At 38.3% G+C, this 63,812-nt stretch overlaps 2 protein-coding genes and 1 long non-coding RNA gene across 6 annotated transcripts; 1 reads left to right on the forward strand and 2 right to left on the reverse strand.

Moving 5' to 3' along the window:
• Positions 1-249: 249 nt before the first annotated feature.
• On the reverse strand, positions 250-15,898 carry fcgbp (Fc gamma binding protein). The gene is made up of 23 exons (XM_028470105.1): positions 15,840-15,898; positions 15,663-15,731; positions 13,489-14,730; positions 13,065-13,417; positions 12,348-12,924; positions 11,672-12,264; positions 11,025-11,592; positions 10,657-10,922; positions 9,683-10,024; positions 8,979-9,552; positions 8,688-8,887; positions 8,277-8,418; positions 7,870-8,198; positions 7,199-7,775; positions 6,512-7,110; positions 4,884-5,451; positions 4,183-4,781; positions 3,520-4,087; positions 3,226-3,425; positions 2,456-2,836; positions 2,055-2,341; positions 671-713; positions 250-581 (listed from the first exon to the last, which is right to left on the reverse strand). The coding sequence occupies exons 2-22, from the start codon at positions 15,727-15,729 to the stop codon at positions 704-706; spliced, it is 9,042 nt and encodes a 3,013-aa protein (XP_028325906.1). The 5' UTR covers positions 15,730-15,731; positions 15,840-15,898; the 3' UTR covers positions 250-581; positions 671-703.
• A 12,998-nt stretch (positions 15,899-28,896) lies between these two features.
• On the forward strand, positions 28,897-47,076 carry LOC114477969 (uncharacterized). 4 transcript variants are annotated; one of them, XR_003675799.1, is made up of 8 exons: positions 28,897-28,914; positions 41,869-41,929; positions 42,295-42,333; positions 43,959-43,985; positions 44,609-44,670; positions 44,785-44,853; positions 45,014-45,056; positions 46,199-47,076. It is a non-coding gene; the product is annotated as an uncharacterized LOC114477969 (long non-coding RNA). The 4 variants fall into 4 exon arrangements; XR_003675797.1 differs by lacking the exon at positions 28,897-28,914 and adding an exon at positions 36,568-36,612; XR_003675798.1 differs by lacking the exon at positions 28,897-28,914 and adding an exon at positions 37,070-37,088.
• Positions 47,077-49,019: 1,943 nt separating this feature from the next.
• fxyd5 (FXYD domain containing ion transport regulator 5) lies at positions 49,020-58,573 on the reverse strand. The gene is made up of 10 exons (XM_028470706.1): positions 58,364-58,573; positions 56,864-56,909; positions 53,534-53,617; positions 53,233-53,358; positions 53,095-53,145; positions 51,808-51,867; positions 51,489-51,518; positions 51,335-51,409; positions 51,196-51,241; positions 49,020-49,556 (listed from the first exon to the last, which is right to left on the reverse strand). The coding sequence occupies exons 1-10, from the start codon at positions 58,409-58,411 to the stop codon at positions 49,535-49,537; spliced, it is 588 nt and encodes a 195-aa protein (XP_028326507.1). The 5' UTR covers positions 58,412-58,573; the 3' UTR covers positions 49,020-49,534.
• Positions 58,574-63,812: the final 5,239 nt, after the last annotated feature.

Below are 63,812 nucleotides of genomic sequence, written 5' to 3' on the forward strand. Positions count from 1 at the left end.
TCAAATTGGACTAAGCACTAGGTTGTATTTCAGTCAAAAGACAATGACTAAAACTATATCCAAATTTTCAGTCAAAGCTAACACTGCCTTCAGTCAGTGTACATATTATTCAGGTAGGATAAACAGTGAGCCATTGTGTCTCCTTATCAAAGCTTGTTCAGGTTTTCCCAAGGACATTTAACATTGCAGACTGCTTTTCTATCAACAGGTCAGACAGCATTAGAAAAGAAATCTCACAGAACCACAAACTAGGATTCCCAGTATCATCATTTTATTGTCAGAACAGCAAGAAAAACTGATATTGTATTGTGATTTTTTTTTTAATATGTAATCTAAAAGCAGATTATAGGGTGACAAAACTATCTTCAGTCCAGACTATTGCTCATCGACAGCTGTAGCTCATCGAAGTGTATTATTCTTCTCCACAAGATGGAGATGTTGGTCAACAATGAGCTTCTGCAACATTGAGGTAACTGATTGGAGGACTGGATCGCAAGAAAGCAGCACAACTTTTCCATAAATCAACAGAAGGATTGAAAGTGTGATGAAGAGTGTAGAGTAACCATGCAAAATTATTCATCCTGTTAAAGGAAAGAGGAAAACATAGTCGTGAGCTGACTCAAAACACATTTTTTTCCTGCTAGGATCATTCTTCTCTTTATTTATTTACCTGGTTTTTTCCCCTGCCCCACAGCCATTTTCCCTACAGGAAACTGCAATGCAAAATAAAATAAAGAGTGTCAAAGCACAGCATTCCACAGTGATGCTCCATCAGGTAGAGATTAAAGGTTATGCTTGCAAAATAAATACACGAACAAATAAATTGCCTTAACCTAAATAGACTGCAAACAAGATGGACAAAAAGTTCTTCCAACTCCAAAATCTGCTATAAACGGGGCCTTGGGTGAAAAAGTTTTTGAACTGCTGCTCTAAAGACCTGACATAAGGTTAGGAAACAAAGATAAAGATGTGGACTCAAATTAAAACTGCACCCAGATGAGTCCTAAGTGTCCTTGGATGACAAGCAGTGATTGGATTGCAAGCCTGGTAGCATTCAATGGCCATGCCTGTCAGCCTCACCTGCTTTTTAATCAGTAATTACCATAGGGGATTGCCTGGCATTTCTTAATTAAATTGGACCAAATTCAATTAAAAACCACACACTCATTTCGTTAAAGGGACTCCATGGAGTCCTTGTTTAGTTGTTACTGTTTAGAGAATAAGCGGCTCAGTGATCTTAGCAACTTCCTGTTTCCCGCAGATCTGTACTGGGTTATTTCAGTGGATTAAGTTTGAAGTTTGCATAGAGAGAGAAAAAGATTAAGTTGAAAAATGCTATTTTCACTCTAGCAAACATTTATGGGTAAAAGGTGTAAATAAGTGAAGTCAATGTAGTGATAAAACGATTAAAAAAGAGCACTCGGAGTGCACGAACTTTCGTCAAATATCCTCTTTGCCAGATATAAGCAGTTATCTGGATCAGTGACCCTGATCATGGTACCATGATCATTCAAACTTTAAAGGCGTGGAAGAAATGTGTGTAACAATAAAGTGGGTCCAAATACATGGGCAGCAAAATACGCAATCTGGATCCAATCTGCACAAAATTTGCTGGCGTAATTGAGAGACCAACCCAACATAACTGAGTCAAATTTCATAAAGATTGCTCAAATACAAATTAAGATGTACATTTTTACAGTTTCACCAATGATGAAATGTAGGGATTTTGAGATTTTTGAAACTGATCCCAAATCAGTAAATTGATCCAGATCCCCTCCAAAATTTAATGGAATCTTCCATGGCATAAGTTAAAATATTGATAAAATCTGTTAAGTACTTTTGACGTAAACCTGCTTAAAGTCAAACAAACAAATAAATAAACGCTGATGACACTATTACAATATTAAAATCTATGTATATATTACCGCATTGGCAGAGGTATGAAGGAAAATGTGGAATTAAATGAGTGCAAGTCATCAAGCAATCAAGTTAACTAGTTTAGTGTGGAATCTTTGTCCATAGTGGTTAAAAAGTCTCCTTTTTGAAATACTTACCATCTTGAAAAATCCCCAGCAGCCCAGGAGCCAACAACAACAGCCACATTACTGGCAGTTTTCCCATCAGCTGTCCTCATATCATCTTCAGAGTTGTTATTGTAGTTGCCGCAGGCCCCACACACTTTACCAGACAGTTCTCTGTCAACAATGACATTGACCTGCTGTGAAATACAGTAGGTCACTCGCACAGATGATCCCCTCTGAATGATCACGGTCTTTTTGGAGACATGCACCGTAATCTCATTCGTCACTTTGCTGGAAAGAGACACTTTCCTGCCATTTACCTGTTTGACATAACAAAAGGAAGAAAAGGAGAAAGAACAAAAAAATAATTAGCACAAAATATAACCCAAATGATGAATCTGTTTCGGAATCAAAATGCTTCAAATCATTCTCACCCAGACCACATGCTGGCTGTTCACTGCCACTGTAGCTTCTTTGAAGAATACATACAGAGTACTAACAGCAAGAGGTCCGTTTTTATAGCAGACTCTGGCATCCACAACCACACGAAACCACTGCTCAGAGGCCTCATCACAGAGAGACGCTACTTCAAATGCCCCTCGGGATCCTATTGCTCCAGACATGTCGTCAAAGGAGGTCAAAAGGCCATCTTTGTGGATGGTGCAGTGGCCTTGTTCCCCGTGGCAACCCCTGACCCCCTCTCTCACCTCGCAAACCTCATCACCCTTACAGGAGAGCTTCTGACATTTCACATTCCCAGAGGTCTGACATACACATGTGAACTTACACTCCTTGTCCACAACAGTTTGGCCCACCTGAAAAATAAAAGTTTACAATACCAGATCATTTAATAATTGCCCTTCGTAATGAAGTGCAACATTTGTTATCTCTTTGAATATTCACAGGTTGAACAACGTTTATTCTTAATTTTAGTACTGGTAATGTCCTGTATTAAAATTAACCATTAGAACAGCCATTTGCCTTGATTCTGGAGTGGCTACTGTAGATATAAATATAGGCACTGCTTCATAGCAGTATGGGAATGGGGTTTATTCTAATTAATTCTTTGATAATGGTTTCGTTTAATGAAGAAAAAAACTGATTTAACAATGTTATTGCGGTAAACATGAGTTGAAGTTCGATCAGAGAAGAAGAAGAAGAAGAAGAAGAAGAAGAAGAAGAAGAAGAAGAAGTCTTGTCTTACCATTAAATACATGTTGTTGTGCATACATCCACATTTTTCCAGAGGCACACATTTGATGCCATCAAAACTAAAGTCCTCATCACATTCACAACCCTCAAAGCAGCTTCCCGAACAAGCGCCTGGGGAAATGAAGCTGGCACATGTCCCAGTACAGGTGTCAGCACACATTTCATAGTGACTGTTTGGTGGGCAAGAAAGAGCTACAAAAAAAAAGTGAGATTTTTAAGTGCACCTGAAATATAAGATCATACAAAACATGAACCACTTTCCAGAATGCAGCTCTGTGTTACTTACGACAAAAAGAGCTGCTCCTCCAGGGCTGGATTTTGATTCCTTCACTTTGGCAGGCCAACGCGTAGGCTTGCACACTATTACACAGAGTGTCCTTGTCGCCACCAACAGCACAAACATCAAACACACAATCCGACACGTATGTTTCTGGGTCAATTTTACTGTGACAAGCTTTAAAAGGACCATTGGGTGCATTCATGATGCCACAGGAGTTAGGTTTTCTATACAGAGCGACTTTGGCCTGCTCGCATGCTGGGCATTGGTCACCACAGCCACCACACATGTTCTCAGGCAGGTTTACCACCCACGACTTCCCGAAGCTGTCGACGTTGTTTGTTTGTTTGCGATTAGGGAGCTGGAAATCATCTCTGTTATTCTTGTTGTAGTTGCCACAAAGACCACACATTCTCCCCTGGTATGAAGAGGGAACGATCACCTCAACATAGTAGACGGTGTCATAGAGAACAGTCAATCCGAAATCTGTTCGGACTACAATGTTGCGACCTTCCTGTGTGATTTTAAGACGCTCATCATGCAGGATCAAAGGAAGGTTTAAAAGCTCATCATTGACCTAAAAAAAAAAAAAAGAGGGAGAACATGAATAAGGTGCAGAGTTTCTCTGAATAAAACGCAGAACGGTGCTGTAGACGAATATGTGCAACTCACAGCGACTTTCCATGGCATTTTCTGCTCAATGCGAATGGTGAAACCAAAGACTGAGACTGTAATTGACTTGGTTACAGCCACTTTGCCATTTCCATACTTCTCATTCCCCTGAATTATACTGAATTGTGTCAACCTTCCTTTGTCATCATTACAAACTTTTGCCAAGACATAGACACAGGTACCCTGGAAATCAAACTTGTGTCCATCAAAGGAGATGTAATGTGGGTCACCAGAAGCCACACATTTTCCTTGTCCTTCTGGGTGGCAGCCTTTCACTCCGTCTACAAGCTTGCACACTTCTCCTGCATGGCATTTAACCTTCTGGCAAGACACTGCACCATTCTCACCACAAACGCATTGGTCCATGCACTCGTCTTCTGGGTAGAACTTTTCACCTGTTCTGTAGTATTTGCCATCGTACGTGCATCCACAGTCTTTTATTGGAACACAGACTCCCCCACTGAGCAGGAAACCTTCATCACACTCGCAGGCTTCTGCACAACGTCTGTGGCATGTGATGCGGGAAGCTTCGCTGGCACACGTGGCTGGACAACCAGTGGCGCACAGAGTGTAATGACTGTTGTCTGGACATATCAATGCTGTGTATAGGATGAGAGCAGGCATAATGGTATTATATTGTTACAGTAGATAACAGCTAGTGCAAGAACATAGTGTGCTTTTATAAGATATTGCAAACTCACGGCAAAAATCCTCTTTTCTCCAGGAGTAGATGTTAATCCCTTCACCCTGACAGGCTGAGACATACACCTCTATTGCATCACAGACTGATATGTGGTGTCCATGGTACTGACAAGCATCATAAACACAGTCCTCCATATAAGGAGCAGGATCCACACGCTTATGACATTCTCTGAAGGGTCCTGCTTTGTCAGCAATAATACCGCAGTACAGATTGTTTTTGTACGCCTCTTTTTGGGAGTCTGTACAGGTCTGGCACCCTTTACCCTGGCAAACTGATGAACAGCCTGGTGTGAGGCCGACCTGCCAGCTCACACCCAGTTTGGTTCCATCAGGGGCAGCTTGGCCATTTGGCATGATCAGGTCATCCTTAGCGTTCCCATTGTAGTTCCCACACAGACCACAAACTGCACCTTGGTAGGTGCTGGGAAGAGTAACTCTCACCGTGCTCCGCCAATCAAAGGTCACAGTGATACCAGAGACTGTTTCCACAACTGCTGTTTGGCCACTGAAATACACAACCAGCTTGCTTTTGTAGTCCAAAGGTAGGGAAACAAGTTGCCCACCAAACTGCAGAATGGGAAATGAGAGAGGAAGAGAGAATTGTTAAGGGGATTATAGCCTTATAAATTTTGCGGACCTCCTTAATCCGGTCTAATGTGCAGTTAAATATGTGCTCAGTTAATTCTGCATGGATAAAAATGCCTCAAATTCAAATAGGCCATGTTAAAATTAGCACACTAACAATGGCTTTTGAAAAAGATAAAAAAAGGGTCTATTTTTTGTGTGCCATTTTTCATTTTAAATGAAGTACCTAATCCTGTGTTGCATTTTGCATTTCTTCTAAATACATTCCCAAATTCTGTGCTTAATTTAAGCTGTTCTACAATACATAAACCATATCTACCTATATTCTGAGATTGCCACTTGTAAATAACAAAAATAGAATTAATTTACAGTCCTTTCAGGATTTTGTGGCCTAAAACGCCTGATTTTCCAACAGCTTTTTCCAAAACATTGTGGCAAAAGTCGGGGTATTTTAAGGCTTTATTGTTTTTCGCAACTTTGCATGAACAGGTCAATCTGCAAAATAACTGATTGCCTTTGAACTATTTTATAAATATGATAATACAAGAAAACCTCATTATTAGCTGCCCAAAACGGATCACTTTACACATTTAAGATTATCAGGTATACTTCCACTAAAACATTTCTAGTATAGTGTAACTTCTTTCTTTCAGCACCGGTAATAGATATGAATGCCACTGCTTCAGTCATGGTCACTTGTCGTGACTGTGATTGTTGCGTCTCTACTACAATATTGCACGCAGTGCTGAACAATTTACCTCCACTCTTGATGGATATTTAGTCGTAATATTTATTGATGAATGAGTGTTTTGACAACTAAGAAGTTTAGTCCAATTGGTCAAAATAGCGGAAATGTTGCAGTGAATGGACATGATTACAAATTTTGCTACGATTGGCTGAATTTGCATTTATAGTTGTGATCACAACATCACAGATTTCTGGAGGGAGTTCAGAAATTCTGTTGTTTTCATTGATTGGCGACTTGCTAACTGCTACTATCACAAAGGCATTAACGTTGTGTCCCATATTTTAACTGACTCACCAACACTTTATTGGGGTGGTTCCTGCTGATGATGAGAATGACACCATAGGCTGTCACTGTGACAGTCTTTGTGTAGGACACCCGTTTGCTTCCTCTGTTGTCATTTTGCACAGTCACCTCAAATGGCTCTAGCCCAGCCTGCTGAGAGCACAGCTTCACCAGCTGATATACACACGTGCCTTGGAAGTCAAACCTGTGTCCATCAAACGTGTGATAGTGCGGGTCACCCGAGGCTGTGCATGTGGCGTAACTGATGGGTTGGCAGGCACGCACTCCGTCAACCATGGTGCACTTTTCATTGGCAGAGCAAGAAGCCTTGTGGCATATCACCATGCCCTGGGTGGTTTCACACTCACATAGACGACCACAGGTCTCATCAGCCCAAAAGTGCTGGCCTGGCTCGTAATAGCGGCCCTGATAAGAGCAGCCACATGTTTTTGTGGGCACGCATACACCAGCACTGAGGACATAACCCTTATCACACACACAGGCCTCCACACAGGCACCAAGGCAAGCCGGCTTTTTCTCAGGAAACGGGCAGGATGGCTGGCAGGGGCTGGCACAATCTTCATAGTGGCTGTGACGCTGACAGTTCATTGCTAAAAGTAAATTCATTTTAGATAGACCTTAACCCAAAAAGAATGAAATTGAATAAATCATAGCCAAAAACGTTTTTCAGATACTTACGACATCCATACTTTTTCCTCCAGTTCCTGATTACTATTCCTTCCTCCCGACACTCCTTACTGTATGAGGCCAAAGCCTGGCACAGAATCTTTTTGTCCCCCTTACTGAAACACATATCATACACGCAGTTGTTCATGAAATTCTGTGGGTCCAATTTTCTATGGCAGCTCTTGAACAAGTTGTTTCTTGTGGCAGTGAGGGCCCCACAGAAAGCCTCGCCCTTGTAAAGCTCAAAGTCTTTCGGGTCACAAACGTCACACTTTTCCCCACAGGAGTCTTTGCAATGGTCATCGTTCTGATCAGATGATCGCCAGCTTTTGCCCCATTCTGCCACTGAGGGAACTGCTTTGCCAGCTGGATTTTGAAGTTCATCACCTCTGTTTTCATTGAAGTTGCCACACAAACCACAGACAAGACCGTGGTAGCTGCTAGGAAGGAATATATCAAGCTGCCAGTTCCAGTCGTAGGCAACTTTCAGGCCAAAATTTGTCTCCACCCATGCAGTGCACCCTTTTTGGAGCACTGACACCTCGCCATCACCCAGTGTTAAAGGGAGATTCAGCCAGTACCCATTTACCTGAATTACACAAATTGGAAAAAAAAAACATCTAAGTTACACTTTCTGAATTGTAACCCTACAAAGAAGACAAAAGGACAATGAAAAATCTTACCATGACACGACCAGCTTTGTTTTTTTGTATGGTGATAGTGTATCCATACACAGACACATCTAGCTCCCTCACGTAGGACACTGCTGTGTTTCCACGGTTTTCATTTCTCTCAGTGACTGAAAATGGGATAAGACCATTCAGATTGCCACAGGTCTTGGAGACAATGTACTTGCAGGTTCCCTGGAAGTCATAATTGTAACCATCGAAGGTGTGGTAGTGAGGATCACCCCACGCCCAGCATCTGCCTGTATACATGGGGATGCACACAGCTTCGCCTTTTTGGATCTGACATTTTTCTTTCACTCGACAATTGGCGTCTTTGCAGGGATCTGTGACAAAGAACAAAAAAGGGAATCTTTTAAATACTTTACTTTGATCGATAATAATGCACACCAAATGTCTCATACCTGTACTGTAGCATGCTCTGATGCCTTTCTTAACAGCGCACTTTGTGTTTTGAGGACAGGAGTGTTTTTCACACTTGAGACCCTTCTCTGGGTTACAAGTGCACTTTGTGTTACAGTCATCTTCATACACAACTTCACCAGGCTGGTAAAATACAGAAAGGATGTTACATGAAAGCATTTAGACTTCCACAGTAAAGACTCAAAAATGCTTGAGAAGAAAATTTCAGTGTGCATTCATTAAATTCCTATGCTCCTTCATGCTCTGTGTCACAATATAGCAAGAGTGTAAAACATTTTATTAGATTCTTTTTATTTTTTTTTATTTGTTAACTTTTTGGATTTTCACTGGACCCTTCTGACTGACTGTAAAAATATGTCACTATTGTTTTGTTTTTATGTAAAGAATTGTACCTTATAGCTTTTTCCGTTGTCATAGCAACCACAATCTTTCTCTTTGATACACTCCTGTCCATTGAATATGAAGCCGTCATTGCATTCACAGCCCTCTGTGCAGCTGGCTGGACACTCAACGATGTCGATGAGGTCAGGGCAGGAGTCAGAACAGGGGTCTGCACACATCTCATAGTGGCTGTTGGCTGGGCATTTCATTGCTAAAATAGAATAAAACAGTGTATGTAAGGAGGAATTTTGTTCTTCAACTTGTAAAGATGTATCATGAATATTTTCATCTGTAAAACATACGACAGAAAGACGGGGTTCTCCAGGTGTTAATGTCAACTCCTGCCATGTGACAGTTAAAGGCATACGCTGCCACACTGTCACACAGTATGTTGTCGTCACCATCAGCTTCACACAAATCAAATACACAGTCATCAAAGTATGACTGTGGGTTCAATTTGCTGTGGCACTTAGCAAATGGACCTTTTGGTGCAGTTAGAATACCACAGTAATCCTCCTTGCTATACACAGCCTTGCGTGATGGGTCACACACAGGACAGTTTTTGCCTTCACAGCCATTTTCACACACAACATTGGGTATAGTGACTTGCCATGATTTTCCGAATATATCTACATTTTGTGTAAGTTTATGATTGGACATCTGGAAGTCATCCTTCTGGTCGTCGTTGAAGTTGCCACAGAGACCACAGACTTTTCCACGATAGTTTCCAGGTACTGTGACCGTCACATGATAAACAAGGTCATAAGTGACAAGCAGTCCAAATCTTGTCATGATAACACTCTGTCTGCCGTCCTGATACACTTGAACGTCTCCATCATTAAGATTCACAGGAAGGGCATTAAAAACTCCGTTCACCTAAAAGCAATGTACAAAAAGTACAAAACAGGGGAAAACAACTGTGTATATTATAAGTATAATGATTAAATTTGGAAGCTGGTATGCTGCTGAATAATATGTATTCCATAGTGAATCTAGTTCTGCTCACCAGGACACCATTCATTCCATTCCTTAAAGTGAAAGTGGTGCCATAGACCTCCACAGCAACCAGCTTGGTGACAGCCACAACAGCTCTGCCTCTCATTTTTTCCCACTGCGCATTCTGCACCTGAATTGAAAAAGCCTCCAGGTGGGTGCCTTCCAGCCCACAACTCTTAGAGAGTGTGTAAGTGCATGTTCCCTGGAAATCAAATTTTTTGCCATCGAACGAGCGGTAATGGGGGTCTCCAGCGGCTTCGCACACACCCTTTCCAACAGGATGACATTTTTGGATGCCATTAGATATTTTACACTCTTCATTGGGACCACATTTCATCTCCTTGCAACTGATCTGTCAAACAAACAAACAAACAAACAAATAAATAATATAATTATAACAGAAACAAGAGCACAGAGAGAGTGCAAACCTCCACCAAACACCAAATATCCTCTGTGCCAGATATTAGCAGTTATCTGGACCAGTGATCCTGATCATGTGACATGATCATTCACACTTTAAAGTCTTTTAAAAATGTCTATCCGCATTAATAACAATAAAGTGGGTCCAAATGGATGGACATCCCCCCTTTTTTTCTGAAAGATTGCGATGAAATGCGCAATCAGCATCTGATTCTGATTAAATTCTGTGAGGTATTTGAGTAAACAATCTGACATAACTGAGTCAAATTTCATAAAGATCAGTGAATTACAAACAATGATATGAATTTTTAAAATATCTTCAATGAGTTAGGGATTTTTTGATTTTTCAAATTGATCCAGAATCAGTATATTGATTAGGATCCCTTTCAAAATCAGAAGGAATCTTCCACAGCCTAACCCTGCTAACAGACAAACAAATAAAAAACATTAATAAACGCCAGTGAAACTATTTTCTCCTTGGTGGAGGTAAAAATGGTGGATTATACATATCAAATTATAAATCTTTTTCTAAATAACAAATAAACTTCCCCCTGTGAATTGTACCTCTCCATCCTCTGTGCACTTGCACTCCTCCTCACACAAACCACTTGGATAAAACACTTCGCCAAGAGAGTAGTAGCGGTTTTCGTAGGAACAGCCACACTGAGAGAAGGGAACGCAGGTTTTGCCGCTCAGGACGTAGTCCTCATCGCAGACACATCCTTCCTCACAAGCATCTTGGCAACCCTGGGGTGAGGTTAGACTCTGACAAGTTGTGAGACAGGCACTTCCACAAACTTCATAATGGCTGTGGATGGGGCATTTTATTGCTGCAGAATAGACACAAAGCTTTTTGTGATTTCTTTTATTGACAGTGGAGCTTTCAGTGTATAACACAAACAAAATCATGTTGAAATGAATCAATTTCTCACCACAGAATTGACTGGTCCTCCAGCTGTACACCTTGGCCCCTGCACTCTGACAGGCTGTTGTGTATGATGTAATAGCCGCACACAAAACATCCTGTCTTCCCTTGTACAAGCATACATCATAAACACAGTCCTCAAAGAAGTCAATTGGATTTACTTTTGCGTGACAATCGCGGAATGGTCCTTTGGGGTCTCGTATCTTGCCACAAAAATTCTCATTCTCATATTTGTTCTTCTCTGTAATGTCACAATCTGGACATTTTCCTTTGCAGCTTTCGCCGCATCCAGGGACTTCAGCCACTTTCCAGCTATCTCCAAACATTGTCGGTGAGACAGGTTTGTTACCGCTCTTTGGAATGAGATCATTCTTAGGGCTGCCATCATAGTTGCCACAGAGGCCACAAACGGCTCCCATGTAGTTGCTGGGCAGTGTTACAAATACAGAGTGCTCCCAGTTGAAAGTGACTTTAAGCCCAAAATCTGTGGTGACAACAGCATTCCAGCCAATCTTGCGCACACTGACCTCTCCTTCATCCTTGGTGAATGGCAGGTGAGTCAGCTGGTTATTCACCTGAGGGAGAACATAAACGTTATTTTTTGTGCCTTGCTCAAATTATCTTTATAGTATGATGATACAGAACTAAACTTACCAATATTCGTCCTTTGTGTGTCCTAGTTATGACAATGCTCATGGAGTACACCTTAATCTCCACCAGCTTTGTGAAAGAAACTGCTTTACTGCCCCGATGATTGTTTTGCACCAGAACTTCAAAGGGCTCTAACTCAGGGTCTTTGGAGCAAAGGGCAGCAAGTTGGTAAATGCATGTGCCCTGAAAGTCAAACTTTTTCTTGTCAAAGGTCTTGTAATGGGGATCACCCGTAGCTTGGCAGGTGCTGGAGGACGTTGCTTGGCACTTCCTTATGCCATCAACCACCTGGCACTTCCTTCCTGCCCCACAGCCTTTATTTTGGCATTTAACTTGTGTACCTTTACATTTACATTGTTTCTGACAATTGTCATCAGCCCAGAATTTTTTCCCAGGAGGGATGTATCGTCCCTCGTAAGTACAGCCACATTTACGCGCAGGCACACATTTTTTTCCACTTAAAAGAAAACCGGAATTACAGGTGCAGCTCTCCACACATGGATGTGTGCATTTGGACTGTGCATCAGGGTTGGCGCATGTGCCTGGACAGGCATTTCCACAGAGCTCATAGTGACTGTTTGGTGGACATTTCATAGCTTTAGGTAAAGACAAAGAAGATAATTCAATGAGCATTATTGTATTTACTGTATATATTGAATTTTCTTCTTCTCTAACTTACAGCATTTGGTTAATTTCCTCCATTCTTGTATCTGGACCCCAGCGGCCTGACAGGCATCGATGTAAGCCTCCAATGTCTTGCACAGAAGTGGTCTCTGGCCACCTCCCATGCATAAATCAAATTTGCAATTCTCTGCATACGCTTCTGGGTTGATGACATCATGGCATTTGCTGAATGGCCCATTTTTAAGAATGATGATCCCACAAAATTTGTCACTCTCCCACTTCTGCATCTTTTTTTTATCACAACTATTACAACCAGCCACACAATCATCTCTGCACTTATCCTGCTGAACTACCCCTGGTACCTTCCAGCTACTGCCAAAGGCAAGAACCCCATCTACTTTAGTGCCAGAGGGTGTGGTGAAATCATCATTTGGATTATTATTGAAGTTTCCACAAAGACCACAAGTTTTCCCAGCGTATCTTCCGCAGAGAGTGATGACCAGGTTGTAATCCCAGTCATAACTTACTCTGAGACCAAAATTTGTCTCAATGATGGCTGAGCGTCCGCTCTGAAACATTCTCAGTTTGTTGTTGTGCAAAGTGGCTGGAAGGGTCCACACATCATTGTTAATCTGCGAAAATGAAAATAGAAAACTTTACATCAAAACTGTAATATTGAAATGCATCAAATGAAATATGTGAGTGAGGAAAAGCATGCAGGAGGATCACTATTCAGGAAAAATGCTCTGTTAACTTCATTAGGATGCCTTACCCGGACTTGGCCTTTCTCAGATCGAGCTATTATGATGGTGATGCCATACACCTCCACAACAACCAGGCCAACATAGGATACCCTTTTATTTCCTCGGTTTTCGTTTTGGGCGAGGACCTCAAAGGCAGGCATATCGTCATCCTTAGAACATTTTTTAGCAAGGACATATGTGCAGGTGCCCATGAAGTCATAGCGCTGTCCATCAAAAGTGCGGTAATGAGGATCTCCCATTGCCCAGCAGGTTCCAGGCTTGGATTCCTCTGGCTTTGGCACACATGAAGGATTCCCATCCCTCATCTCACAAATCTCATTGGCACTGCAGGTGATACTGCTGCAGGACAAAGATCCGCTCCCTGAAAAAGTATTTGAGATGGATGTTTAAGATGTTGAGGTCTTTTAACCAGTTGAAATGTGTGATTCTTACCTGGCTGTACACACTGTCCAGCAGTTCCATAAGCATTCATCTGACTGACTCCAAAAGTGTACAGAGCAAAACGAGAATTGGCGCTAACCACAGTGTGTTTGTTGTCCTTTGAGCATTTTTTGTAAGATATCTCTGTCCAAGAGTAATCAGATCCTTTTACCTTCTTCCACTGGACACTACGGGGCATGTTTGCACCATCCATCTTTAGCGCACCCAGTGCACGAGTTTCTGCGACAATCAAGGCTTTGTTTTCGAAACCCCCCAGAGCGTCAAAAGAGTAAGAGGAGCAAAAGCGGTCTGTTGGCAAAATGGTCATCAAGAAAGGGTCATAGAAGTTTGTCCGTCTTCGTGTGAGACCATTGAAGAGTAGCAGAACCTGAATTCCCTGATCAGCCTGAATATATAGTGTTTCATCTTTAGAGTACTGTATTTCTAAGGTTTGCCCCATGTTTACTGTCAGATGATCAGTTTGTTTGCCGTTATTGACAGTGATCTGGGCTGTCTTTGAAGCTTGAACATAGACACTGTCGTATTTGTTTTGGAAGCTGAGGGGAGGTATGATGAAGCTGGTCCCCCAGTTACTCACAGGCAGTAACTGCTCATAAACATGGTTGCATTTTGAGAAAGTCCAGGTACACGTATGTCCTGTGAAGACAGCAACTGGATGCTTAGAGGAAACTTTAGTACCAGAAAGCCTATATTCACTTTGAAACTGGACACTTTCATATGGCTTCAGATCTAGAACTATCTTTTTGCCATTTGAATAGATTTGATTCTGAAACGTGATCAATCCATTTGGCAGGATTTCAATTTTGTTGCTCTTTTCTCCGTTTGTCACAGAAAACTCTTTAAATGTTCCACGAGGTGATCCTTCTGGTGTAAAGATGATGTATTCTGTACCCCACTCAGTGGTCGGATATATTAGAGAGGTGTCGGTGGTGTACGTCTTAGAGCTAAAGGATGTCACAGCTACATCTGCTGAGGCTTCAACGATCACTGTGTAGGGAGACTTTTTGCTGCCATACATCTCAATTTTAGTCGGGATGTTGATGGCAGTCCCCTTTCCAGCTTTTAATTTTATTTCTTGCTTGAACTTTAAGGATGGCGCTTGAACCGACACTTTGGCATCAGCCTGAGCTGCTGTGATGTACAGGCGAAACTTGGGGCTATCATAATTCGGAGCATAGTTCTGCATAAATGACACGGCAAACTTCCTTCCCGTTGATCCAGCATTAGATGGACCTGACAGTGAGAGATAGAGAGCAGGTAAGAAGAGCAACACATGTCAAAAAAACTGACATTTCCTGAGTTAAAGAAAGCAACCGATTCTGTGGGAATAAATTGCACTAAACACAAAAGTGTAATAAAGAACATAAAGTATACACTAGACTAATAAAATAAGAGCATGTGTGCCAAGCTATCAAACAATTCACTTGAGGGAAATTAAATAAACTTGGCTTGAAAATTCTAGTAGAGCACAGGCAGAACAAAGAAACACTGTGACGCTACAGAGAAACGAGAGGAAAATGCCTCTATTTCAAAGTTAAAAGGCTGGGATGAATGTGAGCCTGTAATAAAAGGATTGCCTTTTCCCCTTAATAACCACTGTGAGTGATTTAGACAGAGGAGCAGTCACTTGACTGCTTCTCAGCAGCTCTCAATAAGTCACTTGTGCAGACAATATAATTGCATAATGGAAATATTATCAATATCGCTGCTTTCACAATGAAAAAACCACTTTCTGGGCTCAGACAGGGCCTGGGGGATTTAGATTGTATTTGTTTTTTTTACCCATTCAATTTTTAATAGTTCCAACTCAATTGCAGCTAACGGTAAATGCTATTCACATCAAAGGAGACTTTCGATTAAGATTGCTATCCTTTTGTGGGCTGCACTCTCAAATTCATCCCCTGGTTAACATTCCACCACATCCACTCGAGCTTGGGTTGACAACCACAAATATTTCTCCAAATTCCTGCGTTATAAAAAGACATTATGGTTGGTAATATTCTGTTTGAGTTCTGCTTTCATTTATAGAATATAAATATATTTCTATTCACCCAAACAAAAAATAAATAAATTCAATTAGATTATTTAAATAATTATTTTGAAATTAATACTATGATTTACTAAGATAGATGAAAAAAGATCAAATTTGATTTCAATATACTTACAACTTAAAAAGGCTCCCAGCACAAAAAACAGCAAAAGTCCCCATGGCTTGAAAGCAGGAGTCCCCATGGCTGAATGAGGAGAAAATATAATGATTATTTCATATTAAATGAAGCAATATACAATATTGTTATAAAATTGCTCAATATTTCTCAATGCACAGTCATATCCTCGCTCACCTGCTACGTGCAATACACGATATCCTACTGACTGCTGTGCTTTTATATAGATGCTTACACAAAAGATGGTGTTAAAAAAAAAACAAATATCAAATGAAGGCAGAACCTGGTAAAGACGTGTACAGTATGTCCTGCTGTGTGTTGACATAGCCATAAAGTCCTACACAAACTTAATCTATGGGATGGGCCATGTTTTTTAATATAATGCAATCCCACACCCAGATTTATTCAGGTGATCTTGTGTTTGTTTTAACTATGTGGTATGTTTTTGAAGTATTTAATTTATTTCTGTATTTCAAACTAAAGTTGTGAAATGCAGAATTACAAAGTATTTTTCCATAAAAAAATGTCCCCAAATGCTGCATCCATGCATCATTTATACCATTATAACCATTGGTAAAATAGCAAAATAGCAAAAAATCTGTTCTGGTACTTGGAATATATATTTCTTTTATTGTAAAGATTATAAAGGAAGACGATAAAACCAGAAAACTCAACAAAGATTTGAATTTGTTAAAAGGTTCATAGGTTGAATCTAAACTTGACATCATTATTGTGCCAATTCAACAGGATCCAATGCATTGAATGAAAGGAACGATCAAAACCAAAAGCATAAAATAATTACACCTAGTATTATACTGTAAATGGTAATTTAGTAAGAAAATATGTTCATAAATACTGCTGGTAATCCTCACATCTTCCTAACTGCCAAGAATCGGATTGTTTCAAATACAACTTCAGAATCAGCAACACCTTAGGTGTGGTTTTAAAGCTGACATAATGTAACATTACTCTTCCCCCCTAAAAGCTTACTTTAATTCACAAATACTTATTCGGGTGTTAGGTGCCCTGCCTTGCTATTCAGCTGAGATAAAAGTTCGTAATCTAGCCAGCTATGAGGGATTATGGTTTTAAAACCTTCCTCGGGCATGGATCAGAGTTACTACATTTGTTCACACATTTTCAATGGGACCACTTTACACTCTGCAATATAAAGCTTGTTGGAACAATATATGATGTGATTAATGTGAGCCATCAAATATTAAACCAACATTCCATCCAAGCTGTTGGCTAAAATGGTTTTTTGTGTGCCAACCAAAGAATAACAGCTTGCACAGATCAGTGCATCAACATTTCCATTAAGAAAAGAATCAACAGAGATAGACTCTTAAGTTTACATTATAAAAGGTCAAATGTTTATTTAAGGTTTTGGAAGTACAAGGCGGAACAAGGCTACGCCTTTCATTTACTGTAGTTGATGTTTACTGATGGATAGGATTTTCAATGTGTGTCCTTGTCACTCTTTTTTTGAAATGGAAAGGATAAAGCACGGATCAATTACCGGGAGTCTTTTACTATGAGGTGCAAGGTGTTTTTTTTGTGTTGCTTGTTCAATAATCTGCTGTCAATGTAGCCATACAACACCCAGCAACCTAAGTTGGCTACTAAGCCCTTCAGTAGGTTAAGGGTTTGGTTTGCTTGAATATTATCATCAGAAAAACTTGGTTAAACCCGAACCATGTTGTCTACAGAGTGGAGAATGATTCTATGTGGTTTTATTGCAGAATGACCACAGACAAGGACCATATACCCACATGCTGTGATAAAAAAAAAATATTCTTTTGGTTTTGTGAACTAGAATACGTATTGGATTTGTCAATAGTGATGCTTGTGGTGGCCAAGTGTTCACATTGACGTCACTTTTTGATGCCTCTATGATTGCTGTTCATGCTGTAATTTGTAACGTGAGCTGGCTTTAGATCACCGTAGGACAGGTTAGTTTTACCCCACTGAGGATGTGATACTGTAATTGTAATTGACAACACGTCAGTTTAAGGTAAACCAAGAAAAAACAGAAAATAACATTATTTAAATGTGGTGTTTAAATGTCTGCTAATTTTATCTATAGATTATATTGTCATACTTAAAAAAAATAAAAAAAATACAATGATAGTGCATATTTAGAAACTCATGTAACAGAAGCCTCATTTATTATTTTAGTTTCTGTGATTGTTTTGTTCGGAAAAATGAGATTTTGCAGCCATTTGAATTTTCCTAAAATCAAGTGATGTTTGCTTATTGCTTATGAGAAATTACACAATTTAACATAAATTCTACATTGCAACAAACAATTTGCAAGCACTGTAACTTCCATTCTCCTCTGTCTGTTCAAACATTCAACATGTACTGTATACAAATATAAAATACAAATTGATAAAATGACAGATCAGTTGGTGCCACTAATGGGACATGAACACATGATCACAATGAGTTATTGTAACTGTTTCCAGAACTCTTTGACTTATTGACTCACATGAGAGATTTTGTTTATTCAAAGGGGAAATTATTTTAAACTCCTCCATGTTGGTGGGTGGCAGCACGTGGCCTAAAAATTGTGCTACAGTCCTGTTCGAAAAGCTTTTGGTTTGCGAGAAAAAAATAGAATTGACTTCCGTGTGACAGCAATTAGTTTCAGTGTATCACAGGCTTTGTCGTCACTTAGAAACTAATTACACTTGGCATTTTCCACCCCCAACAAACATAAACCAGCGATCTGCTATAGCTGTGGGTATACCGTTACATACTGATATATTCTACTTAAGTAGAAGTACTCTTACTTGACTGAAATTGTACCCAATTACAAATACAAGTAAGTCATACATAAAATACTCAAGTACAAGTGAAAAGTAGCTCAATTAAATAGTACTGAAAGTAAAAGTTACTCATACTTTCATCCCTCACGTTTATTTTTGGTAATAAATCTTGCCACGGTTCCCTTGCATACAGTAAACATCTCATGTATAAACTTAAAAAGGAAGAGACCAAATCTTGCACAACTGGAACTTAATTTTTTTTCCATAAAGGCATCTGTATAAAATAAAAGGTAAAATGTCCAATTTTTATTCATGGCAAGGCAAGGCAAATGTAATGGTATAGTGCATTTCATACACAAGGCAACTCAATGTGCTGCAAAAGACATTTAAAATCATCAGTTAAACATTTAAAATTATCAACAATTTAAATATAATAACACCAATAAATTCAATTCTAAATAATAATAATGAAAAGAAAACCTCAGATTCTAAGTATAGCTATTAACTCTGTGCTGTTTTGGTGCGTTGCATTACGTTTAATCTGATTGGTCGGCTATGATGTGATGCATTTGATTGTTGTCTGGTGTATTGTACTTGTAATCCGTAACTTTCACCTCAGTATTTCACAACCTTTTTTTTTTTTGCAGCCAAGAGTTAAAGCAGTTTTCAAGAAACTTACCTCTTCTGTATGACATTAAGTTAGGTGCCATGCATGATGCATACACGCAGGGGCGTTTCGAGACCCCCTGGGGGCCCTAGGCAAGAAGGACTAGAAGGACAAGAATGATGATGAATGGTGTCCAGGACAATGAATCAGTAAAGAATTACTTTATTAGATAATTAACATATAAAATAAATAATAAATAACATAACTATCTGAATTAAATGAAAACTTTACACACAATGTATACAGGAAATGCCAGAAAAACAAACACAACTGAAATGTGCAAAATTATAAAAATGCAAGCAAGCAAAAAAAACAACATAAAACAAGGAAATGAAGTGGAAAGTACGAGCACACTAACCATGAACTTTGGATTTTCTAACCATTTCTCATTGTCATTTTGTAATTTTCTTGGTAAGTTTTCCATGACTGTTATTTGAAGTGGTTCTTTTGTCACAATTTGACACCGAGCATTGTCATGGATAGCTTTTGGCCACAGCGCAGGATCATCTGATATTATTTGATTTGCTGTTATTTGAGTACATTCTGTTCCGGTGATATGGTGTCATGGGAGTTGCGAGGAGGTGATGATGGAATGCTGTGCTGCCATGCTGCTGCTGCATGAAGGTGCCATCATGGCCTACTCTTCTTCTTCAAGACCCCACTCATGATCTGAGGTTGATACTGCTAGAAAGAAAATAGTATAAGAAGCAATTGTTTAAGACAAATATTTGTGTTGTCATATTAAATCAGATAGCTCCCGTGATATAGTTTAAACTAACATTTATTTTAAAAAGTTAAACTAAATAAGTTCCTACTTTCATGGAGAGGTCTGTTGTTGCTGCCGCTGTTGTTGTTGTTGTTGTTTAAAAAACTTCAACAAAGCACCTCGAGGAAGAAAAAAGAAAAGAGCACAATGTATTTGGTTGGCTTGCATAAAGTAAAGTAAAAAAAATGTGCATGCTACACAAACACTAAACATTTGTAATTTGATAGGGATGTAACGATTAATCGTAAGGCAGTTAAAAATCGATTCATAGGTATCACGGTTGATATTGATTTTCTGAAAATTGAATCGCAGTACTTTTTTTTAACTATCCACAAGTGTATGCGGCGGGCGGAGTCTGCTAATACTTAACTACTTAATAAATGATTCATTACCCCTTTAGCACCGAAAGAATATCTGTAATATTACTTGATTATCTGTAAAAGTCACGTTTTTCTATTAGCTCTGTCTGCTAGCATAGCTTCTCTTCTTCACTGCAAGATATCTGCATGTCAACCGACCACTGGGTTACCAGCGCCCTCTGCTGGTCCAAACAAATATGACGTAAATCAGTGTAATCAGTTTTTTTTTTTTTTTTTTAAAGTCCAATTGTTAAGGCACAAAATACATTTTCAGTTGCACTTTTAAAAGAAAAAGAACTATTATGCAGTTTTACATTGTTTATTATAGAATCCGAATTTAAATTAATAGGCTTCATTTTCATTTGTATTATTCCTTTATTTATTTCATTCAAGATTTATTTTGAGTTAAATTGCATTGTTTTGAATAGTTTATCAAGGAATTCTTTTGACAATGAAAATTAAAATGAAAATAGTACAGTATTTTCTAGTTTTTTTCCCAAAAAAAAAATTTGTCTACAGTCCCATTTTGTAAAATAAATCGTGAGAGAATCGTATCGTGAACCCAGTATCATGAATCGAATTGTATCGGGAGTTGAGTGAATCGTTACATCCCTATAATTTGCAGTAACAACTTTAATGCTTCATGTTAACATTTTATTTAATGTAACATTTAGGCTATAGCAGAACATTTATGGATGTATTATATTACTGTATTATCTATCAATATTAAATACAAATTAGCCACACAGTCTAACTAACTGACAGCAGAATTGATCCTGGTATCAGTTTTACCATTTGACAACAAATACAAATATCATTGGCAGCAAAGGACTAACTTATTGTGTGGCTATGAATGTATGTATACACAGCCATTGGAAACAAGACTTATGACATACTGTGTAAGCAAAGCTGGACTACTTCTTAACATGAAGCAGTTAAAATTGGTACAAAGTAAGAATAAATATGTGCTGTGAGTTTGACATATCCCCTTCAGCTCGGGGCCCTAGGCAACTGCCTGTGTTGCCTACCCCGTTGCAACGCCTCAGCATACACGTATGACTTTTGGAGGTGATGGCAGTCAGTGCCAACAAGATTAACAGTAAGGCAGACCCACTGACACTTTTGAAAGCAATGTAGACAAGCAAAAACTGACACACCCAATCATGTTTGTCATAGAGAGAAGCTTAATTCCCATCAAACTTCAGTCAATTTATTTATTTTTTCACAGCATAACCTGACACGCAGCAACCTTTGGAAATTTAAGTTAGACGGATAATTTCTGCCTCTACACAGTCACATTATAGATCAACTTTTCCTGCTGTTGCTAAAGAAGTGACTTTATTGTTATATATATATACTGTATATATTATATGACTTGCAAAAGTATTCGCAGTCATTGAACTTTTCCACATTTTGTCACATTACAATGTAAATGTATCGAATTGGGATTTTATGTGGTAAACAAACAACACACAGCATAATCGTCAAGTGAAAAGATAATGATTCAAATCTTTCTCTCAATAACCCGGCATGCAAAATGATCTGCTGCGTATTGTTCTCCTACAAGCCAGACCAGAGTTGAACAGTCGCAGAACGTGTACTGAAATACTGAACAATGAAAAGAACAAACAACAACAAAATACACAAAATGACACCAAAACCACACACACTAAGAGACAAAAATACTATCACCAGCAACACACAAAACGACAACCAAGACACACTAAATGAGAAAAATATGTAACAAAAGACACAAAAATAACAGAAAAACATATAAAACGACAGAAGAAACAACCAAACAACACCAAAAATACAAGCATTGAGATAAAATAATTTAAATATTACCAACAACACACAAAACGACAAGAAAAACACACAAAAAAAGACAAAAAATATTAATAAAGAGAACAGATAAACAGCAACAAAATGCACAAAACGACACAGAAAACACACAAAATGATGATAGCAAAGGTCTTGATTAGAACATGAACTGAAAATACAAAAGTCAGTCTTGGTCCCACGTCAGGAGGGAGATGACCGTAATTGATAACATAACGTGCCCCTCATTTGAAAAATCCTCAAAATATTAACTGTCACAAAAAATAATGTACATTGATTTATTGTGCCCAAGCTCAGCACTTCAGTGAATTTATTATTGGAAATGGTTCATCCATTACATTTATAACACCGGTTGGGGAATAAAACACAATTAAATGTGATTACTCACCTGTTTATGCATAGAATTTTATGTAGTAGTTTCTGTGACAAACACAAAGATAAAAATGTTTGCCATTAATCAAGAGCCCTGAGTGGATGTCACCTTACAGCAAGGCATCAATGGTCCACCTCCAAAAGTTTTTTTTTTTTTCAAAATCCTCAAAAACGCTGTTTTTTCCACCAAAAATCAACTGACCAGAATTTTTTTTTCATTACCTGGAATCCCCCCTTTAGTACCAATGCTGGTGTGAGAATGGTTAGTGCAGGGGTCTGCAACCTTTACTTTCAAAGGAGCCATTTTGCCTAATCTCACCTGGATTAAAGGTCTTTACGGAGCCGAAAAAACACTTTCTCAATAAAGATAATATAGTGTGTAACATTTTACAGTTCAAATTATATGGAATAATTTTATGTAAACAATATTTTATCGAGTTAATATTTGAAGGGCTACAACACATGATCATGTCGGTCAACGCATGCTAAGTGATCATTTCTTGCAACATCAAGCATGCATATATAAATTAGCTAAATTAAAAAAAAATCTTTCCCCACACAAATAAAATCTACATTTTCTCCGAGAATATTCTTTGAGGGATTTAAAACCTAAGGTTAGCCACAGGTGCAATTAAAGTTGAGAGATTACAGGTGACGTAGGAAGGTGGCAGAGTTATTGAACAATGTGATTTAGTTTTAGGTTAACAAATTGTTTCATCATAATTCTATTTGAAGTTAATGTAATTAAACATTAATACCCTCTGTAAGAAATAACAATTCATTGTTTTAATTTTTTTTTTTTCTTAAAAGCTAAAGGGAGCCATTGCAAATGAGTCAAAGAGCCACATGAGGCTCCAGAGCCGCAGGTTGCAGACCCCTGGGTTAGTGGATATTGCAATAAAAGACCTAAACCACTCTACACACCGTCACAACCTGACCTAAACGTATGTGACAAAGATGGAGACCACACATAGTTGCCAATTTTTAAGCATATATATTTAATGAAAACTAATCAAATCACTCCTAGAGTTATTAAACATGATTGTCAGTGTTTATTCAGTGTTGGATGTAAGGCAGTGAAACAATAACTACAAACAAAAGTGCTCAGTCTGCAGGCCAGGGAAGAGAGAGAGGGCGTGCTGCGAGCAAGGCTGCTATATAGCCTCGTGGGCTCAGCCTTCTCAGGTGTGCTGCATTGCTGAGATAATTAGCTCCTCCCTCATTACCTGCAACACAAACTTATAGCCAAAACAGAGGAAACGAAGAAAAGGAATAATGCCTCTTTAGGCCATAACAACGCACAGCCAGACGGACAGACAAACTGATAACAATACCCTTTGGCCGAGGGTAAAAACTATATAAATAAATCTATTCAGGAGGCACTACATTTCTTTCCACTTATTTACAAATTGAGATTCTTTAAAATGCGTGTTATCAGTCACTCATTCCATCATTATGCTCTCTAGCTTTTTTTCCCACAGAATTCTGAACAAAAATGTAGAAGTCGAGTCGAACATAAGGTAGGACTTCCATTAAAAAGTAAGGGTAAGGGGGTACTTGGATTCAGAAATAACAGAAAAGGGAGTACTTGAGCCAAAAAAGGTGGAGAACCACTGCCTTAGAGCAGTCGAGTTGGGAAAAAGTTCCCTCCCTCCAGTTCCAGTTGACCAGTGATGCATTAGTACCATCTAGTGGCCCAGTAACACCTAATTGGTTACGGCCCCAGTCTTAAAAAATGAATAAATAAATGAAAATAAAATAAAAATTATATATATATACTTATGGTAAAGTTTTGCAGTGCAGTTATATCAATAAAATAAAATTTTACATATGTCAATATCCACACGTTCGGGTGCGCAAGTACACACATATATATATAAATACAGTACATGTAAACAAACACTACATATGCTACATATGTATATATTCATATACTGTATGTATATATACATACATGCATGGACTGTATATATAGATAGTCTGCCCATGCATGTATGAAAATATACATTTGTAGGTGTTCAAGTGTACATGTACTGTATGTACCATTCTGTACATAACCTTTTCCACTTTATAACACTCATAACTTAATTGTATATGTATATATATATATATATATATATATATATATATATATATATATATATATATATATATATATATATATATATATATATATATTCACACAAGGTAAAGTTTTGCAGTGCAGTTACAATAATTATTGTGCACAATCATACAGATATAACAAATCTCAACCAGTGAATAAATCTGGTAACCTTTCAATCAATATTAGAGTAAAATTTAAGTCTCTCATGTATTCCATCCAGTTTACCTCAATACACTATCAACCTGTAGGGGGCAATACAATTGCATTTAAAGTGCAGTGCATGAGGTTTTGTTTAACAAATATCTGTTAACTTCAATATGAATTATTAATTAACCAATTTATTTCTGACCTGTTATAAACTGTGTGAGATATGCTTTCCCCTCAAACCCCATGCACTACCAATCCCTGCTGTGATTGCAGGTTATTTGGTGTTCAGCCACACAGCATAACAGCCACATGGACCAGGATGTGTATTGCTGACTTCATGAGTATGTCAGTGAGTGTACAAGAATGGCTTCAAGGCCGTTTTACTGCCCACATATGCAACCACTACTGACAGGTGCCATGGAAACCATGGTCAGGTCAATCAGAGGTTGTAACAATCTTGGTTCATAAATATATAAAACAATTTGGATGAACGTATACGAATCCATCTGAAAATTTGGCACATGAGGAATCTGAATGTCGTTGAACACACTTACGCAAATGCATATGACTTTCACAAAGAGCGAAAATAACATAGTACATCAATGATTAGCGGTGTTATTCTCACAGTCGATAAACCATTATAGCTTTAAGTTTCTGCTAAAAAGGATGTACTTTTTTTTGTCTTTGTTTGTTGTTTTGTCCGTTTTTAGTCATTTTGTGTGTTTTTAGAGTCATGATGTGTTTTTTTTTTTTGTCTTCTTGTTGAAATTTTTGTGCATTTTTCTGTCATTTTCTGCATTTATGTTGTTGATTTGGGCGACCATGGCTCAGGTGCTAGAGGGTCGTCTTCTGATCGAGAGATTGGGGGTTCGATCCCAGTACCTGACTATGTGTTGAAGTGTCCTTGGGCAAGACACTGAACCCTAAGTTGCTCCCAGTGGTCGACTAGCGCCTTGCATGGCAGTCCTGTCCCACTGGTGTGAGAGTGATTGGGTGAATGAGCTGATATGTAAAGCGCTTTGGGACTGCTTCAGTGTGGGGATAAAGCGCTACATCAATCAAGTGGGTGACTTGGGCTGTGTTCATGTAGATGGTGGCAGAGGGAAAGAAGTTGTTTTTGTCTGGAGGTTCTGGTTCTGATGGACTGAAACCTCCTTCCAGAAGGGTGAGATTGAAACAGTTTATGACCGGGGTGGGAGGAGTCGACCACAATCTTTCCTGCACGCCTCAGAATCCTGGAGGCGTACAGGTTCTGGAGGGAGGGCCGATGACCTTCTCTGCTGAGTGGATGATACGCTGCAGTCTGGCCTTGTCCTTAGCCGTAGCTGCAGCGTACCAGATGGTGATGGAGGAGCAGAGGATGGACTGGATGATGGAGCAGTAGAAGTTCACCATCATCTTTGTTGGCAGACTGAACTTCTTCAGCTGCTGCAGGAAGTACATCCTCTGCTGAGCTTTTTGATTTTCCTGTCATTTTGCGTCATTTTATTGATAGTTTGTGTGTCTTTAACGCTATGTAATGTGTTGTTTTTTGTGTTTTCATAGTCATTTTGTTTGTTTAGGTGTTGTTGTGTCTGTCTTTGTTGCCATTTTGTGTTTTATGAGTCATTTTGTGTATTTTGGATTTTATTTGTTTGTTTTTGTGTACTTTGTGCATTTTTCTGTCAATTTGTGTATTATGTTGGGTTGTATATTCCTTCCAACTACTTGAAATACAATTTTTGGGGATTTGTTTTGGGGGCCACACAAAATTAGACCCAGGGCGAAATGTGGTCTCTGGGCTGCCATTTGCCCATGTCTGGTCTGTAGGATAGTATGGCTCCCCACCTGCCCCCTTGGGAATACATTGGACTATCTCTCTCTCCTAAACGAAACCATTTTCGACACTACTGCTTTACTGCACATTTTGTCAAGCCAGACACTGATGATTCTGTCCTTGTGCTCAACTGATAATAAGTCAGAAGTGTCACCATCTACCATCCTGGCACTCCTCCACACTGACCAGGCTGCAGGAATTCCAACAAAGGGTTGCCTGATAAGTGGCAGAGCAGGCTGGGCTTCCAAACGCAAATGGGTTTTTAGTTGGTAGTAGATGACTGACAGGAGAGAAGAAAAATGAGCAACAATATAGGAAAAAAAAACGCATGCCTCAGCTTTTGGATTTGCTGATGCTGTACATATACTGTATGTTGAAGTTTGGGCAGCTGTTAGGCTGTTACATCTAATAAGAGGAAGGTGTCAGTGCCGCGATATCTGAAATATCTGCATGAGAAAGCAAAATCCAGCAGGAAACGCAAACCAACAGATTGTGGTTGGGTTATCAAATGTTTAGAATTATAGCAATATGAAGATCATTTTCAAGCCCTATGACAGAAAGTGTATTCCCTGAATAGCAATATTTTGGCCTAGTTTTTATCTGCTGGAGACTCAATCAATCTTCTTTTATGCCATTATCCCTCCGTCCTGAACTAGAAAAAAATGTATATTACGCCATCATTATGTATCATATTTGTTACATGAGTTTTGGAACTGTCTACATGATCAATGTGATGTTTTTTTTTCTTGAAAAATCCGGTGTATACAATGATGTACATGCAATACAAGGATAATTTACTTTAGTTCAGCAGAAGCCTTTCCAGCAACTCTACAATATCGTCATTTATAAGGAAAGATGCAAAGTTGGTTTTAGAGAAAGAACTTTTTGAAAAGATTAAGGCAAGAAATACATTCACATTTTTACTGAAACATCAATAGGACGAGTTACTGGGTTGAGGCAGTGTGATATTAGTTTATATTTCATAATCTTTGTTTTTGTAAAATTGTGTTGAAAATTGTGTACCATATTTGATAAAGAAGGTATATGAGGTCATGTCACTCCAATCATTTCAGCTCTGTGTTACACATCAAATTCACAAACATCATGATTTCAGCTTTAATATGAAGGTAGAGATATTGCAAAATGAAAGAGCTTGTAGAATGTGGTGAGCTTGTGTATAAAAAATTCACACAAATGTGAAATTATTTTTCATATAACAAATGATGGGAAAAAAATGTCAACTTGTAGATTCAAGATTTAAACCCCAAGAAAATATTCACACATGCATGGTTTGAATGTGAAGTCACAGAATTTCAATACTTGTGAATCATCGTTTACAACCACAACAAACGACTTTTCTCGCGAAAATCTGCGCTGCTCGAGGTTTGCAACGCATTTTGCGAAACGTCTGTTGCAAAAGAGATTTTGTACCTGAAGAAATGGATTTAGTTTTTCTCATTGACGCAGGATCTCAAGTGTTTTTAATTTTTATGATACAGATCATATACGTGTTCATTGTTTGATTGCTTTGTCACATTATACAGATTTTAGATTTTGTAAAATCTGTAAAAAAAAAATCTGCAAAAAAATCTGTAAAAAAAAACCCCAAAACAAAAAAAAAAAAACTCTGAACGTCAAGGGCCCCCATTAGCTCTTGGGCCCTTGGCACGTGCCCATTTTGCCCATGCGGTAATCTGTATGTATGGAATTACCAATTTAACATGTTGCTTATTTATAATGTTTTGTCGGTAAAAATTATTATATTATAACCTTGAAAAGTGCTCTAAAATGATAAGAGGATTTTTCCTCTTGCCCATACCTTTTTCCTCTATCATTATTATTATCATTCCCCTAACTAAACCTGAAATGAAATGTTAATAATAATCAGATGTAATTGCGTAAAATTCGTCATCAAATTGGGAATGCGTCATCAATTTGGAGCGAGGTGTTTGGGCTCATCCTGCAGTAAGAAAGGAGCAAATCACCCTCTAACTAATGATTGAGGGAATCAATGAAAAAAAAACACTTTGGGCATGTGTATGAAGCCCTAATACCACTTTTATGATGTTTAGAGCACAGAAAAGTTAAATTAGCTTAACATGGGCAATATAAAGGAGCAGTCTGCAACTCTTATAAAAGTGACTTTTTGTCATATTTACTAAAGCTGTCACTAAGTACGGACAGCTTTACATCAAATTAGTAGTTTGTCCTCCTGCAGCCTTTGGCAGATTGCAGAATGCACGGCGACCAAGCAATAAGAACCAATGAGAGGCAGGATTGCGTTTGATGGACTATCTGACAGCTGTTGCTCACAGTCCCCGCCCCCTTCCAGGAGCTGGAGTACCATCTTTTCTACAGTGTATGGTCTGGAGGAATAGAAAGATGGAATTAGCAACTGTTCTGCTTGAAAGGTAATTACTGCTGCTTAATTTACATTATGTTTGATTTGTAATTGTTATACTAGAACTATGTGGTGCATGTGTTGTTCATGTGCGCACAGCAGCCTCCGTGTGGGCTGCTGTAGTGCCACTGTGTTGTTGCTGCTGCTGCTGAGATGTGTGCACATTCAGAGAGAGAAGTGCTGCAGTAATATGCTTTTAACAGTGCATGTTATATTACCGTGATGTTGCTGTCAGACTAATGTTACCTTGTTAGCTCCCCTGAGGGAGGGACTTTGGAAAGTTTGGAGGCAGGGCAAGAGAGAAGCGGGGACGGTGGAGAGGTGGGGACGGTGGGGAGAGAGGGATCTGAGAGTTGCGGACTGCACCTTTAAGCCCCAAGGAAGACAACAGATTTTAGGTACTTTCTGTGATCTTTGAAGGGCATTGATGTTGAGTATATGTGGTCAGGGGCAGATGTCATTAAAGAGAGAAGCAACAAGGGGTTGACATAACCAAGATTAACACTTAAAAACAAACAAACAACAACAAAAAAAAACAAAGGTTTTTTTTTTTTTTTTTTTATGCAAGTAAGTGTCACCCAGTTCAGCAGAACATGCATTGTCAACCTCTTCTCACACAGCCCTGGGTAACAAGGGTGCAGCACTCATCCTTGGGGCAAAACGGCAAAGTCTTCACATGGTGTATGATGAGTATGGTGAGTCAGTATGTGCTTTACCAAACTGCTCCCAAAACACAAAACAACACAACAAACAGGTCTGGCATTTTGGAGTTAATCATGTGTCGCAAGAACAGCTGTAGCTTAGTCTAGAAATAAGTGAGTCATGCTATTAGGAGTCATCAAGCCATTGTTGGTGTTTATGGGTGGAAAGTGTGATACGATGTAGACGATCAGGGTTCGAGACGAGTTACTGTAGGTTAAAGTCAAACTGAGTCATGCATCAGCTTGTTTTCACGCTTAACAGGTCAGAGGAAAATGTATCTACATAATGAAATGTATTGCTGCTGCAAACTATATGAAATGGTTGCAACTTACAACAGCGTTGTCACCCACCAGTGCCAAGCGTTGGGCTGACATTCCTTGTGACAGGGTCAGGGGGTTATGGATAAAATACCTCGGGACTTAAGGCACGCAGCAACACATACTGAGGGATTGGTAGCTAGGAGAACTCAGTGGAAACGCAAGAAAATGTTCATGTACTCAACCCAGTGGAACAAATCTTACTTTAACCTCGACACTAACCCTGATTTACATGTATTGACACTTTATAACAGGCTGGTGAAGACTGATGAAACAACACATGTAACAGAGTAAAGGCTAATTATACTTACAGCTCCTCACAGCACTGCATTGTGTGCCAGCTGACATGAAAAGAGTAATCTATCAGCCCACTATAAAAGAATTTAATACACACACACACACACACACACACAGGCTGTGAAATAGGATTAAAGGAGTGCATTAAATGATCCCGTAAAAGCAGGCAGTGTGTTGCAGATATTTGAAGTTTATTTAGCTCTCACTTACGTCACACATGAAACAAAGAACCCGCTATTTTACATACCGTAGTAAATATGCTTGTCTACTATCTGTGGCCACATAGCATGTTAGAATTTGTAAAAAAAACAAAATAACAAAACAAAACCAAACCCAACAACAGAAGTCAGCAAAGCACAATGCGGAACTTCAATGTGAACCAGGTGGACAGGAAAACTTTGAAATGATTAAGTTACCACAAACGCACACAGTGCAGAGACTGCTTTTTGAAAAATGCCCCTGTCTGCAAAGATAAATGAACTCCGTGTATCCAAAGAAAGAGTTGACATTGTTGGATAATAGTGTATGATGTGATCAGTCGTTTCCATGCACACCTATAATAGATCATTGGAACAACTTCTAATATTTGAGACAAAACAGTGGGCGTCCTAAATCCAAGAGTGTTTGCAACACATGACTGTGCATTTACCAAGCTTGTAATTTCTTCCATGCTCTGCTGCAATAAAAATGACACTGAACAGTTCTATAGACACATCTGTGAAATTCCACTTCTTAAAAAGCCAAACTTATTCGGGTTTTGGTGAAAGAAAGATTTTCCAAAGACCAGGATTGCTTTTTCGTATGTGCAGCTAATGTGTGTGAAACAGACAGGGGGGCAACAAAATAGCAAGACACACACAGTTTATTTTTAATACAATTTTAGTTTAGTTGTTTTTATTGATTACCTTTCAAGACATAGATATACACGTAAAGTTTTCTATTTAAGGTAATTCATTTCATGGACTTTTGATAATGTTGTGCAGTGTCTTTTAATATCAAGTTGTTTGTATGTGAAACATTAGTGTTTTTCATTAGGGCACTTTAAAATAATAAAAGAGGTGCCCAAATATAAGAACGAGGAAACGCCTCACAAAAAAACAAGCAAACAAATTCAATATGTTCCTCTCACACTCACACTTTGCTCTCCGGTTTTAAAATTGATGTAAAATCAACCTTATTAAAAAAACATACCTGACACAAAAATTGTCCTAAAGTTGTTTGAAAAGACAGTTGTGGATCGATACATGACAAACTGTTTTCCTAAGCTATGTTTCTCCTCAGTGAAGGTGCCCATGGCAATGATGAAATTTATGGGTTGCCTTTAAGCTGACATTGCATATGAGATAACGACACTGTGATTGTCAGCACTGACGTGAGAAGTTGCTTATCAGTCACTTGACAGTACATTTAAAAAAGTTACATTCCCAATATTTTTGACAAGCTATAATTCCACACCCACCAACTGGGGTAGTATGCCTGTACTGACATGAATTCAAATATGTATCACTGTTTATAAAAAGGTCACATGTTGTTTGTTAAAGTCTGTATTCATACATGCTATATATATATATATATATATATATATATATAATATATATATATATATATATGTATGGAACAGAATTTACATTAAGTTATGAGTGTTATAAAAATGAAAAAGGTTATGTACAGATTGGTACATATATCAATATACACACACACAAGCGTGTACATACAGTACATGTACACTTGACCACCTACATATGTATATATTCATACATGCATGGGCAGACTATCTATATATACAGTCTGTCCATGCATGTATTTATACTGTATTGAATATATACCTATGTAGCATATGTAGGTGTATTGTACATGTACTGTATATATTATCTATATATATACCTCCACTGGCGCATGCTTGTGATGTCATCTGTTTGCGACGAGAACTGCAGTTTTGCCGTTTATTACTGTTTACACGGTGGCGAGACAGCGGCGCGTCACCAGGTTTCCCACTTTGGAAGGTGGTCTGGGATTCTTGCATTTTTACCCCATGAAAACCCCGGCGCAGTCTAAACGATAAGGAAATCTGGGAAAATATTTTGCTGTTTTCACCCGTGAGCGTTCTCGTGTAAACATACAGAAATTCCTTGCTCTATAGATAAATTATTAGGCAATCCTGCTCAGGTTAAATGTATAGAACAATAGCATGGTCTTGTTCACAGACCTATGGCGTAGTCTAAATTTGTCTGGAAGATATTTCTTCGAAAAACTTTACAGTAAAAGTGTCACCCCATGCAGAGCATCCTTTTGTTTTCAATGAGGGGCGAGGGGGCCCTGGTTTCCCTCTGTGACCATATTTTACTTCTTCACAGAACGGTCCAGCAAAATAAATAAACAAAAGATATCATCGTTACAAAGTGGCAGTGAGTCTTATAGTCAATAAGAGAACACAAAAGGTGGTTGAGAAAAACATCATCAGTTATCACACAATTTGTTCACACAGTGTGGACAATGGTTTCCCAGATGTTCAAAGACTGCCCCACATTAGATGTTAGTGAGGAATATTGGATAGCTAAGCAAAGTCAGACTTACAGAAAATGAAATGCATTACATACTACACCAGGGGTGCACACACTTTTTCAGCTCGCAAGCTACTTCTACCAAGGCATACTACCCTAATTGTTTAGAAATAAGTCAACCAAAGATTACAATGACTCCTTAGTAGGTGTGGGTGTGGAATTATAGCTTATCAAGAATATATTGTGAATATATATAAGCTCTTCACAATCTACTGTTTAGATTTTAATATTTACACTATTACAATTATTATCATTATTATTACTATTACAATTATGAAATCATTATTTGAAATTTGTATATTAAGGCAGGGCAAATTTATTTGTAGCACATTTCATACATAAGGCATGATTAAAAAGTGCATAGAATAGAATAGAAACTGTTCAACAGTTTAAAAATCAATAATCAGCCTTAAATCAGCAGTAAAAACATTTTAAATCAGCAGTGAAAACGTAAAAATTCTCCCTCTCATTCATACGCAGCAAAGAAATAGTGTCTTTAACTAAAAATGTCTACATTTGATTAAAATATATTAAAAAAAAATTTAAATATGTTTTAAAAAAATCAATGAAGCGAAATACAGCTGCTCACTTCATCAAAGGTTGTAAATGAACAGATTGGTACGCTAGGGCCCCCTCAAATTAAGGTCAAAAGCTGAATTGTTAGGTTTCAATAAAGGTATACGTGACTGTATCGTTGTCATTCATTTATGAGGCCTTGCGGCCCACGTGCGCAATCAACACAAAAGGCCTCCACGATCAACCGGTAGATTGCGCCATTCAACTGAATGACATGGATCAATCTCTTGCCCAAGGACATGCTGGCAGAGACATATTCGTAGTAAATACACTTGCTGGCAACATCTGAGAGCCTCGCTTCCACACTAGGGTTGCTTTCACGCTGGTATAGCTGTGGAATTGAGCCATTGGGCATTCTTTGGAAAGACCATGGTTCACCTGCTCACACTCTGACATCGCACCATGTGGCACACACAAAGGTGGCTGTTTCTACCATGCATCAATATTCCATTTGTTATTATTCTGTGTGAATCTTGATATTTTTTTCTGGAGGATAAAGCGGGAGAACTGAAGGAATGACCTCAGAGTCAACTTTGGAGCACCTCATCATATCAAGGGTCCCAGCCTGTGACACCCCTTCTTAGTGGTGAAACTATCCCATGTTTAGAGACTCATATCTGGGCTGCCTCTGTCCCCAGTGGTCACTGTTTGAATTCATTTTTTGGTGCTTCCTCCAAGGGCCAGCAACCACGGTCGCTGTCACTGTGGATTGACCACACAAGGCAATGGCTTCTCCAGCCCCCCTACCTCAGCCAGTGGGATCCCCTTGTAGTAGTGAGTCTGATTAGTAGTAAGCAAGTCTCAAGGACAGCCTTCTTCCACCTCCATAATATCTCTAAAATCAGGAATATCTTGGCCCAGAGTGATGCTGAAAAACTAATCCATGCATTTGTTACATCTAAACTAGTCCCGTACCCCTTCACACATTTAACCCAAAGTCATGTACCCCCAACTCCTGCACACTTAAAAAACATAATAATGTAATGTTATATACAATGTAGCCCGACAGTAAATTTTACCTATCCTGTTGAGAAATAGCAATAACCTAACATCATCATTAACATTAGCATAGCAATATCATTAACCGAGCATTGATACTGACCTAGTATTAGCTTTAACCTAGCATTAGCTTACCAATAGCAATAACCTAGCAGTATCATTAGCCTAGCAATAACATTTACCTAGAATTAGCATAAATCTAGCATTAGTTTAGCAATAACAATAACCTAGCATTAACCTTGCATTAGAATTCACATTAACATTAACTTTAACCCAGCATTAGCCTAACAATAGCATTTGCCTAGCATTGGCATTAACTTAGCAATAGCAAAAATCTAGCAGTAGCTTTCACCTAACAGTAGCTTGCCTTTAACCCAGCTATAGCATTTGCCTAACATTTGCATTAACTTAGCATTAGCTTAGCAATAGCAATAATCTAGCAGTAGCATTCACCTAACATTAACTTTAACCCAGCATTAGCATTAGCCTAACAATAGCATTAGCCTATCATTCAGACGGGAGGTGGAACAGCTGGCTCTCTGGTGCAGTCACAACCACCTGGAACTGAACCCGCTCAAGACTGTGGAGATGACAGTGGACTTCAGGAGAAATCCCCCCCACTCCCCCCCTTACCATTCTGAATAGCAAAGTGGCTACCGTGGACTCCTTCAGGTTCCTGGGATCCACAATCTCACAGGACCTGAAGTGGACCTCCCACATAGACACAACCAGGAAAAAGGCACAGCAGAGGATGTACTTCCTGCGACAGCTGAGGAAGTTCAACCTGCCCCAGGAGCTGCTGATCATGTTCTACACCTCCATCATTCAGTCTGTTCTGTGCACCTCCATCACTGTCTGGTTTGGATCTACAACCAAACTAGACAGACACAGACTACAAAGGATAATCAGGACTGCAGAAAAGATCATTGGTGTTGATCTGCCCTGCATCCAAGACTTATACCTGTCCAGGGTCAGGAAACGGGCAGGTAGCATCACTGCAGACCCCTCACACCCTGCACACAATCTGTTTAAACTCCTCCCCTCCGGCAGACGCTACACATCACTGTACCAAAACTACCCGCCATAAAAACAGTTTCTTCCCCCAGGCTGTCACTCTGATCAACTCTAAACAGTCATAGAGTGTCAGACCTGTTTCTGTTACTGTGAAATAACCTGGAACTAAACATATCAACCCTGGAACAACCTGTCACTGCAAAATGTTCATGGACATAATTTTTTCATTTAAATGTTCACCTGCACTACTCATCAATGCACTACTGCACTATTATCTTATTATTATTATTATTGTATTTTTATTTTATTTCATTATTATTATTATTATTATTATTATTATTATTATTTATTTTATTATTATTATTATTATTATCTTGTTATTTGTATTTAGTTTGCACATATTAGTCTAACTACTCTTATATTTATGTTTATACTTCTTTTTTTTTATTTATTTTTCTTTATTGTAGTTGATTGTTATTATTTAATGTTACACTACCTGAGAGAGCACAGGTCACCAAAAGAAATTCCTCGTGTGTATTCATACACCCTTGGCCAATAAGTTGATTCTGATTCTATTATTCTGATTCATTTACATTAACCTAGCATTAACGTTAACAGCTCTATTTATATTCTAGTTTCCTATGTTGTTGTTGTTGTTTTTATTCACATACCCCCTATGACAATTTACGTACCCCACTTTGGGAACCTAGGCTGTATAAGAAAGGGGGCACTTGAGCCAAAAAAGTTTGAGAACCACTGAATAAACCAATGGTCTTCATACAGTCCCTGATGAAAAGCATTAATGTTTGCGTGTGCGTGCGGTGCATGCGTGTTTGTAAACACACCCTAAATGACAGTGAACAGGTACAAGATCACATCGATAAATGATAAAACTCTTAACCAGACAAAGACTGGTTGGAGAAATATGCAGATATAATGATTCTTTACACAATGTACAATCTCAATGACACCAAACCTCATGTTGGCCCTAAGGACTTCATTGTGTGCATATTTCGCAATGTGCCCAGGCTCGTGTACCTGCAGAACAGATAAAACCAGTGGTGTCATATTTCAGCAAGCTCACAGCCAATTGAGAACAGTTTTCCCTAGTTACGAGTATACACCTGTGGCACACAGACACACACAGGCAGTTCCTATGATAACAAGGATCTAACAGCGGGAACCACAACGCTCCTACAGTGTGTAGAGGAAAGGACGAACTGAAGAACAACTCATTTAAATGTAAGTTTAACTTTCAGCAAATATTGAACTGTAGGCATTTCTCATTTCAGATGATAGTTGTGTCATACATGTAGAAAAAGCTTTGGTTCCCCCAAAAACTGAGTTCCCCAAAAACCATGCTTATCTCTACATGCATGTTGGTTTATGTGTGGTTTTCTCAACAGAAAATGTCATTTTGTTAGGTGTTAGTGGGAACAAAAGACAAGAAAATCCCCTGCAGCGGTGCACACTACGGAAAGCTGTCTTTAGTTGAAACTGAGCCACATGCTGTTGACTCCAAACTAAGCAAACAAAACGCCTGGAACTGAAAGTGTGGTCTCGGGAAAGCTGACATGCTGCTAAACTAGTTGAGCTGTACTCTGGCGTTTAGTGCACCTGAGGTTAATTAAATAGACGGTTAGCAGGTATACCCGCCACACCAAAAACACGTTGCTCAACAGGACAGCTCACATGGACCAACTCCCAGTTCTCTACATGTATGTTACTGGCTTTTAACATGCTTTGGAACAGGCGTTCTCAAACCGTTTGGATCCAGGGACCTCTGACACAGAGATCATTTTTAGCCCTCAATGCCTTAGGAATGACCTATTCTTTGAACTTTTCAACTTGAATATTTAAGATCTTTGTCGTAAAGAGTGGCTGTACTAGTCTTTTATATAGCATCAAAATGATTTATTGTATTACCAATAAACAAATTATGTTTTTTATGATTTTATAGCAATTGAGCAACAGTCCGGTATTAATACTATACATGGAAAATATGTTTGTTTTATTGCTGAATTGGATCTATATGTAGTTATACATAGCTAGAGTCCCTGGTGGTCTTCAGACCCCAGTTTTAGAACCACTACTTTGAAGAACTCCCAAGTGCAGCAGCCTTCTTTTGGACCAGTGGTTCTCAACCTTTTTTTGGATCGTGACCTCATTTGATAACAAGAATTTCTGGTGACCCCAAAGTCATTTTTTTTCAAGAATTAGTTTTTGATCATGTTTGAGCTCAGACTATTATTATTTTTTTTCTACTGCATTTTAGTTTAACTAGATTTATATTTCACAAAGTGAAAGTATAGAAATACAGTTGTTTAAGATTGTGTGTTGTTTTAATAAAATAAAAAATGAATTTAAAAAATATCAAAAATCTATTAAATTTTTCAGAAATTTCAGGTGATCCCACATGGGGTCCCTACCACAAGGTTGAAAAACCCTAGATAGATTTGTTTTATAATTTGTTATCATTTCCGGTCATCTCACACCTCGGGTGGGACCAAGCCTGACACTTTATTTGGTATTTTCCACTTTTTCTAAGTACCCCCTGTAGTGCTATTGCGTACCTTTAGGGGTACACGTACCCTTATTTGAGAACAATTTGCTTTGGACAATGGAGGAGTGTAATGACAGCTGGAGCACACCTGTGCAGGCAGGGCACTGCACACACGCCACTCTTTTTTTTCTTCAACATCATCAGCATTACACATTTGTGCAAAGACGTAATCATAAAGCGTCTTATTGTTACCATACACCAGCACTGTAACCGCACCATTTTCAGGAAATGTCTCGAACTGTTACCCACAGCCAGACAAGGGTTTTCCACTGAGACTATCTTAAGGGGTCTGCTTTTTAAGATACCGTGAAAATCCCCCAGTTTAGTGAGAACAGAGCTTTTCCCCGAAGTGGGCAAACTGAGCAGAAGCTCAAAGCTTTTCTGGTTAACAAGTAGCCTTATTCTTTAGCTCATCTGATCGTCTGATGCTCATCAGGGGGTGAGTGTCTTGTTGCACAGCAGAGACAGAGAAAACATATAATGGTATATATTTATCTAATGGATCAAAAACAGTTAAAATCTCCTACCCTTCTTGCTAGTGTTTTAGAGATGCTCTCAAATGAATGATTGAAGAATGACTTTCTTGCAGTTTGCCTTTTTCAGGGAATTATCTCCATATTTCCATTGCATTCCTTTTCTTTCTTTCTTCCCTTACCAAGTTCGAGTTCTTTCCAGCATCTTTTAAAACCTCTGTCATTCTGCCAGCATGAATCAGAGATTTGCCTCCAGACAACAGTAGATCTTTTATTTTAGAAGTCAATGGCATACACTATCAGCTTAGGTTTTCAGTCTTTATTGTCTAAACACTGTGCACTTGGAAATAAAAAACCCTGGTATGATGCACTGCAGCAGCCCACGTCCTACTGTCTTTTGTGATTATCATCATTCAGTTAAAGTTCTGTACGTATTCTTTCTGTGACAGAGATCATGATACTACTTTTTAATTAGATAGTTATGCCCCCTTTTGTTATTCTGTCAAGCCTACTACACAGGTTTTTTTGATCTCTGGGTTAAAACCACAGTTTCATCAAGTAGTGTCAAGGAGGTTACACTGCATTCTTTTTTTCTCAGAAACCCTCAGTGTGACTTCACTTAGTTGGTGTTCTGATGCTATAGAACAACAGCTTTGTCTTAGTCTGATAAAGTCTATGTTTTCCAATGTTTTGTTCACAGTAGTGTCATACAGTACGTGGATACATGACGCACTAGATAATACTGATCTGTTGGAGCTTGTGTGTGTTCACTGTTTCACAATGGCTGCACACATGCAAAGGGAGGGAAGTGCAAGCAAATACAGGATATGGGTTTACAAGACCGAAGTGCATCATTGTCGCACACACTCCCACATCCTCAGAGTTATTACTCTGCTGGTTTCAATGGCCCACTGCTGCAAAATTCAATCCTAAAACCTTCATATTAGAGTTAACGGTGTGGCTTTCACACTCATTGTGTTTCCAAGGAGGATTGCTGCTTGATCTACACAGCTAACTGAGAAAGGTATTGCGAGGTTTTTTATTCATTTCATCAGCAGTCTTTGTTACTTTGTTTTGAGGGTAGTTCATTGTAGCGAGCAGCTGAGCGTGTTAAAGCTATAGGAAAAATAAAATGGTTTCGGCTTCACTTGGATAAACAGCAGCTGTTGAGGTGACTGTTGAGTAAATATTTCAAGAAACATTTCTCTTTGCTGGACCAGACTATTGGTATCCAATTTTACAAACCTGACTGGAAGCAAATAACAAACTGAGTGCTCTTCTGTTCTTGTTACATCATTGTTTTTAAGCGTAAGATGCTTTTTGTTTTGACATAAGTAGTCAGGAATCTTTGCCAAGCTTTGCAGTCAAGTTATTTTCCCAACTTGTATATGTTTTTCTGTAAACTCAGCGGCTCTGATGTCTTTATACAGTTGTGATTTTTATCATGGGTGTCAAAGTCTTCGTCAGCCGTGCACAGTGGTTTAGCAGAAAGTTATTAAAGAGATTGTTGGTTGTCTGTTCTGCTGCGTTTATGTACATTTACAAAAAAATGTTTGGACATCCCTTAGTTATACATTAAATCTAGAGGACTGAGTGTTTTCATTTATATCTAACATTTTACACAAGATTCTGAAGTTCATAGGTCTTCTAACGTGATTAGACAGGTTTCAGGTTATTCCTGTCAGTGGGAAATTGCTTTGAGGGAGGTGGGATGAAAATGAGACCTACTTTCCCTCCTCCAGCAGCAGCAGCAGCACAATGAATGCCTGTTACAGACTGTAGCATATATGGTTTACATGATTTGTTGATTCTTCATTTACCATCTATGATCTTTGCAACCACAGCTATAAGGCAGCTAAAGGCACTTTATAGGCATGCCTCTGGTTTAGTATTTGTCGCAAATTGCATGTGATATGAAGGAGCAAATTTAGTCACCGTTCAAATGCGCTAGAATATATTACCCAATTTGAGAAGTATTGCATGCGTCAGGAACCATTTGGATACAGAGGCAGTGAACTGAGTTGATAAACATTTCCAAATTGGATCAGCATATTTTTTCAGTCAAAGTGAGACTGAACAGCAAATTGGATACAGAAAGGGATTTTATTTGCAGCTGTGAAGGTTTGGAGATTTACTTCAGCTATTCAAAAGGCCAGAACAGCACACGTAAACTCCTTCAAACTCAATCAGCCATTTGTTTAATTATCCTTATTTTAATATTTAAAATGGTTCAAAATGCCAGTATGGCCTTTTAGTGCACGAATAATGCTGCTGCAGACCAGGGTGTGTTGTATTCTACAATGGCTGTAGCAAACAATTTACATAAGCTAAATTTGTATTACTTTGTTCCTTATTTGCATTATGGATGTGTATAAAAGTTCCCTAACAATCAAGCACTTGCAAAAGGGAACATTGTTTGTTCCTTAAATTGTAGCTATAAAGCAGTAACTAGTAGTTGGCTTTACACAGTGTGTTGTGTCGGGTATGTATTTAGGGTTTGTTGGTCTTATTATCATATTTAATCAGCAGCACATTCCCATTGCAGGTCTTTTCGGTTCATTCCACGTAGTCATCAAACATAAGGAAACAGGACACAATGGGCATTGCAAACAATGAACATGCATGCCTTGAGTAACATGTGGCACAAAGGTCAATAGGAGCATTCCCTAAGTGCACAGTCTCCAACTTGGCATACATTACCATTGGTTCCTGATCCATTTCCAATTTCAATGGCTAAACCCTGAGCATGGAGGCTGTATCCGGAACTTCCAGTGGAAGAGGAGGTCGTTTTTGTGATTTCCCACTTACAATTATCAACATTGGTATTGTGTTGGACACAGATGGGGCTTTGTTTGACGGCATGAAAACAGCTGTGTTTCACATCTATGCGCTGGTGGTGGTGCAGAAGGGATGTAAGGTTTGTTTTGGGCCCCGAGCCACGAGGAAGTTGTTTTCCTAACAATAACAACTAGAACACAAAGGGAATTATCCTTTTCTATATTTGCTTTCAAATGTTGTCTTTTAGATGTAGTTTTGCATATTTAATTGTCTCTACATATGTCAGAGCAGCCATGCGTTCAATAGGGTTGATGGGAAAATGATGAATTGACACTTGTTATCAGCCAAGTGTGTTCTCAGAACACTGTTTCTGCTGAGCGTCAGGGAAAATGTTGTTATGTTTTGACCCTCTTTCCATCGTTCCCTTAGATCACATCCCAGATTAGCCCACATATTTTTTAACTGGTGAAAAAGAAGCAATGACTGGTTGGCTTAAAACTTGGTAGTTTTCCACTGACTAGCAGTATCTTATCCTAAAACCCTCACACAGGCCCTAATAATAGACGGCGTCTCTGCTTTCCATCAGACCCCATCTCAAGACCAAAACTTCCAAGACTTCCAACACATCAATGACTGAATATTAATAGCAGATATTTATAACTTGGTGTCTTTCTTCCCTTGCAGCATTTGAAGATGATGCGATTGCCGTTCCTGTGTCTCCTGCTTCTGCTTCCAGCTGTTACTGGTAAGCTCAAGTTGCTGCTACGCTTTGCCTTGATAAACTTCTATTCATGATCTGTACATCCCTGTGCCACACTGGTTACTTCCACTGCCTCCATGCAAATACTGTAGCCTATCTTCAGCATGCAACAAGAGTTTTGTACTTTCACAACTGAATTCCACAGCCACTATTAATTAAGGGCGCAACAGTCAGAATTTTAATGATGTACTTTACTAGAGGTAAGGTGGAGAAAAAGTGGAACAGACAGGTGACCCTACATACATCCTTTGAATGTTGCCAAATTTTGCTGCACCATTTTAAGTATTTTAACAAAAAAAGACAGATTTGATTCCAAAATGTCATATAATGTGAACTTGTCCCATTTTCAGGTGTTGCAGACGATTTCGAAGGGTCAGCTTTTGAAGATGGTATGTATGTTTTGGACAAATTTAGGAAAGCAGCAGCACTTAGGAAAACGTCTAACTTGCTTACATTTGTGTTAGGATACTGTAATCTCAGAAAGATCAGGAATTCTTGCACAAGATCAATGTAGGACGTGTAGAAGAAAAGAGAAAATCTATCTTTATTTTTGCATTTAGGCTAATGTAGAGACACTTAATGCATCAATGAAGTTGTTGCATCACTTTGTCTCTTTTATTACTTGTAGATATTGTTAAAAACACATTTTGATTACTCCTTGGATTACTCGGGATTGCTCTAACTGGGAAAACTATGCTTACTTGTGTTCATTTCCAAATTGAAAAAATATTTACTCATTTAATCTTAAAACGAGGAGCTGTCTATTCATGATGAATAATATTGTTGAAGCCACATATTTCCTGAAATTCATTGAGTTTTGCCATGTTATTTTTGGTAACTGTTACGTCCCTAGTCTAGGGTAGGAACAAACACATTTAAAAGAAACACAGAGAATTGAATAAGGCAAAGGTCATTTATTGCCCAACAATTAAACACAAAAACAGAAGCATAAACGTCAGTGGTGAACCAAGGCCAAAATAATAAATAAACTCCTATATTAAGCCTATACACAAAAACCTAGAAAACAAAAAATGAAATGGCCCAGCTCACCCCTACAGGCTTCTTTACAAAATACAAACAATAATTCCAGGTGCAGTTCAAACTCAAACGCTGGGTAAACCAGGAACACTGAGAATACAAGGAAATAACTCAAAACGCTGGTTAAACCAGGAACACTGAATACAAGGAAATACTCAAAACGCTGGTTAAACCAGGAACACTGAATACAAGGAAATAACTCAAAACGCTGGTTAAACCAGGACACTGAATACAAGGAAATAACTCAAAACGCTGGTTAAACCAGGGACACTGAATACAAGGAAATAACTCAAAACGCTGGTTAAACCAGGGACACTGAATACAAGGAAATAACTCAAAACGCTGGTTAAACCAGGGACACTGAATACAAGGAAATAACTCAAAACGCTGGGTAAACCAGGAACACTGAATACAAGGAAATAACTCAAAACGCTGGGTAAACCAGGGACACTGAATACACACACACACTTCCCACAGCCAGATACACTCTTGGTGGCCAGCAAGCAAGGGAGAGTCACACAGCCACTACTGCTCTCCACCAGCTTCTGGGGTAGACAGTCCTTATGTAGGGCCACACCCTGGGGAGACCCAATCAGCATCCTTGGTGATGGCCACTCCCTGCTGTCCCTGCTCATTTGGCTAGATATTACATTGTGGAAGAGCTCTCACTCCTCCACCACACAGTAAACACATAAGGCACCAGCCGTAACAGTAACAAATCATAAAGGAACATTTTTTTGCTACTCATGAGGACATGTAATTATCTGTGGACAATGCTGATTCACACCACATAATATTTTTGCGCTTCCTGTCGTTTTTGGCCCTTCGCTGCCTTCTAAAGATTTCTGATCAATAGTGTAGCTCAATGATTACTGTTGTATCCTCTCTTTTGTGCAATGCAGTAACTCCTACGCTGCTCACAATAAAGGCTTTCCTTGTGTTTGTTTTAATATGAATCAATTTTCTCCATTTGCAGATGATGAGGATTCAGTCCAGAAAAGTGGTATGTTTATTTTCTTCTTCTTTTTTTAGTAAACGTGAGTGTCCGACTATTGCCGCATACAGTAGTGGCAGCCATCCAGAGGACAGTTTGGGAGGCAGCTAGGCCATCTGTACTTATTGTCAGTAACTCTGCATTGTGGGAGATTGCTACAGTCCTTTGAGATGTGAGAAAGGCAGTGGCCCCTGTTGGCTTTACCTCCCCTCGACCATTAAACCCTGAATGGAATCAATTAGCTCTCTAGTGGGGCTCTGTGGATTCCGCTGAAAGGCCAATGAGCACGTCGACATCTTTGCCGTCCTGTCGGTTAGCTAATAAACATTGGCATTCTCCTTCTCTGTCCATGCTTCACGCTGCCACTCTTCATCTGGGCTTTGATAGGCGCGGCGTAGAATTACAGATCTGTTCAGTGCAGCAATACATCCTGCTTGTTGTTGGAGAAACAACCTTCTATGCAGCTCAAATCTTACTCAGTAAATACAGAAAAGGTTTTTCATATTTAGATTTTTCAATAAAATGTGTAATTGAACTGGTTGCAGTTATAGTTTGTTTTTTTAACACATGATTTTTTGCAGAATGATGTTCAGTAGAAACTTCCCTTTTTAAAATATGTTTTCAATTTGCAGTGCGAGGTGGACTTCCTGGCACAGCTGTGGACAAGACCATAGGTTATGATGAAAGCTAAATGGTAAACAACAAGTTTATTTAAGTATACTGCACACTATTCTATTAATAAAAATGGCAACATAAAACTGATAATATTAAGAATTATACCTCAATTTTTTATTTCTTTTTTTTAAAGACAAGTTGACGCTGATTATCATTATTGCGGCAGTGGCTGTCTTGACACTCTCAGTTGCAGCAATAGTCGGTAAGTAGTATTAAAATACTTAGGTATTAGTCATAGAAATATGAAGCACTACTTTCCACAGTCCTACAGGGGACAAAAACACAGCTGTGGTAGCAAATCAACAGTTCCTGCCCAAAGTAAATATAGACTTTTTATAAATGCTTATTTTTTTTCTTTCTAGCAATTCTTCTAATAAGGCGCAAAATGAACAGTCGGCAGCAAGGGTAAGTTGGAATCACTTTTAAGATGCAAATTTTAGTATAAGTACGTAAGCTTTTCTCTTTCAAGAAGTTTATATTGCACAAGTGTGTTGAGAAATTCATGTTTTCACTTAATGCTAAGTCAGACACTAAGTGACAGAACCAGTCTAGTAGGTAACAGCTTTTTTCATTGCTCATGCCACTTTGCCCTAGATTGTCAACTTGTCAACATTAAAACCAGTCGAAAATACTCACCAGTGAATCAGAATCAGCACCCACCCATCTGAGCTCGCCTGGACTTGTTTAGTCATTAGTAATACAACCAGAATGCTTCACCCCCCTTTATCCATTCATCCATCTGAAGCATTAAACAATAGCCTTTTAGACAGGGCCTACGCATATGTATGACCACATAGGACAGGACCAAACCTGCCTTTATGCTGCAGTCAACTCTACTCAGGAATAAAGCAGTGCTGTGAATATGATCATGACCTAATGACAGGAATCGGCCAGTGGCAACCATACAGCAGAACAGCCTAAAACCAGTTAGACACACTCACGTGCGTTGGCCCTCTCCACACTTAAGATTATTCAACTGCAATTGACTTTAAGCATGGTGTTTACAGAGTGATTTATTTAGTTAGCTTTGAAAGGGGTAATATATTTTGACCTTCTGCTTGTATCAGAGGGTTAATAAGTTCAAATTACTCTTTGGAGGTTTGCTTTCTATTGAAGTAGAGACACCCAAGTCAAAAATCAAGGGTTAAATTCCTCTGCAGGATTACGTGCTGCCTCCAGGGGGGCTGCAGTCAGCTCTGGCTGTATGTGTGCTGACAGATTGCTCTGTAGAAAGGAGGCTTAATCACACAGCAACCTTTGGCTTGTTGGATCAACAGTGCCTGGCAAGGTTAGAAGTCCCACCTGGGGATGAGATGTTTTTTGAGATGATGTAGTCATCGTGAACTTGTCACCACCGTGCAGCATGAGATAGTTATTCTGTTTTGGGAAAGCCAACATACAGGGATGCTTCTGTTTTCTTTAGTAGTGGAAACAAACAAATAACATAGTGCCTAAAAATACCACAAGACTGCATAATGTTCATTGTTCCTCACCTCATACTCTTCTCCTGTGACCTAGCTGTTATTTGTGTATCTCTTGTTCTTCAGGATCTACTCAGTGCCCACAGAACAGGACCAGAAAGGGGCCGTCTAGCCCCTAACAGAGAAGAAGCAGCTTTCTAACACACGGGCCAGAGACGAGCGCTGCATCAAGCTGCCTTATGGCCACTCTTTGACTCAGGACAGTTGGACTTCTTTGCACAACAGCTTGCTTTACATCCTCTCAGCTCAGTGCTCAATCCTTCACAACCCTCATTTTGCATTTAACATATGCAATGTTTTGTTTTTTTTTTCCACTGTTGTGTACATTTGATTTGTCCCATCGGTTTGTACGTCACACACATCATTTAGGACATTTGGAACACATTCAAACCATCTAATTGGATTCTATTTGAGGAATCCAAATCAAAGCAAATAAATATGGCTTGAAGCTTCTTTTGTTTAAATGGATAATCTAGCACAGCCAGAGCTCTGAAACAAGAAATTATGCGAACCAGTTCTTCAATGAAACTGTGTTTGCGTTTGATTCGGAGCATGTGGAACAGAACTGTCTGCGTGAAACGGTTGTTCAGCGAGACAAACCGTGCTAATCCAAATTAAACCATAGTGCTCACTTCATTTTCTTATTCACTTGTCTGACATACTCTGTTCCTGGCCCATTAGGAATGAAAATGAGCAGTGTCTTTTCAACTTCAGTGGAAGAAAAACTTGTGTTGAGCTCTTCCTTTTGGAATACTGCAAATTAATGAATGTTGCCCCAACCAATGCTGCTTTTTCTTTTTACCCCGTCTTGCACTAAAAGGCATTCACTTCCGTCTTGCAGGTTGTAAATTGAATTCTGAATGCTTTGGAAAGTTAGATTGATGCCTCCCACGTATGTAGAATGAAGCTTGGTGTGAGCGAGGAATAAAATCCTAACGAATTTACTAAAGTGGGATGATTGGGAAAACACCAACACCACCTTTGTTCCGCTTAAGAATTGTGCAATTTAAATTCCAATGAAAGCAGTAACATAGTATGCATAAAAGATTCTAGCATTGTAGCACACTGGGTGCATTCTGTTTGCGTCTTGACTAAAGTTTGAGGAAAGTCAGCATTCAACTATCAATCAGGAGCGATAATGGAGTCTTCAACACTGACAATAGTCAATCAGTTTAAACTCTGGATTTGTTGGAGCATGATCTTAGTCTTCTCGTCTACTAAATCTTGCATCTAATTATGGCAATTATGACAGTAGTTGGCTGCTGTCCCGTTATGGAAAATAACAGTTGCCTTTGATATGGTGCAAAATAGAATTCTTCTATTATCCTGAAATCTATGGTTCCCAGATTATCTAACCGACAAGAAAGGGCAGATATGATCACTAGTAGGACATTTACGTAGTCTTGTGTAAATATCAGCAGTGCTGAGTGTACAGTATGTCCACTTTTGCTCAGTAAGATCTCATTATGTTTCAGAATTTCAAAGGGAGGATACTTATGTGGGAGGAATGCAGCGCAAAACATTTCAACCTTTATAAGTTTGTGTAGTCATTACGTTTGCCTATTATTTGTGTTGGACAAACAAACCATAGTCCAACAAAGTATTCTCCAGGGTATTTGATCCACCCTGCATCATTCTTTTAGGCAAAAACAACTGTTACGTCCTCATGTAATCTTATTTTTTTTCCTTTCTCATTTTATTCATTGATAATGACTGCGAAACATGTAGCTTTTAAAGGGTTTTTATTTTTTCTTTACTCACAGTTTCATGTATACTACATTAATATGTTAACTTCTAATTATTGCCAATTGTGAAAACATACTTCTATTTTTAGAGCATTTTGTCTCTTCCCTGGGAAATTTTGTCATATGGGGTTTTGTTTTAAAAAGCATAATGCACATGAGGGGAAAAAGGATGGAAACGGGTTCATTTACAAGATTGTAGTCTGATTTTATGCCTTGAGCACACCCTGTCAAACTACCTTAAGTGAAAATTGGCCTAGTTCTATCTTCTGTGTAAGTGGTCAGAAAAACTACCTTGAAGGCCGACAGACATGAGCAGGGTTACAAACCCAACGCTTATCCAATATTGTACATAATACAAGAGCTCACATGAAGATGCTGGTCTTCTGTCCTATTAGAACAGTAGATCTTTCCATCTTTCTAATGCATTAGTACTACTATAGTAGTAATAGTAGTCAGTGATTTAATGAGAACATAGAAATATGGTCTGCTCCCATGTGCAGGGTGTGATCAGGACATTTTCCCTACCTGTGGAGAGAGCAAGGCAGACCTGGCTGCACCCTGGATAATCATTTGCACATACTTTAACTACTAAGCTTCACACCCTCTGTTGCCATAATAGGGTCTATCTGCTGCAAATAATTTTGAAATCAACATTTTTTGTTTTGAATACCCGTGTTAATGTATGTGCACTTTTCCTGTGTATCCAGATCAAGTCAAGTATGTATTTGTAATATGGTTATTTTGCCAACACGTGATCTGTTAAACACACACACACACACACACACACACACACACACACACACACACACACACACACACACACACACACACACACACACACACACACACACACACACACACACACACACACACACACACACGCACACACACACACACACACACACACACACACACACCACACACACTCTCAGCTTCTATCTTTGGTTCACTTTGCACAAATGCTCTCATAGTTGACTACTAATGTATATTGTATGGTCACAACGACTCTGGATTGTTTTCATTTTAACATTAAATATGAAAAAAAAAAAAAAATGGCTTTGCTTGGTAATACCACACGGGTGTGAAAGTAATGAGTCAATAATTGTTGTTTAGTCTAAAGCTTTACTCAAACAGGCAGAACCATACATTAACCACAGTTTTTCTACTTCTAATACATTTCAGTTTTTCTGTTTTAAATGAAAAAGTTACAGTGTACAGGAAATAATAGATGAGAAAGACCCAGATTCATTTCTCTATTGCCAAAAATACCACCCTGGGTTGTTATGAAATTACATGATTACTCCACAAACCATTTATTACCAATCCCAGCAGCTTATGGCTATGTTGCAATTAACAAGATGAAAAGACTATTAAATTTCAGCCTGTTTCATGTCAGAAGGTGAGATTAAAACATGAATCATAACTCATTATTCAAAAACAGTTAATCAGTTCTTTTTCATACACTTACAAAAGATGTTCCACTTTTTTTGGTTTTTTTATTTGTCAGCAAGAGTCCCATTTTCTTGTTTGGTCACTGGCTTTCCATGATGACACATTGCAGTTTGCACGTGCACACAACAGCTGCCAGGTGGTGATGGAGTGTTTTTGTCCTGATGGTGTAGGTTGGTGGCTTGGCTGGTTAGTTACAGGCTAGTTGTTACTGGGCCACTCGATAAGACCTATAACAGACCAAAAACATATGAAATCCAATCCATTCAAGTAATACAGGATGCCTTTGAAACATCAATATGAGAGAAACTTTTAGCATGTTCTGCAGTTGCATAAAGCCATTTTGATCTATTAATCATCTCAGAGACTTCAGTCAGCATTTTGTTGAGCTGTGTCCAAAGTGACTGATTGTATTCCATTTATCATTTGGAAGCGAGTGATATAAATTATATCGTTCCACTGCTGTTTCTAAGCAGAAAGCTACAATCAGAGTTACTCGCAATGCTCTACAAAATATTCATCACATGACACATAAACTACACTAGTCTGCAGTCCAAAGATGTTGTGGGTTTCCCATTATCTGATTATTTGCTACTGACAGTTGTTTTAGGTAGAGAAGTGGTTCCCAATCATTTTTGTCCCATGTACCCCCTTTGCATTTTTGTTAAATTGTGTCCCCCCCACCCATTTCTTAAGTACCCTCTCTATAATTTCATATGATCTTTCATTTGTGGAAGAGCGGGCTGTGTCATAAAAAATGGTTCCTTAAAGCTTAATCTACCAATTCAAAACAGCGAAAGGAGTTTAAAGCGGAATTTATTAAAAAAAAAAAAAAAAATAGAATAATGTAATTTTTATGTGATTACTTTAATAGTATGTAAATATGGTCTCCTTATCGTCTCCTATTATCAGAAGTGTGATGAATTGGCCTCTACAGCATAAAATAATGCTGTTTCAATAAATTACAAGAACATCTAGTATTTTATTGAGAAATTGTAGTGTTAGTTTGTAGAGAATTTAGGAACTGGGAACATTTCATGATTATTTTTAAATTAATTAAATCTTTCCGAGTACCCCCTGCAAAGTGCTCCTGCACCCCTAGGGGTATAGGTACCCCTGTTTGGGAACCACTGAAGTAGAGGGTTAGAGTTCATAATAATGATTTGAGTTTGGAAAATAATTTTAAAAATACAGTACATTTATTGGCTGATTTGTTTTAATTTTCATTAAGAATGTTTTAGGTTTGAATAATGGAAACCTCAAGCTTGTGATTCCTTGCAAATAATGTGAATCCAAATCAAACCACTTCCACGGAGACATATCTGCTCAAAAGAATATCATGGCTGTCACTTCAGCCTCAAGGACATAAACAACATTCAAACATTGAGTGCAATGGTGTACAAAAAGGTTACGGCTGAGAGTTTGCTTTGCAGTGCTTTGTGTATCACCAAGCGCTTTCTGGCATTTATCTTGGGGTCATGGGATGCTGGAACTTATCACATCTTACATCTTACACAGGGCCTGAGGGAGAGTGCACACTAGACAGGTTGCCCGCTCATCACAGGGCGTACGCACAGAAACCACACATGCACACACTCGTGCACACGTGCGTATAAACACACCAGAGAAACCTTCTCCTCATGAAGAAACGTAGCAGACACAAAGACTTCCTTTACCATCTGATCCAATTTTCTGAACCATTGAAACAGTATTCTGGAAAAGTTTGATTTTATATTACTTGAGGTCTTTTATGTTGTTTTATAATTTACTTGTTAATTGCACATTCATTCATAGTCCAGCTTTTTTCTCTACATTTTCCTCCATGACAAGAAAGAAAACATTTTGTAATTGATTTGTTAAAAATCTTACCTTGATGACTTACTGCGACACTTGGGAAGTCGGCACGCCTTGCCACCTAAACCCAAAGACAAGCCAACGAGCAGAATAGGTGAATGGACGTTGCAGTGTATACCCCAAAAAAATGCAACCTCATGTTTGAAATACTTACAAGTGAGGACCATTATACCCATGACAAAGAGTACAGCAGCAATGGCCAGTCCAATGGATCGCAGGTATGTATAATCTAGACATGAGAAGCTCACATCAAATGTGCACAATTTTAGATAATATTGGCAAAAAGAGGAAAACATAAAGCTTCTTACCATAGGTGAAACCTTCATCCCATTTTGGGTCTACGTGAGGAAAGTGCAGAGAGAAAGAAAAGGGTTCAACAAAGCACAGGTTGACTGGTCTGATGTAATGTTGATGGTAAATCCAAACCCTATCTGTGGTAAGCCAGTCCAGCATGAGGACACATCCTTATCTCTTTTTGCATAAGGTACAACCAAGCATAAATCTGTTGGCATAAGATACCTCTGTGCCACGAGTTTTGTTTGGAAAGCATAGACTATACTGATACTGTCTGTGCTGAGATAATAAAACTGCAGTGTCCGAGGCATTCAAGGTAAGAAACTTAGTTACCCCATACAATCGGTGTAATCTTTCCACTTTTGGTGGTTTCCACAGAAGAGAAGGATGTCACTGTTGGTGCAGAAAATATAATAGAAGACATTAGTATCATTGACGCAAAACTATTTATTTTTTTCTATATTCATGGTACATTTGTAACTCATAGCCATTATTTGTGCATCAAAACCATTTAAAGTGTTGACAGATTTCTTACTAAACTGCAAATGCATTTATATTTTTTATTACATTTGTACAAAAAAATTTACCAGAAAAAGTCTTTGAGGAGATATGAAGTGACATATGAACAGTGACGTGCCGTCAGGGTAGGCAAGGTAGGCACTGCCTACCCAAGGGTGAATTGATATTTTGATTATTTGTTTTAATTATTATTATTTTTTTTTAATTATATAATTATAAATTATTTATTTTTCCATTTACAATAGCCTACAGTACCTATAAGTTTGAAAGTGTCTGCATTTTGTGCGTTTCATAGCAGTACATTAATGAATTAGTGAATTGATATCATGTGACCGCTGCTGCTATGTTTTCTAGCTAGTGGGCGGGATAACACTACAGTCATGATGACAGCGCTAGAGACGATAAAGAAACTTTGTTATGAGGAAAAACGACAGCTTTTAAAAGATGGGAGACCAACACCTGAGCTACCAGACCTTCAGCAAAGGTAAGGTCAGAAAATGTTTCATACTTTCACAGTGAATGGTATAAAAGGAAGGATTGGCTTTGTGGATGCTCCTCACTGAGGCTGTTCTAAGTTGTTGTTGTCATTTTCTCCATGTTTCCAACACAAACAATGGATGTGCTGTCGTGTCATGAGATATATCTTGTTGGGAGAGTATGGAGGCTATATTAAATAATTATTTATGTTTCTTTTATGGTGTTTATGATGTTGATTTTGTTAGATGGCTAAATACTTGTTCATGTGGATCTTGTTGGGTTTTTTCTTGCTTATTATGGATTTTATATTTTGATAAGCGCATTGAGATGACTTTGTTGGAAATTGCTTTATACAAGTAAAATTGATTTGAATTGAATTAACACTTGACAGCAGAAACATATATGGGTGCCTACCCAACCCTAGTGGTCACGGCACATCACTGCATATGAAAGCATCTCTAAAGCTTGCAGTCCTTTTCTGTGATCATCAAGGGATTTTTTTTTTTTTGGCTCTTCTATTATGGCTTAAGTGGATATTCAAGTCATGTCAAGGTGAGCAGGAGTTTATCTACCAGTCAGATTCAAAGAATCATTCAACAAGAGGGAAAATGTCAAACATGTTACCTGAAATAAATGTAGTTTTGCTTTGATCTGTGGTTATCTTTTCACTGGGAACTGACAGTTACAAAAAATGACATTGAGTTTAAACAGGATCATGTCCTTGTAATACAGTTACATTTTGGTGTCAAAACAACTCTTTACCTGTTGAAGTCTTTGCTTCTGCAGTGAAGTTGTCAACTGCGTTGCCAGTGAACTGGCTTGTGGTTTTTTCAGGAGTTTCCATGGAAGTGTTGACTCCTCTGGTGACTCTACTTCCCACTCTTCCACCTATTGCTCACACGAAGCATCAAAGTAGAAGAAAATTGTAGGACATTGAGAGAAACAAATGGAGGGACAGAGAGTCAAACTTAGCCCAACCAACTCTATATTTTAGTGCTGTTCATTCATTTCATAAACCCCATTGGAATTACGTAAACCTTTGTGTATTTTCTATGAGCTGTACCATTTAAAGCCACAGTGATGGTTGTGCCATCTTTGCTGGTGTTATCTGCTTGATATGCAAGTGTGGGAGCCTGTGCCTTTGACCCTGTGGACAAAAAAACACACATTTTAATCTCAATGTATCCAAACCCGACAAAACCCACAGTAATGTATCCAAACAGTATATTTTACTAAGTCGAACATTGTGCTTCATTGTTCAGGTTTCTCCAGACAATGCTGTGCTGTGGTCCTATTAGACGGTAAACATCAGACTGAGTCTAGCTTTGCAGGATAAAGAGGCCTGTGAGTGGCTGTGAGGGAACTTCAGACTGGAGAGTTGTTGTGTTAGACTGCAGCACAGAGGGAGCGTTGTTTACTCACTTGGCAGCTCCCAATTAAAACCAGGCTCCACGTAACTCCATGCAGCCAATGCTGCGGTTTTAATGAACCCATAGCAAGCTACCTGATCAAAGGTAGAATAAATCAAAGTTAAGTGTCTTTGATTTTGATCAGTCTGCCAATCTAAAAAGTGCGTATGAATTTCATTGATAGTATTGATTATGCTTGGGCAAACAATTTTTTTTTGAAAATTGTAACTACAAAGAGAAGCTGAGTGCTTAAAATGTATAAATCAAAGCTGAGTAGTCCTTTATCCATTTATATTTTATACTTACTAGTAGACCATCACAGCACTACCATATATAGTCCAGGGGTAATCAACCTTTCTGAATCTGTAAACTACTTCATATATGCATAGTCCAAAGAGCTACCAGTTAGAAAAGCACTGTTTAAATACTCAATAATTACGGCTTTAATTAATTAGAGGACATGATATAGTGTAGGCTAGCAGTAACTTAAAATGGTAGGAAATGTTATGCTGCGTTCACACCGGATCCATCACGAAATGTCCGTACGTTTAGATTACATACAAAGTCAATGGATAGATGAGTTCCAGATGCAAAATCTTTCCAGTGCGGCGGTTCTGTGCGATCCACACGTCTAGTGCGTTGGCCGTGTGAGCGAGCTCCTGATTTTACGCATATTTGCACACCCTCACATTCGCAAGAGTTGAAAATGTTGTCTGTTCACACTAATCACACCGGTTTATGTTTATGAGAGGAGAAAAAGGAGCGCAGCTCCTCCCTTCAGCCGGCAGTGACACTCACCGAGTTGGATGTGTCGTTGGTGGGCGGGGCTTTGTTTCAGACGTGCGTATGATGCAAATGGGGACATTTTTTGATTCTGCAGACCCTTCGGTACGTTTCGTACTGCAGATGCGTCCGGTGCCGCAGAAGACGCATTCGGTGTGAACACAGCATTAGGGTTTCAACACGAAACACTTAATTTCTCCTAATTATTGCAGCTTCATTTTCAATACATTTAATAGAAAATTCCCATTTTAATTTTTTACTAGCTTCTAACAAATAACCTTTGGTTAAGTCATTGTAAAACATGTAACATTTGTAAAATGTCACATTTTACAAAAATTACCTTGTGTTTAAAAAAAAAAATATATATCTTATACATATCATATTATTTAAAACATACCATAACCCATACACCAAATCTGCAACACTTAAAAACATTTGTCACAATGTTTCAGTGAAAATAAACAGTTAAAGATGGTTCATTTAAGACTAAAACTTTATGACGCGCAGTATTTAACTTTACTAAGTTCTAACTGCATCTGTCATATGTATTGATTTTTGTGAGTTTGAATCCTGGAAAGTAAATCAGATTTTAGATGGAGCTCATTGGTGACTAGAGCTCGTGCGGGAACCATGTTGGTGACCCCTGCATACAGGCAAATGATCACAATCAAACACATATTCCGGCCGATGGTTGATTATGAAACAATAACATGAACCAGGCCTCTGTGCTGTTGGACTGAAAGAGAATGGGACAAAAAAAACAAACAAAAACAACATACAGTACAGTATGTCTGCATGTGGTATTTCATCAAACCCAGCTCAGGGTTACTTCCAGGTTTTACCTGAGGGTCCGGCTCAGTTAAACCCAGATCTAACGTCATCAAAGAGAAAACACCTTGGTTGCCATGGAAACGCTGTGCTGCAAACCTACTCCAGACCCGATACTTATTTTAACCTGCTGCAGATAGCAAACGCACTCATATGAAACCACGTCATCATTTTTGAAATACGCCATTTGGTGATGCTTTAAAACACTCAACTAAGATCTACTAATGGAAATAGGAGTGAAAAATAATTCTGTATTTCAAAAGGAAATGAAACATAATCTCATGGTAGTTGTTTAATTGTGACTTTAAATGAATACAAATGACAATAGAATAATTATCTTATTACGTGTTTAAATAGTACCATACCTTTTAATTAGATGATAGCAGTCTCCATGTGTTTTATACCATCCATTGCCTCTCGTTTACCGCAGCATATCCATTCATTAAGGATCCAGTAATTTATAATGAGAAAGCTCTTAATATACAGAGAGGGAGAGGGTATTCGGGGACAGGGCAAATCACTAAGTCTGATTTCACACTGGTATAATGTCAGACTCGTGCTTAATGGGTGGAGAACGGCTAATCATTTTATCACCTTGATCCGCTCTAGACTTAATTTGCGTGGTCACAACAAGATGGACTATCTGAGCAAACAAAAAGCATTTTAAGCACTCTGGGATTCTTCGGTGTGAAACCACCCCTAAGGCTCCCCAATGCCAAAATCTATGAACAGTATCGCTTCACTACACGGAACTGCGCACAGGATGTGTGCACACTGCTCACCTGCACGGTGGGAGCTACTCCTGTGTTGGCTGTGGTTGTTTCCATAACAGTCTCACAGATACTGCAACTTTAGCTTTAAACGTGTCCATCCTTTATTTCCTCTTTTCCTCTCAGCTGATTGTCAAAAACATTGTGGCCAATAATGTAACCTGTGAGAGACTTAAATTCTTCTCAGTGATTGATGAAGGGATGATCATCACGTGGCTTCATTTTATAAATAAAAAATAATTTGTAAATCTATTTACTGTAAACACCTAAAGGGTAAATATGTTGGTTTTTTTATTTATGATTTACTATTTGTTGTTTTTGCATCTCTTGAGAAAGTGACACTATATAAATCCAAGGCATTCATCTTCTTCTTCTTCTATTATAACTTTTGAAATTTATACAACAATTCTGTGTTTTTGCTATAGTTTTCTTCATATCTTACCACCCTGATAACAACACTCTATTGGCAGCATTTTGAATATGTAACATATATTTCATACAATCGTCAGGTTTTGCTGAACTTCAAAGTGTTGGTTGTGAGGAGCACAAACTGAATCTAATTCTGAATTTCATTTGTGACTTTTTCTGATGATTGACACTCACCTTTTAACATGACACAGATGCAAAAGACAAGTGAAGCCAAACAAATCTGAAAGAAAAATAAATAAAGGTAGGTAGTTAAAATACAGTATTAAGTAGTAATTAGCAATACAGTCAATATTTATCCAGAAATCAGTCATTTATAGTAGATCATTAATAGATTATGTATTACTGGTTTATTTTACTCTCACTCCGATTCACCAAAATCTTATACTTTTTAAAATGATATATCTTTTGTCCAACATGTTGATCTCCACAAGTGCTTTTTATTGAATATGTGGCACCTAAATAACTCCTCTAATGGTAAAGTTTACATATAATCCTTCAGTTGAGTAATCTTTGCAATTTGGTTTGAATATCTCTTTAACCATTATTTAATTGCTGTGATTTTATCATTGTGTCATAGATTTGATCTGAATAACATCTTGCACAGAATGTCAAAACAGCTACAAACTGCACTGTTTGCTATATAATTACTTAATTTTCTGCTTTTTATTAACTTAAATGTGTAATATTTGTTATATAATAATCAAATAAGATGGTTATGTAAGAATATAGTTAATGTGAAATGCTTGGCACATATCTATCCTGACAGGAAGTGGTAAATCAATGAGGTTTCCATCATGTGATCATTTACTCCTTCCTTCATTGCCACACGGAAGCATCATCCCCACTTCTCATGCAGCATGACAGAAAACATTCTCACTTTGAGTGTCAGGCTCTTGTTATTTGTCAGAAATGAGTGATCGATGCCACACAGTGTGTATGCTGTTCTCCCACATATGACTGTGTTGAACTTTGAGGCTCTGTAGATCTGACTTCTTCACATTTTGAATGCTGTCATCAATTTAAAAAAAAAAAAAAAAAAAAAAAAAAGCATCAGAGAATCTGTCAAAACAAATCTCTCTCTGTCTCTTTTTTTTCCTTTTTTAACACAATAGAAATTGTGTACCAGTGAGCAGAAGAAGGCTTTGAAACAGTAGGAAAACATATTCTCTCCACCCCCTCAACATTTTGCCTGTAGCTTGAAACAAAACACTAAAGAAAAATAGATGCAGCTGATTAAAGCTGGTGGCATTTGGGTGGTGTACAGAGAGGGAGGAAGGGTGATGGATGTCTAGACCTCCAGAACTCGGTTTGAATCCACCCTCTAGCAGAAAATGAGTCCTGATCTTTGACCTATCATGGTGGCAGCTCATCCTCCAGGCTGTGAACAGTGTGACGGCTGAGCGTATGTGGCCATCATGAGCTCCGACAGCTCAGATTAGCAGGCCATGTCAATCTTAATTTCACTTCGGCGCAAATGTCAAGATGAGGCCCGCAGCCTGGCCTGTCTGTGTGTCTGTGCCTGTCTCACCCAGCACTCTTCCTCCCTCCCTCACTCTCCGTCTGTTTGTTCATCCATTTGATTATCATCCATCCATCAATCTCCTTTCACTTGGCTTCATTCTAAACACCCCACGGTCCATGGATGTGGTCTCACACCCAGATCTTTGTGCTTACCTTAGTATCCATCCTCCTGTGTGGTGCCTGAGCCCAGGGATTTATCATCAGCCTTATTATCCACTATGATAGAGCTGAAAGAAAGAAGCTGCTCGCCAACCACACCCATGTGCTCACCAGCCTCACTTCCTCATCCAACCGTCTGAACTCTCGTTCTGTCCCCCCACCCACTCTTTCTCATTACATGGCTTCCTTCTTGTTTGGCAACCCGTTTGTGGTGTTGCCATTCAGCTATGGCTTTTACTCTGCCCTATTCATTGTGTCAGCCTCACGGTCTTTCCTCGTGTTTGTGGAAGCTTTTATGTGTGCAGTTCCATCTGTCTTCTCTTCCTAGAGCCACCTCACAAACAAGAATAAAGGGCTTAGTAATGAGAGATCGTTGGTGTGTTTGCATTTCAGAAAAGTAGAACGTTGATTAAAGGTTGTTTTTAGAAACACATAATGATTGAAATAATGGTAATACAATGTTTAAATTAGAAATTGCTGCCAAAATAAGGATTAGTAATAAAATGAAAACTAAATTAAATAATTTTTACTAAAGAAAATCAAAACTTTCTATATTTATTATTAGGAACCGACTGTATGTAAGCATACGTTTAAAAAAATAAAAAATAAAATAAAGAATACATTTTAGCTATTTAATTGGCTTTAGAAATGTGGTTTTGTAAACAGGGCATAACTGTGTTATCGAGAAAAAAGGCTACACTTTGTTACATCAGACAAAGACTTTATTTCATTCCCACTTGCAGAACACAGCCTTTGTCAGTTGTGCTGGGGGTGTTTTTAAATCAGCTAATGCTATATGCCAAAGTGTTTCTCAAACAAACAGCAGCTTTTTTTTTCACAGTATGTTTAAAAACCACAACTAGTTATCAAGTCTTGTGTTAAAAAATATTCCACAATCTATGAAAAATCCATTAATCCTCCAGATTTTGTATCTTCTAAAACTGAACTATTAGGCAGCTTTAAGCACTGGCTGCTCAGGGCTTGTGGTGTTCCCATGAGTTTCTGCAGCATGAGCAACTCTTTTTCCCCATCTTTTATCACAGTCACACTATCCCACAGTTGATGGAGCTCTCTCAGTGTTATCCTCAAGCCTTAAGCACATTTATTTATACATGATTCAAGCTAAAATGCAAACAGGTATGGTTCACTAAAGATAAAACGTCATCAAATATAAGACATTGCCAGTTTTTACTATGCACTTGAAGTGTACATGTCTATTAAAGTTAAGGTTTTATATGTATATTATAAATGAAGAGTCGTTTATAGAGCAACAACAGTAGAAGCATAAATAGAACAGAATATTTGGGGGCCAGAAACATTTATTAATGCACACCATTCCCTCCTCTAAAATGGACACAATATTTTTTAAACACAAACAGTTAGATAATGTCATCTTCCTTACCTATAAACATTTTACCCCCCTAGCTAACAAAAATATTTATTTTTTTACTGTGTATGTGGCTTCACTTAAAAAGGATAGAGTAGGGAAAAACGCATTTTAACATTTAAAGCTCTTTTTAAGTGAATTGGTTTCCAACACATAAACAACAAGAGCACTCGAGGGCGCAACTCTCCGCCAAGCACCAAATTTCCTCTTTGCCAGATATTGGCAGTTATCTGGATCAGTGATCCTGATCATTGTATCATGATCATTCACACTTTAAAGGCTTGGAATACATTGATTTCCCCATTAATAACGATACAGTAGGTCTAAATGTATGAGCACCCCCATTTTTTTTTCAAAAAAATCACAGTGAAATATGCAATCCGGATCTGATTCAGATGAAACTCTGTGGGGTAATTGAGGAACCAACCTACATAACTGAGTCAAATTTCATAAAGATTAGTAAAATACCAACCAATACAGGACTTTTTTAAAATTTTACCAATTATGAGAGATCGGAATTTTTTTTTTTTTTTTTTACTTTTAAAACTGATCCAGAATTGATTCAGATCCCCTCCATAATTTAATGAAATCTTCCATGGCGTAAGGTCTATCTTTGCTAAAAATATTGTCAAAATACGTTAAGTGCTTAAGACAAACAAATTAAAAAAATGACCTCCTTGGTACAGGTATAAGGAGTTTACTTTCATCAGCATTGCTTTGAACTAAAAGGATATTGTTGAAAAATAAAAAAAAAATTGAATGAGCATTGACCATTATTCTTTTTGACTCATTTCCTGGTTATTGCTCATGATCTACCCTGTTGTTTATTGTATTTATTTCCTTTATACGTAAATTACAGCCCATTTTATTAACAACAGGAAAGCAAAGCTACAAATCGAGCTCTAACGACTGCCAATAAAACCCTATTTTAATATGTGAAACCTGCTGTTGTTATGATTTGATTTCTCTTTATTTCATTCTAAAACTAGGAAGATGAGTACAGTCGAAAAGTTTGGGAAAATTAGTATCAAACTTCCCGCTGAGAGAGCATACATTATATAAGAAACACTGAGAGAATATTTAATCATGCACATGCTTTTTTTTATTTATTTATTTTTTTTAAAAAAAGCCCCCTGACCAACAGGAAGAAAAGCGTGAAAATAGTGTGAAGAGGTAATTAAAGTCAGCTATTTGTTCCTAAATTCGACTTAATTGTGTAGTGCTGCATCTTGTCTATTTAAGCTCCCGTGAGTTTCCTCTGAAAGCAACACATCAACACGTTCTCAAGGTTAGGGAGGAAAAACAGAAGTCGACACAATATTGAGCTTTTATTTAGCAGATTACTGCTCCTGTGAAATGATGAATCAAGAACAGACGTTGGTATGAAAACAGCAAGACTGCAACGTAAAGAGTTGCTCAGTAATGAGACAAATACCTTGACAGCTCATGATGGAGAACAGCAAAGCACAGTTCAGTGAACACTTGGGATTTATCTCCAGGCCTTCAGACATCGGTGAGGAAACGGCATTACTGTATGTAGGTTTGACAAATGTGTGGACAGTAATAACCTCAGCGGGATGTAAATATCCCCTCACATCCTGTAAGTAAATATGTCAGGAGAAATAATGCAGTGGAAATTACATGAGCAATAACAGCAGAACTCATCAACATGAGAAGGAGGAGAAGAAGAAGGAAAAGGAGGAGGCGAAGAAGGAAAAGGAAGAAGGAAAAAGAAGAAGAAGGAAAAAGAAGAAGGAAAGGGAGGAAGAAGAAAAGAAGAAGAAAAAGAAGAAGAAAAAGAAGAAAAAAAAAGAAAAAGAAGAAAAAAAAGAAGAAAAAGAAAAAGAAGAAATAAAAGAAAAAGAAAAAGAAAAAGAAGAAGAAGGGCATTCAGAAAGAACAATAAATATAGAATATTTCTTATATGTGTGTCTGTGCTGTGTGTGATGAGCGTGGTACTCTGGCTGGTGCATGTGTGCAACTCATGTGACAAACACTGCTTTAGGGAGAAGTAGAAACTGGAAGTAGGAAAGGGAAGCAGAGCGTATGCATAATGGATCTGTAGCACAGACAGAAGAGGATCCATGCTTCTGTAGGACAAACAACATGTAGCGAGATGGAGAAGTGACTGGCAAACTTCATTGCAGTAGCACTAAGAGCCTTTACTAGAGTTTTTTTTTAGTAGCAGACTAATGTCAGCATAGTCTCTGCAGCCTATAACAGGTGTATAAATAGAACACATCCAAAAGATACATTCACACGACAGAAATAGATTTTCAGGAAGCATCTAATGACTGTTCTCAGAGTGGCGACAGCAGGAGAATAAATGCCTCCTCAAAAAAAAAGTAACTTTTTAGGGTTTATTTAAGTGTTTTTTTTTTTTGGTATATATTTGTTTTCAAATTATTGACAATTTCACTATATCATCAAAATGGTATATCCCAGTATTTCATAATAATTAATAAAAAAATAAACTAATACTTAAACATAATTAGTTTGTGCTATTTTAACAATATATTGCTATATATCAGTTTACATTGGCAAAAAGTAAAATCATGACACTAACTTAGTTGTTTTTATTTCAAACTGTTTTTCATATATATGTTTTTGTTTGAGCTTTTACTTTGAAATTGTCATCTGATACCAAGGACATTCAAACCTTTAAACTACAATATATGAAAGTTGTCATACATACTTAAAAAATACCCTTTGTGTTTGGTGTTTGCAGGCAAACACAACCTGCTACCTTTGGAAGTTAACTGAAGGTGAACTAAAAATAATAAAGCATTACCTCTTCTCACATCAGTACACTTATATTATAACCCTAAACCCATTCAAAATGTGATTTGTGCTCGGAGCACATTGTAAGCCACTTTTTCCTTTTACTTGCGTCTTTCTTTGTTCGATCTGTGTTAGATTGGCATTGTGTGCAGGTATGGCAAGCCCTTTTAACATTTAATAGGTCGGGCGGACATGTAGCAATTTAGTTTTCACTAGTGGGAATTACATTTGAACATGTTCAAATGTAATTTTGACATGTTGAAATGTTAATTCAAGATATCTGTAAAGCCATTTTCACACGTAACAAATATATTTCAACATGTCAAAATGTCATTTCGACATGTAGAAACTGAATTACAGATATCTGCAATTACATTTTTACATGTAACAATTATATTACAGATATCTGCAATTGAATTACAACATGTGGAAATGCAGTTTCGGATATGTGGGCGGGACAATGACGTCATTTCGGATATGTGCTCAAAATTACCATATTAATTTCGGATATGTGGGCGGGAATGGCCGTCGTGTACCATTCCATTGGCCGACTGTGACGGTCGTAGATGACGGTGCCAGTGGCTCGCACCATATGTGTTTTGAAGTGGAAGACGTAGAATATGGCGGAGGAAGTGATCGTTAAAATTCAAAGAAAATGTTTTGCAATCGAACGAGCTTATCAACAAGGTGTATGTAGTCAAAGGGAACTACGCGCGATAGACGCCTGCATTGTTAATTTAGCGAGAATTGCTGACCTACTTTCTACAGAGACAGCTAATGAATTAAGAGACGCCCTTCTGGAAATCAAGGAATTGATTTTGAGTTCGCAGCGAGATGCCCCGGCACGTCGGAAGAAGCGTCTGGTAGGAACAAGGATGTCACTGTTACTCTGCAACAGCTCCTGTCTGGCTCGATTCGCCACATTAAAAATTCGATCAAACACAGAAACTGCGGTCTCAGTGTTTCCCTCTCGATCCATTTTCAAACGTCTCTCAGCAGATTACGCGCGCTCCGTACGTGCGCGTCACGGTTGTGGAGTTGCTTAATGAGAAGTCCTGAGAAGTCAGAGGCTGCCAATTACCATATTAATTTCGGATATGCGGGCGGGACAATGACGTCATTTCGGATATGTAGTCCGAATTACCATATTAATTGTAGATATCTACAATGTTATTTGAACATGTTGTAATTCAATTGCAGATATCTGCAATTCAATTGTTACATGTAAAAATGTAATTGCAGATATCAAGAATTCAATTTCGACATGTTGTAATT

This window comes from Gouania willdenowi, chromosome 16 (genome assembly GCF_900634775.1).
Source record: "Gouania willdenowi chromosome 16, fGouWil2.1, whole genome shotgun sequence".
Taxonomy (NCBI): domain Eukaryota; kingdom Metazoa; phylum Chordata; class Actinopteri; order Blenniiformes; family Gobiesocidae; genus Gouania; species Gouania willdenowi.

Coding starts and splice junctions, on each gene's coding strand:
- fcgbp (XM_028470105.1), bottom strand. CDS start 15,729: ATGGGGACTCCTGCTTTCAAGCCATGGGGACTTTTGCTGTTTTTTGTG. Junction 14,731..15,662: donor GCTGGGAGCCTTTTTAAGTT/GTAAGTATATTG, acceptor TCTCACTGTCAG/GTCCATCTAATGCTGGATCA. Junction 8,199..8,276: donor CAGAGCATGCTACAGTACAG/GTATGAGACATT, acceptor TCTTTGTCACAG/ATCCCTGCAAAGACGCCAAT.
- fxyd5 (XM_028470706.1), bottom strand. CDS start 58,411: ATGATAAATCCCTGGGCTCAGGCACCACACAGGAGGATGGATACTAAG. Junction 51,868..53,094: donor CAAAACTACATTTATTTCAG/GTAACATGTTTG, acceptor CTGCACCAACAG/TGACATCCTTCTCTTCTGTG. Junction 51,410..51,488: donor GGATGAAGGTTTCACCTATG/GTAAGAAGCTTT, acceptor TCTCATGTCTAG/ATTATACATACCTGCGATCC.